The sequence below is a fragment of the Anser anser genome (genome assembly GCF_964211835.1).
Source record: "Anser anser genome assembly, chromosome: 3".
NCBI classification, from domain to species: domain Eukaryota; kingdom Metazoa; phylum Chordata; class Aves; order Anseriformes; family Anatidae; genus Anser; species Anser anser.
Genome location: NC_139722.1, coordinates 82,071,568 through 82,143,656, shown reverse-complemented (window position 1 = coordinate 82,143,656; position 72,089 = coordinate 82,071,568). Strand labels below are relative to the sequence as shown.

General features: G+C 35.7%; 1 long non-coding RNA gene across 1 annotated transcript; it reads right to left on the bottom strand.

Moving 5' to 3' along the window:
* Positions 1-41,835: 41,835 nt before the first annotated feature.
* LOC310898053 lies at positions 41,836-53,490 on the bottom strand. Its single transcript, XR_014582924.1, has 4 exons — positions 53,385-53,490; positions 45,091-45,154; positions 43,211-43,338; positions 41,836-42,661 (listed from the first exon to the last, which is right to left on the bottom strand). It is a non-coding gene; the product is annotated as an uncharacterized lncRNA (long non-coding RNA).
* Between the last annotated feature and the right edge of the window lie 18,599 nt (positions 53,491-72,089).

The following is a 72,089-nucleotide window of genomic DNA, read 5'->3' as shown; positions in this document are numbered from 1 at the left end:
TCCCCAACCTGCTGAGATCTCTCTGAATGGCAGCACAACCATCTGGTGTATAAGCCACTCCTCCTGTATCATCTATAAACTTGCTGAGGGTGCACTCTGTCCCATTACCCACATCGTTGATGAAGATGCTGAATTGCCCTAGAATTCCTGGGGAATATTGCTAGGGCCTCCCAGCTTGTCTTCTTGCTGCTGATCACAGTTCTTTGAGCTCAGCAGTTAAGCCAGTTTACAATCAACCTCACTGTCTATTTATCTAGTCCATACTTCATCGTTTTTTTGTATGAGGATGTTAAGGGACACAGCATCAAAGGCCTTGCTAAAGTCAGGATAAACAACATGCATTGCTCGCCCTTCAACCAATAACTTGGTCATCTCATTGCTAGAAAACCATCAAGCTGGTTAGGTCAAGATTTCCCATTTTTAAATCCACAACCTTCCCAATGAACTTCTTATCTTCTGACTTTTGGATAAGATTATTTGCACCATTACTTTCCCAGGGTTTGATGTGAAGCTGACAAGCCTGCAGTTTCCCAGATTCTCATTTTTTGCTCTTCCTGAAGACAGGAATGACTTTTACTTTCTTCCAGGCATCAGTAACCTGCCCTGATCACTATGACCTATCAAAGTAAAACAGGAGTCGCCTCATGATTGGCTAACTCCTTCAGCACTCATGGGTGCATACAGTCAGGTCACACAGACCTGTGCACATCCATTTTGTTTAAGTGCTACCTAACTTGATCTTCTTCCACCTATAGTAAGTTTTCCTTGCATCTTTTACTGCTGATATACTTCTGGAAGGCTTTCTTTTGGCCGTTCACATCCTTCATCAAATTCAACTGCAGATAGTCTTGGCTTTTCTTATCTCTATATACTGACACAGGTACTTCTGGGTCACTTGTCTTTGCTTCCACATCTTGTATCTCTTCCTTTTTTTATGGTCTGATTTTAGTCAGGAGCTCATTGTTCACCCACGCAGGCCATCTTTACTGATTATCTGCATATGGGGATGAATTTTTTTTTTTGAGTTTGGGGAAGTCATCCTTGAAAATCAACCCCTCTTGGGGGTTCTTTTGCACTAACCACTCTTTCTTTTACCATCTCCCTCCCATAAGATTTTTCCGAACATGTCCCTGAAGAGGCCAAACTCTGCTTTCTTGAAGCCCAGTATTATGGTCCTGTTTTTCACTCTTTTCCTTCCTCTCAGGATCCTGAATGCACCATTCCATGGTCACTAGATCCAAAGCCACTCACAGCCTTCAAATCCTTTTTTTTCAAGTGCGAGGTCAAGTAGAGCATCTTCCTTTATCTGATTCTGCATCTCTGTTAGAAAATGATCCTCAGTGCACTACAGAAAAGTCCTGTTTTGTGTCCTGCTATGTTGCCCTTCCAATAGATATCAGGGTGGTTAATGTTCATCATTTGGCTGCCATATCTTCCAACTGTTCGTTACATATAAGTTTAAGCCTTTTGTTAAGAGATAGCTGTGTGCCAATTTGTTTTTATAACCAAGTCCTTTTCGTTTTGCTGATTTCTTTAAGCAGTTTCTCCCACTTAAAAATAATAATAATAATAATAATAAATAATAATAATCCTTCCAAACAAAACCCCTTCTGTTAGTTCAGTATATGTTGGAATCAATTTAAAATTTGTTAGGATATAACCAATGAGTATATCTGTTGAGTTGCTCAGGTACGTATTTAGCCACATTTATTGTCTGTAGAGAGATTTCTTCTTAAGGCTTGACAGCTTCAAGAGGTTAAGCACATAGAAAAAGTAACTTTTGAGTGATTGCTTTTATATCCTCTCATAATTCTCTTTGACTGCTTTGAAGTCTGCATGGATATGACCCAAGAGATGGTTTGAAAATACTGTCAATACTGAAATTTAAATACTACCAATTAATCTCTGCTGCCTGTTGGATAATACAGAAAACTAACCACATACAGATTTAAAATGTTTTCAGTATTAGAATTCAAATATCAGCCAACATTGAGGCAGCAGTGCTTAGAATTTTCAATTATACTTTTTACCAAGACACTTAGCACTGCAATTCTATCACATAAATATTTATATTACAGGAAATTTGTTATTTTGTACTCCCTGTAAATCTATCTTGCTCCTAATTAAGGACAACCAAAACAGTAAAAAAAACAAAACAAAACAAAACAAAAAACCATATTAAAGCTACCAGTTGTTCTCCCAGGCTTTGAGGTGTGTTTACTGAGAAGGGATTTCTTGGATTATAATTTTGTACTTTATCATCTACTTCTCAGTTAGACCTATAAAGCCTTCACTGGCTCTTAGTCGGTAAAGCCTTCACTCAGCCTTAACATAATATTCTTTGTTTCTCACAACAAGCAGCCTTCTGCCCTCTGCCTCCCTGCACTGCCCCAAGGCTTTTCAGCAGCAAGAGCTTAAAGAGAGGTTCATTGATCTGGTTCATTTCCAGGAAGGTGCTAACTCTTGCAGTCTTATGGCACTTGGAGAATTCAGATGAGAGAAAAGCAAAATCAGCATATTAGGTAACAATTCTCTGGCTCCTCTTTTCCATCAAGAAAATATGATCTGTCCCTTCTTGTTGTCTTATCTCAGATTTTTTATGGATTTAAAACCTAAATCACACTTACTTTACACAAGTTACAGAACACAAAAACAGTGAATGGAACAGAAGAATACAGTCTTGTCTGGATTTGTGTTCCTCTTACATTACTTCTAGGCTTCGCCTTTTCCCTAGCTTTTACAAGATTCAAAAATAGAACAAAGTAAAATGAGCACTTACATTTATAAGACAGTCTGTCCTGTCTTTTTCAAGTAGCACATCTGGACTTAAATGTCAAGACTGGTCATTTACACTTATTCAATAGAAACCACGCATCCCTTTCTTTATGTATTAGATTTATATGTTTAGTACTTTCCATTTGCAACAGGAATGCAGTTTTTTGTAGCTTGCTTAAAGATGTGAAAATGTAAGGTCAGCCAAAGTGCGTTATTTTACATAGTACTTATATGCTTTGAAGTCCAAGTAAACCTGGGGCATAAGGGCAACCTGAACATTGATCCTTGGATTTCTGATGTAAAAACCTAGTGTCACATCAGACAAATATTAGACAGAGCATATTTTGTTTGGACTCCAGTTGCCATCCCAGTCAGATGCAGGTATCTAATAAATCCTGAATGTCTGTATCTGGATGTTTGAATCTTAGCCAAATCTATTGGCTCATAGAGAACATCTCAAGTAACTCTAAACTTTATGTTTAGACAACTCAACTTCATCCCGTGGTTCAACCCACTACAGCTGGGCCTTTTATTGTTGTCATTTTTTTAATAATTCAGGATTGTATATATATAAATAAAATAAAATAAAATAAAATAAAATAAAATAAATAAAATAAAATAAAATAAAATAAAATAAAATAAAATAAAATAAAATAAAATAAAGTAAAATAAAATAAAATAAAGTAAAATAAAATAAAAAAGAATTGCTTAAGGTTTTTTACTTCTTACCTGGTACTGTGCAGATATTCAAGGGAAAAATAAAAATATCTTTTCTTGATTGCTGTCTTCTATTTAGAGCTAAGTTTCTGGGAATAGAGCCACACTACTTTATTAGAAGAAGTCATGCCCACCCCTTCCAGATTTCAGTTGGAATTTCTCCAGATCTTAACTAAGAACAAACTATGTGAGAGAGAACGTCAGTTTTTCAAATGATCTTTGGATGCAAAAAGCCCCACAGCTTACAGTTCTGCACAAATATGGCAAGAAAATCAAACCAGGGGTCTTTTTCACACTGCCATGGCAGATACTTTAACTAGTACGTTTATTTTACTGTATCACAGATGAATCTTCTTGTCTCCTGAGTTCATACAGCAGTTTTATTTCCCTGAAGAAAATGAAAGCAGCAGCTGTCTCTTTGCATATAAGACATTAGGGATTAAAAAAAAATAATAATAAAAAAAATCTCAATTTATGATCCTTTTCCTTCTCAGGACAGAGATACCACTGCAGAAGAAGAGAGAGGTCTACAGATCAGCAAGTTATGCTTGCCGGTCCCCATCATTCCAGATACACTTATTTTCACAAATTGCACTCTGATACCTTCATTTTCAAGCACATTCAGTAAGCTCATAGCTGAAGACTAGAGTGGGAAGACTAGAAAGGAGGTAGACTAGCTCAAAATCCACAGTTAAAATTAAAAAATGATTGTCTCACTTCAAGCCTTTCCCTCATTCCTGTTTATTACACATCTTCATGATGTGTAATCTAAACTGAAACTAATTTTAAACCTTCATTGCTACAGTGAATTCAGGAAAGTCTCCTCAATTGACAGCAGAGTCAGGACAAAAACTACCAAAGTATATGTAGTACATGTATTTTGATGTGTTTATTTGACACCTAAGAGATTGTATTTGATTCAGAATTTGGGTTTTTTGTTTTCCCTTGGCATGACAGAAACTGTGAGTCTACCTATCTATAAATAGGTCACTGGCATACAGACAATGCACTTACTGTTGGAAAGTACAGAACATTTTCTGTCAATCTCTAAAGCCTTCAACTTATATGGAATGCAAGGGCTAACAATGATCAGCATCTCAAAGTATTATTCTCCAGCTGAAAGAATCACACTTTTTCTTTTTTTTTTTTACACTAAAACTGTGCTACTTCCACCCAGTTATATCAGTAGGAATACTTAAATTTTGTTCCTCAAAGTTAATCATATTCTTAGTTACAGACAGGGAGGTTGAGAAGTTATTGGAATAAAACATTTTGACATTCTATTTGAAAATAATTGTCATTTGTAGACTTTAATTTAAAAGAAGCTTGAGCAAAATCAGAATAAAAACTAAGTCTATAAACTGCTATGTTGCATACACTTGCAGGACCATACATTTTACTATAATCAAAAATAATTGCAAATATGTCCCCAGGTTATGGAAAAAAAGGTACTTCTACAGGAAGATAAACTGAATAGACACAGACACAAAGTTAAAACAGTCATTATTTTGTTATTCTTTTCAATAAGCAAAATGCACCCTTCCTTAAAAGCAATAGTAGAAATAATAATAGTATTTCAGACATTGAGAGCATAATGCAATTCCCAAAGCATAAGATCTATCTGGAAATAACCGGCATCATTTGACTTCAGCACAGGCCTGACAGATAGAACAGAGACTTTGGGAGAGGCACGTGCCCTGTCAGAGGAGTCTGGAGGACAAGCAGGCTTAAAGACGCTACAGTGGCATAAGACAATGTGTATAAAAAACTGAGTCCTACCATCCCACTTAGTGTAGCCAATTCTGTAGGAACACGCACTTAAAATATATTATCTTCTCTGTGGTTTGCAATAAATAATAAATGATATTGAAAGCCCATTACAAATGAATCACTGACTTTCCATTAACCTGAAGAGACAGTAAGTCTCATAAAACGTTACACCGGGCAATATTTGCTGTATTCTGACATTGCGTCTTTGATTTGTTGGCAGAATATAATCATTTGTCTGTGTTTCAAGGAGTAATTTCTTCAGCTGAATAACAACTGAGCAGCTTTTTACTGTTAAAGAAAGTAGTGTCCTCCACTGAGGATGTTTTCATTGTATTGAGAAATGAAAGAAAGTAGGCCAATTTTTCTCAGAAGGGATGGCACAGTAACAAGAGATAGAGATAGATTATTCCACTACTACTTTTATTTCCTGTAGGTTCCTAGGACAAAATATACTTTAAATTATCTATCCTCCTGATATATTATTTGGATTGTCAGAGTAAAAGATATCCACGGCTGTGGTGTCATGGAGACCATGGTCACAACCAATTTTCTGAAACCATTACCTTAAATGATGAGCTGCAAGGATGCACATAAAAAACAGTGAGGGCATTCAAAAATCTCTTTTTATCTAGCAATTCAAAGAATACTCAGTCTTAATATTTATATTTATCTTTTCGGACAAGAGGTTTGAAGACATGAGAATAGAAGATTAAAAAACTTGGTTACCAGATGAGGTGATAAATTTTCAGTTACTCACATTAATGAACAAAGCAAATTGACCATATTTAGGTAAGTATTTTCACACCTGTGTAAGAATCTTTGACGGAATAAAGATTGGAAAGAACAGCTATTTCACTGTGTCATCATTGAGTATTCACATCTAAAATAATAAGCTCTTCTTTGACTGACCTCCTTAAAAACCTTGTTTTTGTTTAATAATGGAAACATCATTATATATTCCACATAGAAACTAATATGAATTGTGATTTATAAATGATCAGAAACATTAAAAATCTTTTTTCACAATAAATAAATGAATAATTTTAAAAAGAAAATTTATAAAATATATGTAATAATTTTTCACAAGTTTTACTCTGGTGCAGTTGTCTGCAAATATTATTTTTCTTAAAAGTTGAAAATGTATATATTAAGAAAGGAACCTCAATTAATATCTCTTATTTTACTAAGAATAGACTATTTCAAACCATTCCTTGATCTAATTTTTAAGTCATTGATTTGACAAATGAGTTTCATTTTGCAATCTTTTATAATCTCTGCTAGAGGAACTAGCTGGGATTCTTTCTCCTAGAAGAACTGAAAACTATTTCATGTACATACCTGAAAATTGTTTAATACAATGCCTATAAGAAAGGCCAGGGAAAAGAAAACATCACCTGGGTTGTTTAATATTAATGAAAAGAAATCATAAAGCAACCTGGAAAACCATAACACCTTATTCAATGTCAGAATTCTGTGCCCTTAGGAACACAGGTATATTTTCTTGGCTGAAAATAAACATCAAAAGTGACCCAGTCATTACAGATGACAGCAGATATTTGAGGGGAAAAATGGGTAGATGGTATTCTGAAGAAATTCTCTCTGTAAAAATAAATAAATAAATAAATAAATCGAATCTTATTTCATGTTAACCCAATAAACAGTTTGGAATTATTTACAGCCTGAAGACTGAGGAATCTCTTTTCTGAATGTGTAAACTTTTGTTCTCATTACTAAAGCCATGCAATGTAATTATGGGTAATCTGTATGAATGTCCATTTCATATTTTACCTTTTTGAAACTTATTAGGTATGTGGGGTAAATGATATTTGTAGGGAAAAGCAATTAAACAGGTTAGTTATGCAGATCTAAAAAACATATCTTTCAATATTGTCAGTACTGTCACCCTGAAAGTTTATCGCTACCAGATGATAGCTTTTTTTTTTTTTTTTCACTCCTTTTCATTATTATAACCAGTTATCTGGGGATCTCCTCTACTCTTTCCATCCTTAAACATTTCTTTTTTTACAAGAATTAAATTAAATATTTATTTAGAATAACATGTTCTTTTATCTCCTGCCAAGAAAATTCTTTCGTTTGTTTTTCTGAAAAAAAGGACAATATACAATTGAGTCTAAGTGCTACTGACCAAGTGGCTGAGAGACATCAAGCAGAAAACATCACTGCGAACAGAGACAGACTTTTGATTTTCTGATTTCCTGTGATGCATAAGCTATTATTTCTTCACTGTACTCTCAGGAAAAACAGAAACTCTAGTGAGAAGGAATTCCCCTTTCCTCCCCTCTCCTCATATTAATATTTTACTGAAGCATCAAATTGAAAATTCAATATAGAATAACCCACTGGAAAAAAAAAAAATCTTTTTTTTTTTTTTTTTCTGCTACTTGTAGTAAAATACAAATTCTGAGGCAGACACAGTGTAGCAGATGAGAGAGGTAACATAGGAAAACTGTGCAGAAGTGACTTGCTTGTTCAGAGTCACAGAACATGACAAGGACTAGTTAGTTAATCACACCTGCTTCCCGGGAAACACCATATCAGAAAAACAGGAATAAATGTTTCTGCAGGAAGTCCACACCCCCAGTACTATTCCTGATTCCAAGCCTTCACCTTGTAACAGGATTTTTCATATAAGTGAGGTTTACACTTCACCACACCAGTTGTTAAATAAAATCTTCCCTTTTGGAATTCAGACTTCCTCTAGGTAAGAGGTAAGGTACACACAAGCAGCCATGCTTCACTTCAGTTTCAAAGCCCTCACTACCACTTTAGCCCTTAGTTTGCCCAACATGACAACCTGAATTACCACAGACTTTCCTACAGTAAACCTCAGGTCATTCCCTCCTAGGCTGTTTTCCCAACCCTCTTCCTTTTGGGAAGCTTCTTATATACCCACAGTCATCAGTGGAGGAACGAAAAGTTAGGGAAAACACTCTGACTGGCTTCCAGACTTTCTCTGCTAATCTGCTCCTGCTTGGCTACAAGAGTTGTAAAAGGTGGCACAGCCTATACCTATGCAGAGTTTCAGAGTTATAGATTAAAAAATCTCTCTTTACTTCAGGTAGAAGACTCTTGCTGAGGTGGCATCAGATGGAGCAATGGATTCTTAGTGAAAGGTGAATTTGCATTTGCTTTTTTGCGTGTGTGTGTGTGTGTTCTGCACAACTTGCTAGGAGAGAAAAAGCAAACAGGAAAAATCAGTTTGAAGATCTGCAGTAATCAGGCATTAACAAAACTCGAATTTCAGAGGAGTTGTGTGGTTTTCCCTTACCTCGCTACATGCAAGCTTTCAGAGAGTAGTGACAACTGTGCACATCAGCAAAGTAAGCAACAGTTCATCAGTAACCAGGGAATTCACTCTTTTTCACTTAAGACCCAGAAAGTCAAAGCAGAAAACTGAGAGCACCCAGGCACTTTTAATGGGAATAAGGCTAGCTAAGAAAATTTTGATGCAAGACCTCCTGTAGTGTCAGTGATTAACATCAAACACAAATATTTATGGAAAAATGAAATGGTCACTCCCTCACAGTTTTATACAAGAGGAAAACACTTTATGAGTTGGTTAGTTTTCACAAGACAGACCTACCAAAATCATTGTCACTGCTTCATGCTAATTGATTGATCTCTGCTGTTATCTTCACTCCAGCTTTATTTCCACAGTCAACATGTTCATTTTCAAAAACCTCCTGCCACAGTTTGACAGCTTTTTAAACAAGAAACATATGTTTTAAAACCTCTTAAACAAAGGCAGCAGTTACCTAAAATAGACAATGTGAAGAGAACTGAAAGTAATGGTCCATGTTTGTCCAAGGCAGCTAAGAAACAATTAAAGAGCTTTGACCCCATGAAATTAAGGCATAATCCTTTCCCATCTCCTATGCAGTGCTTCATCCACCATGATCAGATGCCACAATTCTAATCATTTGTTCAAATCTAATCATAAGGTCATTCAAACTATATTTGAAGGTAAAAGGAAAAAAAAAAATAAGGAAAGAAAGAAAGCAAACTTATCCAAAAAGTCAAGTATACAAAGGTCATCTCAGTTTAAATACTCCTGGGGTGACATGGACTTTAAAAGTAGTGTGCAATACCACAGTTCAACTTTGAAACTAAGTGCTGGTTTTATGGCTTTAAAGTCAGCAATGAAGTAAAGGTCTGTCATCATTGATCTGAAATTACGTTTAAGCTTTAATCAACTCCAAAAACTGAGTTTTGTGTCTGTTGATAGGTGAATACATAAAATTCAAATGTAAAGTGAGCCAAATTCAAATGAAAATGCTAGAAAATATTTCTAAATTCTGAATTAATTTTGGAAAAAAAATCCATGTCCCACAGTGTCATGAAATAGAACTATAACAATACCAAATTACTAAGATTAGGTAGTATTAAGTAAATTTTTGAATTACTTGTTTTCCTAAAAAAGGCCATTCTTGTTTACACTTACAAAGTATAAGGTAAAATTCCCTTCCATTATTATTTCTGGTCCATTGATCCTATACAAGCTGCCTTATTCTTTTCCCAACACATTGTTTCATATAAGCTATAAAAGAAACTTTGATGTTGCAGTGCATACAAGGTCAAAAGAATGCTGGAAAGACTTTCTTTCATCTTCAAAATTTTAATATCCACACAAATGGTTAAAGGCTCTTTCATATAACACAAAAGTGTAGTAAGTGCAATAAGCATCAGTATTTTGAGTTGTGAAGAGGAAAAATAAACTGTTTTACCCTGCCAAGTCTCCCTGGCTATGGATGTTAGCAATAACCCCTCTAAATCAGAAGAGATTATTACTCCAAAATTAAGCCCATTTACCTCACAATGTAGTAAATACATTGTGAAATAGTATGCATTGTTAAACTAGAGATTGACAGGAAATGGTTGATACAGGATACAATAATTTAACAGATATATTTAAATAAATAAATGGATAGATAAATCATTACATGGCAATAAAAAGCTCTCTAAGCGAAAGATCTTTGCTTCATTCCTGATTTTCTACCAAGTATCTGTTGTGTGTTTCAGTAACTGCATGCAAAAAAATTCAGGTCTCCAGAGTGCTGGCCTATTGCCTTTCTTACCCAAGAGAGGCTTTCTTTTTTAATTACTCAACCTTATCCTCATAATCCCTTGATGTGAGCTCAAAGTGTAATCTGCTTAATTTCAGTTTTCAGTTAACATACCTTGAAGTGTTCTTCACAAAAGCTCCAGTGAGCACCATTACATACTTCACCAAGAAAAAAAAGTCTTCACAGAGTGCACCAGTGCTAACAAAATTGTTCCTTCTGACTCCAGTGTCTCACAGCATGATGCTCTGGGGATGAGTTGTTTCCTATAAGGCTCAGTTGGGGTGAAAGCTATAGCTTAAAAGGTTCTTGAGAATGTTAACCACGTATAGTATCACAGGGGCATACTGTGGACTTTGTAAGCACTTTAACCACCTTCTTCCTTGCAGTCTTTTTCTTATCAGCATATGGGCTCTGTATGGTCTGAAAATCTCTGGCAAGATATTTATTAGGTGTTCTCTCCTGTTTAGGTGGAAGAACATTGAGGTAAATCACAAATGATTTCAAATCAGTATGTGTGACACAGACATATCAAGCAAGGTTGAATGAACTTCATGGAAAATAGTAACATAATTTTATGCAGACTCTTCAGTAGAAATGAATATTTCTGTACGCACACACACAAATGCAGTAGGGGTGTACATATTTATACCACTCATCTTTTGACCACTTCTAATATTCTTCTAATATCTGGTCTGCAAGGAAAAAAAAAAAAAAAAACACCTCTTCAGAAAGCAATTCCAAAGACCTACATTTAGATCCTGCTCAGCTTCCCAATAGTAAAGATTTATTCTTTCTATTGCCCATCTATGGGATGGGGTGATTAACCAGCCTACTTAGACACTTAGCCAGCAAAAGGATGTAAGGTACAAACACATGTATCATTTACATTGTTTTGTACATGCTGGATGATAAAGAGTCTAGGAGTGCTGCAGTAATCTGAATGATCCTGAAAACAAGTGATAGAAAAACAGGATGTGATCATAAATTGACACTGTGCTATAAACTCTTGCATTAAGAAAGGGAGGCCTTAGAAGCTAGCTAGAAGATTTCCTAATAATCTCTTCCCCATTAATCATCCTTGTCATGCAAAATCAATCAGAGTTTATTCTTTCACCTGGAGAACTACTTCTATGATATTGACATAAATAAGATGGATTTATTGCTTGCAAGCAGACAAATAAAAACCTAAACCCAAGACAATGCCTTATCAGGCTTTCCCTACTAATACAAACTCATTATAGAAAGACACAGTTCTAGAGTAAATTCTCTGAATGTACCTTATGATAGGTTTAGTTTTCATAAATTAGTAGGTCAAGAAAAATGCAGGTCTGCCTGGACTAATGGCTGGTAGGACCAGTCCTGTATATTACAGCATGGAAATATTGGATATCAGCTCCCATACTCTATCTTTGCCCTTGCTGCTACTAAAAATGGCACTTAACACATTTAAGCTGCTACAAAAAGAAAGCTGAAACAATGAAAGCATTAAGAAATATTTTTAATTGTTAACTGTCAACAAATATGTTGACAAAGTTACCATCTAATTTATCACTGCAGTTTTAAATGACTGGACCCTATCTATTCTCTGTATAGCAGGATATGAAGAATATAATTACCTTCTGAACTTAGTGTTTTCTGGAATTTTAAATTAATGACATAACAACTGGCAAAGGGCTTTATGGCATGCAGATAAAATTTAGTTGGTTTACACTCTTTCAATGAATATTTAATTAATATGTAATAATGACTTTATTAAATCTAAAGAAAAAAAATAGTGGGTTACAGCTTTACCAATGCTCAATTTAAATTGACTGCTTGATAGTTAGCACTTTTTTTTTTTAATTATTATTATTTTGGAGGGCTTGTTTATTTATTTATTACTGGAGAGATAGACTTTTTTTATTACAGTTTATTGTCATCCAACACATGTTGTCCCCACGTATTTCTGTGTGTCCCTTTAGTATTAAACTCAGAAAAATTCCCTATTCAGGAAGCACTGAAGATTTACTCTGCATTCACTGTGATCTTTCTACACCACTAAGTTCATGACAGCCACGTTTGAAAGAGAAAAACATTGCACAGACTTCTGGCACAATAAAGAAGTGTTTTGCAAAAGATGTGAAAAATCTAAAAGAGGAATGACTGGATAAGAGACATCTTGGAGAATATTACTCAGTAGAGTTCCTGCCTTTGGCTTGGAGTTGCTAACTGCCATTAGAAATGACAGGAGAGCTGTCCCTTGCCAGTGAGAAACTTGAGGCCAAGTCTAGCACCTGAGCAAAAAGCTTCTGTCAGAAGATGGAAAAAGAAAATGCTTGTAGCATTATTTCAAACTCTCCACATATTTCAGAAGATCCTCACCATCTACCATCAAAATAGAGAGAAAATTGAAAATAGTATGTTCTTATTCAATACTATGGCTATGAATCTTCCTCCCTGTTTCTTCCCTTAGTCACCTATATGTAAGAATGCAACTCAGTCAAAAAGGATTGAGAAAATAAGTCTTTCAAAAAAAAAAAAATTCCAAAGACAGTGCATTGTTTTTAGAAATATTCATTTCAAGAACATGTAATAAATGTAACTTCTTGTTGCAAACACTTTATTTTTATTTTTTTTTAACTTCTTTTGTTTGGATCTATACTTTCCATATATATAAATATAAAAGTATATTACAACATAAAAGCTAAATCAAAACGAAATGGACTAGTCAAAATATGTTCTACACTATTAAAATAGAATGATCATATATGGGTAGAAACCATCGTCACTCTTTAGTTGTTATTTTGATTTACAATGCTAATTTTTCCCAGTGGGTGACTATTAAAGATCACACAGTGGTTCCAGATGTCAATAACCTCTGTACAAAAGCAGATTGGTTTAAAAAAAAAAAAAAAGTGAAGCTTTTTCTATGTTTTATTATGCTTTATGTTCTTATATTCATGTTCCATCGTCCCCCTGCAAAGCTTCTATTTGCAAAATCTGGAGAACATGAGAAAATTAGACAAAAGTTGTTCTTAGCTCTGAATAACCAGTCATTGCATTTTTTGTGAGCCCAAATCATCATCTCCTTTTACATGACCATCATTGAAAAAGTAGGATTAAGCTAAATACATTAGCTAGAAGCAATTAGTTGTCTCCCTTTCATTAATAATCTTCCCCTCCAAGAAGGCAAAAACAGTGTCATTCTGTGTCAAGTCTTAAAAACATACTTTTCAGTAACCACCAACATACACTAAAAGAGATAAGTGACCTTGATCTTCCCACTAATGACCACAGCAGGATGAATAAAATGCTTTATTTTGATCACAGCTACCACAAAGGACACAATGAAAGTACTTCCTCTTGAGTCAGCTATGGGAGTAGCTGAGTCGAGGTGGCTAGAGTAAGAATATCCCCAAGAGAAAAATGCAGCTCTTGAGGGCGTCTGTTTACTGCAGTTCACCCAAGTATGTACCAAAGGCACAAACTTGCATTTGAAGAATTATGAAGACATCTGTAATGCTGCCAATCTTCAGATCACAAAGAACGGCTCTCAAACACACTGTTCATTATGAATAGATGTAAGTTATATTGTAATAATGATAATTAAACGCATTACTTATAAATTGAGAAGGATTTTATTTAGATATTGCTCACTGAAATTCTAACTATAGGTAAAATTCTTCTCTAGTGCATTTGTATTGATTTCAGTTGATTTATAAGTAGTTTAAATCTATCCCATAGATTTCTGGAGACTTAATTTAACCTTGGTGTATTGAGATCTCTGGATTTTTTCAGGTATTACAGATTAATCACATTATAGTTGAAAAACATGACAGTGATGCTAAGCTGATTTCGTTATATAAATATCCGAGTCAAATACCTGGTAGGGTCTCCAGTGGATTATCAATTACACCAATGGACTCCTGATAGATATCCATTATGCTGCAATGACTAGTTGCATTTTACATTGTGCTAGTATCCTATACCTTATGTTATGTCTCAGAGGAGGCAGTTGCCCAACCCCCCAGGCAGACAATCTCTAAACAGCTAATTACTGCCACATCTGCTTTCTGTCAAAAGCCAGTAAGAAAGGGAAGCAACATTTATCGTCATTAAAAGGGTGGCCATATTATCTCCTCATTCTCATTAAGAGGGCAGACAGGTTGTCTTCAGGTTGAGGGAACAGAATGAGTTTTCAGGTCCCAATCCTCTAGAAGATGTCAAAGAGGAGATTGGCTATGAGAGCTAACATGATACACTAAGAGCAGAGAAACACATGAGCACAGCTGTACCCCTCTGATTACTGCTGTTGCAGGAGGGAGACAGCATGACAGATAATGAGAGAGAAAATAAAATCTTTCTTATACAATCTTACACATTTTTGGTTATTCATATTATTCTTACAGCACAGACAGATATTTATGAAAGAATAATTAAAAGCATGAAAGAAAAGCTGTAATAAAATGCATTATCTATTCTGGATATTCTGAAAAAAATCATTTGTCTCTTTCCCTTAACCTGACCAAAGTGTTAGTTAATTGAATAACAACTAAACCATCCCCACACAAGGGTGCAGCAAAATTACTAACAGGCAACTGAGACACTGTACCTGATCCCCCCAGGACAACAGAAACTGCACTGAAGGGGAGGATGAACTGGGCCTCCAGCTGAACCACCCAGACAAGGCATAGAGGAGTACCAGGCTCAGCAGGTGCAGAATTGTCTTGCAGAGACAGTTGATAGTACTGAAATGCTCTCCAATTTGCAGTAAGACATTGGAGGATGCTTCAGCCTCAGGTGTACGACTGAACATGCGTCTCCATGTTTCTGCTCCATTCAGCCAACATAGTTTCTCTCAAAGGTGTCCAAGGCCAGGTTTGATGTGCCCCTGGGCAACCTGATTTACTGGGTGGCATCCCTGCCCACAGTGAAGGGGGCTGGAACTATATGATCTTTAAGGTCTCTTCCAATCCAAGCCATTCTATGATTTGTCCTTTAAATACACTACTCTTTCTTTCTCTTCTGATATTATTGTCGTGAACTAGATTGGGATAAAAGTTCATTGACATGTGTAATTAGGCCTTACATATATAAGCTTGGTTACAAATAAGGTCAAATTCTACAAATGTTTTAGAGAAAAAAATGATGAGAGGAAGAAATTTTGGCAGTGTCAAAACATTTTGTTTCAGCATTCTGAAAATGACATGTTGACTTTCAGTATTTCAAAATTTACTTGTTATTCCAATGGAAGTTTTTTTAAGGTTCAAAAAAAAACAAACAAAAATACACTTCTGGTTAAAGCGTGTTCACTTTCACAGTGACCAACAACTCTCCTTCTTTAACGTAAATCTTTTTACATTCAACATAAAAATATTGTTACGTGAACATTTTTGTGCTGTTTGCAATAGAGCTCACCTTATCGCTGATTTATACATGAAACTACCTTCTATGCAGCTGGATCTTTCTCAGTTCTACTTTGCAGTATTTACAGTGCATCACAGTGGGAGAAGTGATAAAATTACATAATGGATTAAGAAAGACAAAACTTTATTTTATTTCAAAGCTATTATAATGTAACATGTTTCAATTCTGAGTTTAAATCATAATTTTAAAAAGGTGATGAGAAGGGAATGGCAAAATTAAAAACAACTCTGTATAGGGAGGAAGGAATGGAAGGAAGAGCTAGAAAACCGTATTTTTGGTCAATTCAAAATATTCCATTTAGACATATAAGAAAAAGGTTGCTTTCACTTCTGTTGTGTCACATATTTCATTACCATCATCTTTTACTGGAGTTGACATCAATTAGATTTTACATAAAAGATGCAATTTCTAATAAAAAAAAAAAAAAGTTAAACACTGTAATTGGCCCAGAGGAGAAGGGTAAATATTTATACCTCAACCATAAATTATACCCTGTTCTCATTTCTTTCATACAGACAAAGTGAACTTTTTCTGATTCGGCATTACAAGAAAACAAAAATGTGGTAAGAATATAATTTTCTCAAAAAAAAATCAGTAACTCCTTGTCTCATTTTTCTACAGCTTACACGTGGCTTCATACTTGCTTTTCACACTCCTGGTTTGTCTGGTGAAAATCAGCTACAAGTTTTCCTTTGGCTGAGCAGCCAAAAAAAAAAAAAAGAGAGAGGCAGCAAGGTCTCCATACAAATCATACAAATAGACCCTTTATCTCTAAATCTTGGAGTAGCTATGCAAGGCTACTCGGTAAGCTCCTTGCTTATTCTCCTTCCTCACATTGCAGAACTCGCAGAACTTGGAGGAGACCCAAGTTAACATTATGCCTTATTATTTATTTATATAAAGGTGACTTTTTTCCTTTTCTTTCATTTCTATATTTGAGCCTATAATATTTTAAGTCTCAGGATATTGCTTTCAAAAAAAAAAAAAAAAAAACAGGTAAAACTTGACAGCAGAATATCTTTTTTCTTCCCCTTTCGTTACTGTAAGGAATGTTTATGCATCTACATCAGATTCCAGAATCAAAATGCTTTCAGAGGAGGTGAATTTCAATTTCTGAAGAACTATTTTTCCTGTAGCAGCTTATAATTTCTTGACAGTCTCTGTAAAACTTTGCTTTCATGGCTTGAAGAGTTCCTCTGTTGCTACATGACTGGCTGATGCAGAAATTGCACAACTGTCTCATCTTTTCTGGAAGAATCTTTCCAATCACCTTTTTGTTCTGTGGATTTTGTTCTGTTTTACCTCTGCATATGAACTCATTGTACACTCTGCTATTTCTGCTACTAAGATTAGCAGTGATAATCTCTGAAATGGGATTGGGTTGTAACTGTTGGACCAGTTTATTCGCTGGGAATAACATATAGATTGCTGTAGATCAGTTTTCTCCCACTGTAATCTCAGCATATCTCAGATCCTGCTCTCAGATCCTGCTAGACTAAAGCATAGAATACTTACCAGTGTAGACTCTCTTCTTTATGATGACCATGCAAAATACCTGCACTACTGTGCTGATTATCTGAGATTTTATTTCTTTTAGGCTCTCAGCTCAGCTTTAAGGCAGCCTGAAAACTAAATCCCACAGCATGAATAGGCTTATACTGTAGAGACACAAGACTTGGAGTACAGGTAACACATGTGAATATGTTCCTCTTCAATATACCATCAGTTTGCTTTGCTTTTTTATTTTACTCAATTATGAGAAAATGTTACTATAAAATTGAATTTTTCTTTCCTAAATACGGGCTGCTTCCTAGCTGTCACAAGAACCAATACTGTAGGCAAATATAGGATTTCTTTTCAGATCTTCAAAATTATTCTTGTCTGTAGGACATTAATCTCTTTATGACTGCAATTAAAAATGTGTCCAACACCACACAGATGTCAGCATACAAAATTTTCCTAAGCAGTGCTATAAGAACAATAAGTATATCAACACGTCAGCTGTTTCTTTATGAGAATATTGATATAGTTTATTCAATTTGAGGTTAAGAATTTCACATGGAATAATTTTGCCAGATGGCTTATCCTTACTCAAATTATGAATTCAAATTTTAATTATTCTGGGCTTTGTCATTCACAACACTTACAATTAGGTTTTCTGACAACTCCCATTGTAGAACTCTGCTTTCAGGTGTTTGTCTTTGCCTCTTTTTAGTATTAAACCTGGATATCTTCCTTTAGATAAAAATTTTGTGAAAAGTTTCAACAGAGATCATTTATGCATTTCTGAGGAAAGCAGTTAAAAAAAAGCAAAACTTTCATGTTTTTACCTTTATTAATTCTACAGTCCCTCCCTCAGTTTCCCAATTAATTCATTCTTTTCTGCCACTGGAAGGCCTTCAATTATTTCTTCCGTGTGCCACATCCTCTAGGTCTGTGTGAGGGAAGAGAGAGGACAGGTGTAAATCTTAAAGCCAGGATGTCTCAGAATGGGTGTTATTACAAAAATAAAAGAGAGCTTGTGTTTTTGTTGTTGTAGTTTTTATCTGAAATATTGTGATTTTAATTCTACGTAAACTTGACCAGATCAAAGAGAAGCACACATTTTATTAAATTTCTATTTTATAATATAAATACTATTAACTTTTTGATTGTCTTCATCACTTCAAGCCATGTAATTTTTAAAGCTATGCGTCCTCTCATTGAGAATTAGGGCATGCCAGGGATCTCACTCATTTCTGGTTTAACATCCTAGAGATTTCCTTCCCATCACAGCTGACAGTGTCACATACTATCAAATCTTCCATGGCTGGCTTTTAAACAGATCTGCTTTTATAAAGACAGTTTTATTCCAACATTTACGAGATATGTTTTTACTTCAAGTTCCTGAATTGCTGTGTTGATATTTACTTCTATAAATTCTCACAGCTAAAATAAGTTGTTTTGGGACAGTACAGATGAAACTGACAACTCAAAATGAGTTGTTCCAAACAAATGCTAAATGGTACTTGGAATAGGAAATATCTTTATTTATTTATTTTAATCCAGGTAGATTTTATGTTTCCAGAAACAACTTCTTTGGGATTTTTGTGTGTGAGAGACTATTATTTTAATACCAAAATCATATATGGATTTTGTAATACTCAAAATTACTCAAAACCTGCATAAAGACATATGTTAATGTGAATATATACAAATGTGTATTCAACTAAAAAAACTGTAGGTAGAGAGACGTAAAATGTTCTTCTTTGGCCATATGAGTTTTACTCATGGTGTACTTTCGCTCTAGTTCTGATTATTGTGCACTAACCAACTTTGAGTATTTAAAATCAATTAGACTAGGTCTTCAAGTCTTGGAGTCCTTTTGTACTTTGCAACTTCACTAAAAAATTGACTTTAGCTAACAAGTTTTAGATAAAGTCCCCTCACTGACTAACATAAGAAGTTTCTGTTTAGTGAGCTAGAGAGAATAAAGTGCATTGATATCCTTACAAAAGATTCATTGTGAAGATTAAAGCACAGACGTTTCCCATTCACTTATATTTTATCTTTTGTCAACATCTTGCACAGCTTCTAAGGTGGATAGCAAATTCATGCTCAGATTAAACTAAAGGCAAATTCATGATTTTGTTTATAGAGTTTTGTGCCTCAAGCTAGCCATCAACCTTATTTAAGCATTTGAGAACAACTCAGGGTCTTTTCTGTAGCAGAAAAGAACTTGTGAGTAGCAGACTTTGCCTTTGATTTTTTTGTGTGTGCATGTCCCTGTAGATGATGAGGGAGTCACCACTCTAATGCATAAATAGAATTAAATTAAATCTCTTCCTTACTAAATTATTTATATTGTTTGACTGGTACAAATCTTGGTACTCTGCTTCTCCATATTTCTTCTAGTATGCATGGGTTCCTTTGGAGCACAGCCAAGCCACCCATACAGGAACATGGATCCTTCATATTTGTGCTGTTACACACAGTCCTGAGGTCAGCTCCCAAGTGCCAGTTATCACCAGCTGTCTTTTAATTCACACCTGCTGAGGTTCAAGCTTCTAATTTCCATTCATTTTCAAAAACAGAAAGGCACTTGGTTTTGGAAGAGAAGATTGTTTTCAAGCAGAGAAAATTACAGTCTTTTTGATTGCTCACTGTTTTGGATGTGTCTGGGCTGCCTGACATTTGCAATAAGCATTCCCCAAGGGACCATAACCATAGCACACTCACTGGGGACAAAAGGAAAAGCAGCAAGACTTAGAGCTGTTATATAAGCTGTTTCCTACTCTCATGCTCTTCCTGACACATGAACCTATTCTCTTGCCCTAGCCCTGAGGAAGAGGGTTAACACTGGCATAAATGGGCCCGAGTCTCACTTTTTCTTCTTCCAGAACACCAGCTTTGCTTTTGTTAGTAGGGCTACTGGCAATTTGCTCTTACTTGTGATAGGAACCATGATGATTTTCTGAAAAATCTCTCTTATCTCTCATAGCGTTTTGGATACTAGTTGTCACAAACAACATAGAGTCATAGAGTAACCTGAGTTGGAATGGACACACGAGGATCAGCAACTCCAACTCCTGACTCCACACAGAACCACTCAAAAATCAAGCCATTTTTCTGAGAGTATTGTATCAGTTTAATTTAACTAAGACAATAAATGTAATATATTTACTTGCTTTGAAACTGACACACTCCTCCATTCACTACATGAGCTTTTCTCTATATTGCCAGCTGATGAGTTTTATTTACCTCTCAAGTCCCACACACAGAAGAATAAAGCAAGATCTTTTTTTTAATGCATAATTCAAAAGAACAAGAAGCAGTGATCAACCTGAATAGTAAAAGCTAATCATTATTTTAAAATACAGGCTGAATATCTCACTGAGTGTTTGCTCTGATAATACCAAGTGGTTTCACTTACCTGTGATCTTTGCTCTGATTTCATTACGAGTTTTTCATGAATCTCATATGAAAATAATAAGATAGAGTAAGAAGATATAAAGGCAGAAGGGCAAGGTGGAGAAGAAATTTGATCAGAAGTGAAAAGGAGGAGACTCTCTCGACTCTGGTAATCCAAGGAATTAGCTTGAGGGGGAACCTCCACAATGCGCTTGTTTTACAGCTGACTGGGCATTTTATGGAATATATTCAGGGACAGATCACCAGACTGGGAATAAAAAGACTTGAACTACAACAAAGCTAGAAATGAAATTTCAGTCTTGGGGTCATTCTGGTATTTCAACTTTTGCTTCATCCTGTGCAGAAAGGAGAAGATTTCATTGTAAATCTATTTGGTAGCAGATTAACAGCCAGTCTGTGTTAGGCTGAAATGCTGTCTGGTATTGGCTAAAACGTTTGCCTCAATTGTGCAAAACTCTAAAAGCCATCCTTAAGTTTCACTGACATGTATTAAAATTTTACAGTCCTTCAGTGTCCTAATACGAACAGTTATACTTGCTTTCCTAAAGTATTGTGAAACAATTTTAAAATATAATCATTCATGAAAACAGAAGAATAAATTAAACATTTTCATATTTTAAAATAAGAACCGTAATCAAAATATAACAGAATAGTAATGGGGGAATGTAAAAGAACATTTAAACCCAGAAGAGATACAGGTTTGTGTTGGACCTGTTATAAGTCTGATTGAAAAGGGAATGAGGGAGGGCTAAAATGGAGAGGAGGAAAAATGAAAACTGGAAAGAAATGTGTTTCATTTTCATGTTTTGTTGCAAAGACACCATACTGTTCTTTAGTTCTCATTACTGAAAGTGTGAAAGGGGAAAAAAAAAAATAATTCCATCCTCATACAGCTGTGCAGCCTATATTTTCAAGGGACAGGAGGGGAATCATCAGTGTGGGAAATGAATGAAACAGAGACTAGGTCAGGACAAATGCATAATCATAATAATCAGATGCTTCAGGGATCTAGATTATCTGGGGAGGGACTTCAACACACTTCAAGAAAGCAGACAGTAGTGTGACACAGGAGATGATGTCTTTCCCCTGAGTCTCGGAAAAGTAGCTAGAAAAATAATAGGCAGGAAATAAGGAAGACCAAAGTCAGAGAAGGGCAGACAGAAATTATAATGAAATGGGAAAAGAAGGAAATGGATCATGGATGTGAGATGCCTGCTAACTAGGGAAAGATCATCAGGGGAAATTATTTATTCAGTGCTGTTTCTAGCATAAAAAATAATAAAGTCAAGCCAAAATAAAAACAAACAAACAAAAAAAGATCGACCAATGAGTCATATGAGTAGTGCAGAGTAAATAGCATACTATTTCAACATGATCAGGCAAGTATTACTGAGAAATCAGACAAAAGTCAGAGTCAGCACAAGAACATTTGCAGGAGCTCCTGGGAGAGGGGATAAATGGAAACAGGTATGTCCTGCTCTGAAAGCAAGAAGCTTGCATCAGTTCAGTTGCACTGTTGAAATATCTAGAGGTATGCAATGGAAGATGTAAAAAGACACAAGTCTTGAGGTAATAAACCAAGTCACTGATCCATCTTTCAGCTTGATATAGATATATATGTATATGTATGTAAACATATATATATACATACATATATAAACAACTTAATTCCTTATAAATGATAATACTGTGCATGTACTAGATGCATAATCAAGCTGCATCTAGATATTCAGTATGCTAAATAATCATTCTCCTGCATCAGTCAATTAAAGAATCCCTAGGTTCACATTAACATAACTTGCACTAACTGCACCCAAGGAACCACTACAGTGCATCACACTAATATGAAAGAATCTAATGGCTCCCCAAGTAGGCATTGTCAGTATATACCCAAAGGGCCCCATTGGAGCTGTTACAGCATATTGTACCCGAAATCTGGGGATTAAATGCTTGTTTAACAGGCTTCAGTGTGAGAGAATATAACAGGTACTGCCCATAATATCAGTCATCCATGGGTAATGCGAGGAACTAATACACTTCCAGCACGAATGACAAACCAGATTCAAACTGAGGGAAGCAGCACAGTCATTGTAGCAGTGCCATTCAAAGACCATAATGGGCACAAACATTCCTAGTACAATCTAAATGAGATAACTGGTTTTATTACTCTATAAACTCACAAAGTAATCATAGAAGGAAAAAATGACTTCTGAGAGTGATGGAGAACTTGACAGGAACCCCTATCCATATTTTTTTGGAATATGACAACATTATGATTTCATGGGAAAATTTGTACTATTACTTCACATTTCCAAATGTGCAAGGTATTGTGATGGTAGAAGAGATCAAGCTGTATAATTTTCCCCAATACACATACATTTGCATTTGAAAGTATGTACACTTTCACTCAGAAGCTGTTTAACCCACAATAATGGTATCCAAATATCTGTATTTGCCACAGAAAAATGTTATTTCATACCACATAGAAATGACACGAATACTATCACTATCAATAATTTGAGCATCTCTGAAGTACTTTGAAAATTTTGCTGTTCCTGTGACTATATGGACTCATTACTGCAAAAAGAGACTTCACCATCTTATGTTGATGGAAGTACATAATTCTTCTGATACCATTCAGAAAATTCAGAGAAGTGGCTTGAAAAGAAAAAAGGAAAAAAAAAAAAAGGGGGGGGGGGGGAGGCAGAACAGCCCTTCTCCCCAGCAATACTTGACCTTGATGAAATATACAGGTGCTACAAAGCCCAAATAAATCTAAGACAGTATTGGTATAACTGATCTCAGTCTACTCGAGCAATCTCACTACTAGTAGAATTGTAGAAAATGTTCAAGTGTAATGATCCTGCTCTGGCAACAGCAGGAGAAAAAGGCTGCAGGGTTAAAAGCATGTTTCTAGAACTCTCTTTGCTCATGAGCTGACTCCTTCAACATTAGCTTTGCTTGTTGCCAAGGACCATGTTTTTGGTGTAATCTAGTTAAGGTCTGCCAGCACAGCTACATGAGCAAACCTGCATAATATAGATGGAATTAATCCTGACTAAAAAGTGTTTTTGTCGACAATGATTTATATCGATCTAGTGAGATAAATCCACTATCTCGAGAAAAAATAGTTTAATCAAATGTTTGCAGTCATTTAAGCAGGAATTGGTGTTCCTTTCCAGAAGGCACTATTAGAAAACCATTTCTTCGAGTTCTAGAGATCTGCTATTTAATTGCTCTTTTAGACCTTTGACAAATGTACTTTGGGGAAAGTATTTTGTAGAGAAAGAGGGAACTAATGAATTTAAGCCAATACATACTAAATCTCACTGAAGTTGGTGATGATGATGATTATTATTAGTTTGACTTCTTGAAATAGTGAAAGCAGTGGATTTATCTCATTAGATTGGTATAAATCATTGTCAGCAAAAGCACTTTTTGGTCAGAATTAATAAAGACCTTTTGTCTATATCTGATCAAGTTTAAATACATTTTAACAAGCAAAAATAAAGGAAGATTCATCAGTAGGTTCCTTCCACAGATAATTTACCTTAGGCAATAAGCACAGCCATAGACTTCAAGTGATTTGCAAATGATAAACATTTTTAAATGTGCATAAATAACCTAGAAGTCTGAGTCACATATTTAAAAGACAGTTAGGTGTCTTGGTCCTTCTGACTTCTGGTGAAACTCAGAATATATCTTTTTAAATTAGTGGTATTGAATACAGAAATATCAGCTTGGTCAAGCTTCATTCTTCCAAGCATGGCCCTGCCTATGATCACACCTGTTTGCTGTCTGGGTACCCTTCTTCAGAAATATTTAAGTGAAGACCTACTATTCACCTCCTCTGAAAACCCCTGAAACCTGTCCTTTGCCCAGAAAACCTCAAGATATTGCAAACCCCTTACAAGTAATTATGTGCATATCAACACCTAGATGTTTTTATAAGAAATATACCAAGCGGTACCTGAGCAAAAGCCCGTGAGCACAGAGTGCCATGTAGATATGTTAGATGAAGTCTAAGAACATGATAACCTTGTCCCAGCTATTCTGCATTATGTAAACATAGCTATGGTACTGTTTTCACTACAATCCTATTCCAGGGCCATCTTGCCTGTCTCTTATTCTGTTATTTGGATGAGCACTGAGAAACAAAACAGTTTTAAACTTTCAAATAAAAATGTCACAAAAGAAAAAGTTTTTTAAATATATATATATTATTGCAGAAAACATTGAAATGGCTGTCTGAGGCATACTTGATAACTTAGACATGTTCTGTAGTTGAAAGGCACCTCAGCTGAATGGAGAGTTGGGATTTCATAAAAAAAAAAGGAAGCAGCTTTATTTTATGAAATAAAGGAGAATCCCACAATAGCAGCCACCTCTCAGAGACTCAGAAAGGAGGCAATTTCCTCAAAAGATTGCAAAGACTTCAGAGTTGCAGAGAAAAGAAGCCTCAGTTCTCTTCCCCTCTCAGCCACACACCTAACTATCACATCTCCACTGGGATACCAGAAGCCAGGTTATCTGCTCAAAAGCAACTACTGAATTTTTTTCAGAAGCATTGCTTAGTCTTTATTTTGTGCCAGATGTCTTCAAACTAACACTTCAGGTCTATCACCACACAAAAACCTGCCTGACATTAGTAGTGAGATGGACTCCATACTAGCCAGAGGCACAAAATTGAATGTGTAACTATCATTTCTTTCATGCTGTGAGCAAGGGTTATTTCTTTTGAACTTAGGGTTCCAGCTCAAGTCCTGTTAGGGAAGCCAGCCTTACATGTAGTTGAGGCAGAGGTACAGCAAACTTACAGAGCTGCCACTGCTTCAAAGTCCCTAGCACTTTCCAACATTCTCCCCAGACTAATATCTGTGGCTATGCTAACACATGGCTGCCTGAGTAACAGGAATAGGAGAAGGCAAAGATAAAAGATAGATTTCCCATGCATTGAAAATTGAATAGCTTTCAGAATTTGGGTTCTTCTTAAGGTCCGCAATAACACCAATAGCTCCTGCTCAGAAGACTTCCACTGTTACCAAGTGACAATGCAGACATAACCTCATTTGAAAGGGTACAGAAAGAGAAACACAGTCTTTGCACACATATGCCAAGAACTACACAAATATTCTTATTTTACTTCCTCATTCTTTCCACTGGAAAGAGAAGAGAAAAGGAAGAGAAAAGGAAGAGAAAAGGAAGAGAAAAAGAAGAGATGCTAACCTTCAATATTGATTAGATACTCTTGCCTACCTTTTCCTGGTCAAAATTCCAAAACATGGAAAATTTGTTTTAACCATTTTTGTTCTCTCCTCTCCACATTAAAAAACTGAGAAGTGATGATATAAAACAAAGAAATTACTGGAGAAAACAACAACAATAACAACAAGAGAAAATCTGAATCATTCTCTTTTTCATAGTTACCCAGTTGCACGACAGGGAGTATCACAAATTGATTAAAATCATCAAACTTCCATCAGTGGTAAACCTTGATCATTAGACATTGAGACCTCAAACCCCCATAAAATTATTTAAGACAAATAACTAGAACTGCTTCAGACAAACAAAAAAATGCACAGGTTAATCTTCAGCTCTCCTGTAAAAGTCAAAAGGCCTGAAATCATAGAATCATAGAATCATTAAGGTTGGAAAAGACCTTCAAGATCATCTGGTCCAACCATCACCCTACCACCAGTATCACCCACTAAACCATGTCCCTAAGCACCACATCCAACCTTTCCTTGAACACCCCCAACACTGAGTCATCAAACAGGAGTTTTGGGTGTAAGTACTTCTGACAAATATCAGGTTCATTTCCTGCAGTTTTCATCTTCTCCATGCTTAAAATGGACTGCTAATATTTTTTTCTCCTCAACTTTTGCCTCCATATAGAATTTGCATTTCTGTCTCGGCAAAATTTACTGTCTTATTAAATGTTTGTACAGTATGCATGTGCTAGGGATATAATTGTTTTGGAGATTTGTGCAATAATAAAACAGCCAAGGCTTGGGCTGAGGCAGGAGGGAGTTCGATCTAGTCCAGATATCCTTCTGTCCCCTTGCTAACTGGGCTCTGCAGGCACAGATTCACTAGGCTGGGATGTGAGGGAGATGATTTTAGCCTTCTGCATTTACCCTTTACCCATTACCCCACAGCTCCTTTCCCTTTAGCACAAATTGTCAACATTTGTATTCACAGCACAATCTTACAGCCTCTTACCCAGGAGAAGCCCTGTGGCTACTCAAGGGGAGCAGAAAAAGAAGGTAGATGGAGTTAAAGAGAAGAAGTAAAGGGACAATTTTCTTCATCAGCAATTCACTTGACTATGTGTCCATTAAATAGGACTTCAATAAAACAGCCGAGTACTATACAATAGGGAAGTCTGGCTTTTATCGGGGCTTAGATGCAGAGCTGAGGTTATGGAAAATGCCCCTGGCATGTCTGGGCTGATGGTCTGCCTTACCCTGTCACATTGTCCATATACTAGCTGAGCAAACTCAGTCCTCCAAGTTACTCTGGAAATCCCCCTGCTCCTGCAATTCAGGAAACATTACATGGAGAAATACAACCCTCTTGTGCTGTTCAGTGCTAGAAGACACTCGTTAATCAAATGTGAACCTTGCCAAATAGCGTCTCTTTCTATCTGATTCAGGGGCACAATGAAGCAACAGAAGGATGTTTAAATCCCAACGAGAAAGCATGACAAAGATAATAATTTTTATTCTCTTTCTCTCTCTTTTTTTTTTTAAAGTTTAGGAGAAGTTGTCGTACAACTGTCTTTTTTGTCTTTTTTGAACCCTGTCTTACACAAAAGAGAAAAAACATGCTTAGATTTTTGTCTTAGTAAATGATTGTTACCACTGCCAAAATAGGGATATAACAGATAATGGCACCCAGACCAGCTGCGAGCGGAGATTTCTGTCCTAGTGTCTGGAAAGCTGCCCTGCAGAAAGGGACCTGGGGGTATTGGTCAATAGCCAGTTGAGCATGAGCCAGCAGTGTGCTCAGGTGGCCAAGATGGTCGAGAGCATTCTGGATTTTTTATCAGAAATATTGTGGCCAGAAGGACTAGGGAAGTGATTATCCCTCTGTAGTTGGCTCTGGTGAGGCCTCATCTTGAATACTGTGTTCAGTTTTGCACTCCTCACCGTAAGAACACGCTGGACTGTGTCCAAAGAAGGACAATGAAGCTGGTGAAGGGTCTAGAGAACAAGGCTTATAAGGAGTGGCTGAGGGAGCTGGGATTGCTTAGCCTGGAGAATAGGCTCAGGGGAGACCTTATCACATTCTACGATTACCTTAAAGAAGGCTATAGTGAGGTGAGGATCCCTCTCTTCTCCCAAGCACCAAGAGATAAGACAAGAGGAAATGGCCTCAAGTTGCACCAGGGAAGGTTTAGGTTGGATATTAGGAAACAATTCTTCAGTGAAAGGGTCGTGATGTATTGTAACAGGCAGCCCAGGGAAGTAGTTGAGTCACCATTCCTGGAGGTTTTCAAAAAACATGTAGATGTAGAGCTTAGTGACATGGTTTAATGGTGGACTTGGTAGTGCTAAGTTAAAGGTTGGACTACACGATGTTAGAGATCTTTTCCAACATAAATGATTCTATGATTCTATAAGTATATGAAGATGTCATGAAATGCCTAGTAGAGAAATCTAATGGTACAAACAAATGACAGTAAAAATTAAAACCAACATCAAGAGAATCATGTCTCACTAAATGATGTCAGATGGCTGGTACTGAAGCATTTACAGAGAATCAATGGTGTTGCCCCTGCTATGAGACTTAAGGGCCTGCTTCTCAACTGCTTTGTGGTTTGTAGGGCTGCTACTGCCTGCACAAGGCAAACATGACAAAAAGCAAGTGTGACTTGATCGCATTTTATAGTTATAAATAATCAAATATCTGACCCAAGAAGCCTTCCACCACTCCACTTCTGACATGACTGTGTTAAGTGTTTGTTCTGTCTCTGCTGGTTAATTGCACAAAGAACAGCTTTGCTCTTGAGCAGTCTGCCCAGTTGGCATCAGAAGCACAAAAGAGCACAACAATGTTTGATGATTATCCAGAGACATCACGGCAAGGAGAGTGGAAAGTAAAATTCTACTACTGTTATTCATCTTAATTGAGAATAAGTAATGAAAACCAAATCAAGTTCTCAAAGAAGGACAACAAGGCCGACAGCTTGAAAATAAATAAATAAATAAATAAATAAATAAATAAATAAATAAATAAAAATCAGAAAGCTCCAGATGGTTGTAACTTTACAGCACTGCCTCAGCTATTTGTGACACATAGCCAGCATTAATGCCAAGCTGTCAGAAGCACAGCTTGAAATGGTCAACTAGAATCAAAAATGTTGTCCTTGAACATACACAGTGGTGTGTCAAATATGACCTTAACATTTCCTCTCTTTAGACTGCAATATAGTATGTCAAAATACTGGCATCAAGGTATTTCCAAATTATTGATAAAGTGTTATTCAACCTGTATGCATCAGAAAAACTGACCTTAGTCACAGAATCTATACAATAGATACATACCTCACTATCAATTTTCTTCGTACTCATATTTAGACACCTGCTTTCCTGCATATCCTCTGGCCCACACAAGTTTAATCTATGGTCCTTCTATTTTACACAGCTTTTTTTTTTTTTTTCACATTTACCTGTACTTTTTTACAAACAAGCAAACAAACAAACAAAATATAACATTGTTCAAAGAAGTGCAAGACACAGCAATAGAAATTATGCCCAAAATATATTGTCTGAGGATATCTGCAGAAAAGGTATATACAAAATTATTCATCAATGTCTTTCATTCCAGAATGGAAAGACCTGATCTGCACCTTTAAGAAAATAGTCCATCACAAGTATGTATGAGACAGCTCTGGGTTGTGTCAGTCACAGCAGAGGGTTTGTCAGGAATGATTACCCAAGGGACTAGACAATAAATAAATAAATAAATAAATAAACAATGTCTTTCGATCAGCTTTAAAATAGCATTTTCTCACATTCATCAAAGGATGTAAACAAATAATAAACAATGTGAAATTCTGCTGTATGCCTATAGAATTTCTAAAATGTTTTTAGGATCTTGAAAGAATGTCAAATAAATACGTTCAGAGAATGAAACTTCGCTTAATTCTACAACAGCAAAATTTTAGAATTGGTTGTAGTAACTCAGTAATATACCAACATGTCAAGGTATAATGCCCTTAGAAAAAAGGTGAAAGCCAGAAGACTGCACATTATCAGTTTCAAGCATCAGACTGTGCCAGGGAGCAGCCTTGGCTGACACTTCCCCACCTGGCTGATGACTGTCTTCCCAGCAGGAGCTTGCACTGAATTTGTGTGCACAGCAATGTCTGTTTCAGTCACTCACTAGCCAAGAAAAATACCTCTCTGTGTGCTTATAGCCGGGGTATGATCCTGTTTGCAAGCTTCCACATCAATGAAAAATGCCCAGATAAGTGTGATCCAAAGAGCTACAGGTTCTAATAGCAACAAATTAACAAAAATCCTCACTTTCAGAAGTCTTATATTTTGTTATACCGTGCTATATCATGGCTACATCCCATTCTTCCTCATATAAAAAGGACTGAATTCTACAGTGTGCTGAGTGGTCTGACTGCAACCCACTAAAGCACTCAAGGGAGTGCTAAGCTTAAGTCTATGAGTAATTTACAAGGGGACTATTTACATATGCACAGAAAGTAGGTGATTAAGTGCATCTTTTGATGGAGGTAACAGTCATTGGTGAGTTTTTTCACTGCAGACTTGAGTGCATGAAGTTTCTCATTAGTCTCACAAAACCTTTTAGCTTAGAAGGAATATAAAATATGAGAAAAGAAAATATAAAGTCTGAAGAAACACATGTAATATGTACTTTTTCTTAGAGCATCTACATCTAGCCACACCTCCATTTTAGTTTCAGTTCTGGTTGGCATTTCTGGTACTATAGCAATACAAATACAAATATGGTACAAATAGAAATTAAAAGAACAATAGCTGACATCTGTCAAATTGGAGTGCCATAGTCACTTGAACCCAAACAGCTAACATGAAGGAGATACAAAGTGTTTATAAAATATTTCCTACAGAAAAATCATTGTGGGTGCAGGATTCAAAATTACATGGTGCTTCCAAATGGGCTTTCTGCTCCACATACTAGAAGGAACACTGGAAGATATATAGGAAAGAATAAATCTGCTTCCACGGGGGATTGACTGGATGACCTGATAGGACATCTGTTTCTATCAGTATTTTTTTCATTCATTATTTTGTTTCATGTGGCTGTTCTGAATCTTGTGCTGAGCCTAGAACCTGTAGTTTACCTTGGGCTTTAAAACACACATGCACACAGACTAAAGAGCAAATCCTTTCAAAGTAATTGGTTAATTTCCAAAGACAGCTCCTGGATTTTTAATTCAGGAGTCTTAAAAATTTACCTAAGCTTGTGGAGGACTGCAGCTATGCTATATTGAGTGTTCACTACTTAGCAGAAGAGCTGATGTTTTCTCCAGTCTTACTTTCTGCAACATATTTGTCTATGTGCATGCAGGCATGCATGAATACATGTAAAAATTGAAAAACAATATTTTCAAATTTAAAGCACTTTAATTGTAAAATTAAAATTCTATGGCATTCTATGGCATTTTCTGCATATCCATATCAAATAGTGTCTTTCACATCTTGTTACATTCTATTCAAATAAAATATTTTGCCATCAGAAATGAAACTACTTGAAAATCAAGAGTAGAGTATAAAAATAAAGGTGAAATGTTAAACAGCATTAATTGTAGAGTCCATACAGTCTTACTCTTTTAAGAAACATTAACAAATGGTAGCTTCAAATAAATATTAACTAATTGAGAACAATGTCTTTGTTATTCTTTAACTGCTAGAATTCTTGCAGCTATAATGAAATAAATCTACAAATTAGATGAAACACTAGCAAGGAAAAACTTTATAAGAGTTGAAATGTTAAAGAATAAAGAATATATAAACTTTCAACATTTCAGATGCTGTCCCTGAAATCTGGCTTCTGTCATTTTAAAACTGTTTTCCACATAGAACACCAGCAGTGTTTTAGTGACATCCTATTCATGGTCTTTTACAAGTCAAACTTTTTAGAGACGTACTGCTTTGGAAATCCTACAGTATGTTCACCAGGTTCCTTTTCTATATTTTCCAGCAAGTTAATTTTTGGTGGATATCAGACTGGATCTCTTTTCCTGCATCCGGTTCTTTCTTTTGCTTCTCTTAGTATGTGATGGGACTATATCTCCACTTCTCTTTATACCTTAAGAATTTAAATTCATCATCATTCTCCCCTGCATAAGCTTTGAGGTCATTCATTAGTCACCTTCTAAACCAGGTGAGATGGTTTATAAAAGATAGATGTGCATTGACTTATCTCTTATTGGTAGTTCATATGGCTGATTTCCACTTTCCACCAGATTGCTAAAATATTGTTCCAATGTTATTATAACAAACTCAAAACTTTGTAGTTCCCTTTTCTTTGTCTCCACTGAATAAACTCAAGCTTCAATTACAACCACAGCAGTTAAAAAAAAAAAATCAATGGAATTTTAACAAGCTCGTTTACCCATTATTAGGAGCATATCATAACATCATTTTGTGTCCTAGAGTTAAAATCTTCTTTCAAATAAAATGTATGAAAGGAACAAATTAAAAAAAAAAAAGTATTTCAGGATAGTACTTAATTATTTTCAAGTCTCTGCTAGATCTTTTCACTACCATTATATTTGTCTAATGATGATTTCCAATTCAAAAATGATTAAAAAAAACCACAAACAACATCTTCTATTGATTCAGTACATATAATTTAATGTATTTAATTATGAGGAACTACTGAAGCGATGATTATTTTGAGTGTACTTAAGACAGGTAACTAACATTTTTGTGTACTTTCTGAAAAGTCTTTTACTTGAAACAAAGACTTCTAGAGTTTGGTAAATTTCCTAATGTTTCTAACCGTGAATTCAAAGACAAATGTCTGTGTTCTCCTGCAGTAGTTTTTGGTTATCTAGCACAGTCTAATTTATGTTTTAAGACATTCTGCTTAGACATAAATATTAGATCATGATGAAATCTCTACAAGTTCTCTAGAATACTAAAATTGCTTATTACAGATAAACAATTCCATGTTGTGAGATGGATTTTTAAAATGATTATATTTTTATTTTGGTATTCTGTCATCTTATTTGCCTCTGACATTGAAGTAAATGTGTTGAGCCTGAACTGATTACATGCTGTTTTTATGTCAGTGTAACCTCAGCAATCCAAAATTACTGCCACTTTGCAGCAGCTTTGCTCTACTTCTGCAAAGCAAAACGGCTTCTAACCTTGTTTCAGTATCTACTTTAACAGGGTTTACAATTGTCTTGAATGAGAAAGCAGCACAAATATGCACACCAATGACACTAGTGGAGAGACTACTGATTTACATCAATGTGAATGAAGAGCAATGTCCTTCATGTTCAAGTATACATACGTAAATTGATTTGGTATTTTTTTAATCCCTATTTTTAAACATAGTATAATTTTTCACTTCTTCCCTTCTTCACATGCTATAGGTTTTTCCAGTAATAACTTGAGACTGAAATCCTGGTTCCCTAAAATCAAAGTTAAGGGAACAGCTCCAGTTGCACTTACTATAAATTTCCTCAGAAATGCAACAAACATTCATGAAAAACCTTGGAAATCTTCCCAAAATACCTACATTGTCTTCTTGTAAGACTTCATAGAGTGTGAAAAGCAGAGAATTATTTAATTTGTTGAATCTGATCTTAATTCTTAGACTGTTTGGATTGCAATTATGAGATATGTTATCTAGTGAGCAGGTGACAGCATAAAAGAAAAACTAGAAATGCTGACTATAAAGATATCATTCATATATCTACATTTCATAACTGTCACCCCTGCAAAGTCAACTGTCAGGCAAATAAAGTCAAGGCATTCACATTTCCAGCTCATGATTGAAGTAGCAATGAGCTCCTGAAGGTTCAGGTAAAAATTGCTTTCATTATACAAAAGGTTGAATTTATTCCTTTTTAATTTCTTAGACCTGTACTGGCTTTAGAGAGCTAGTAGAAATATGTTTTTCTTAACCATGAACACTTTTTTTTTTTTGTCTGAAAAAGAGAAAAGTAACAGAAGATTTTCAAAGATCTGTTTAAATAGATATTTGTTTAATAGATAAAGTTCTGATTATGATTGACCCTGAATACCAAGAAGGAAAAACTTTTCATAAGAGATCAGGCTGTGTCTGTAAGATAGATATATAGGGCAAGCAGAGATGAAAGGGAAGAGAGCAAAAGAGAGTCCTTACAATGTCTTGGAAGAAAATCCTAAACCCTAAAATAAAGATCTTACATGGATTTTTTTGACATCAAACTGAGTGTAGGTGATACTAAAATTGGATGGAATGTCCTACAAAATGGATCATTGTGAACTAGAATAAGTGAGTAATGTTAGGAAAACGGAAGAAAATTTTCATTAAAAGATAGCTAAGGTGTTAGAACAAATACTTTTTTTGAGTGTTTTGGTCATTCAGTTATCTGAACAGCCGTCCAAAACATGTTGATGATGTTGTATTAGTTGAATGTTTGCAGTTTAAGGACAAAAAGATTAGACTATCCTCAGAGACTGTTACTTTACTTTCAGTATTCACATATCAAGGTGTAGTCACTTCAATATTTTTTTTTCTTAAAACAAGAAACACAATAAACTATTCTACACAGCTTTGTGCAGTTATTGAAATTGTTTGTTCTTTCTGTTAATAGCTTAGATGCTGTGTAATACTCAGTTTCAAAAGCCTTGAAACAGAGAATATCCTCTTATTTTGAAGCATACTTGCACAATTTTCATTGTTTGAGTCAGTGTGCAAAAGTCACTAGGTATGTGCAAGTCCCAACTCAAGACACTGAAAATTATGAGTCTTATTTCAGTTGCTGCCCACAGAATAAGAAATAAAAAAATATTTAAAATAAAAATAATAATAAAAAAAGCTATGTCACTTTCCTTAAAAATCACACTTTCTTTAAATTCTGAGGACTTCTATATACCTAACAGTTTAAGATGGTCTAGGTTACCTTACTTTATTTATTTGCTAATTTATTTATTTATTTTATAACTTTTCTGGTCAACTAGAAGACATTTTAAGATATTGAAATGAAGTTCTTCAGATAACTATATAATTCCAGAGTCCAGTGCTTTACAAATTAGATATATGTTAACAGAAATATCAGAAGATTTGGCAGCTCCAAAGCATTCACTAAAATTAAAGTAACATAATGGAATTGTGCATTCATCTGTAAACAAGGCAACTGACCTGCAAATTTATGTACGTCATGAGGAGCTGTGATTCATGCTGCAGTTGAACAAACGAACTTTTAGCTAGTTCTATGTGAAATTGATCTTTTTGATAAATCAAATCCTGTAATCTGAAAATTAAAGCTTGGCTTATTTATTGTGAACTAAAGTCCCTAATGGTGGAAGCTGCTGCAGCTTAGTTCACTTCTATAGATCTACACCATTTTCCCTAATAAAATACACTATTTGACATGTACAACATGACTACAGCTTGATGTGAGTTGATAAAAGAAAAATTTGCGCTTACAGAGCTGCAAAGGCGTTTTAGGCAGATTGGAGAAAATAATATGATTAGTATGAAACCATTCAAATACTTTCTCAGAGATCTAGATAGGCACAAAGTACACATACAGAAATAAAGTACAGCAAAGTTAATGACTGCACAGTAATAATCTGTACATTGACCTTGCTTCTGTCACAGTAAATAATTCAAAACAAATAATCATAATCCAAGAATAACAAAAGCAGAGAATGCTAGATGGCTGGTAACACCTGTTGTATGTCACTATTTTTTTACTTTTTTTTGGTTATTTTTAAGTGCAGTTCAGCTACAGTTGAACATACGTCTTCAAATTAAACAGAAAAATGAATGCTAGTTTGTGCTAGTTTGTAGGTTTGCTACATTTGGCTATTTTGCTAACAGCAACTATGTTAGATTCTGCTTGTCCTCTACCATGCAGTGAGAGATATATTACCAAAAACAAAGAAAAAGTCTGAAACTATACACGTGAGAGTAGTAGCCTTACAATAACCAACCAGAAAGATATGCATTCCAGTTCCTACTTTTAATACACTTCCCTATTGTCTTTCTATAGAGTTGTTAGCTTGTCATCATAAAATGTTAAAGAAGAGACTGGGAAAGTGAGCATGGAAAGGAGTAAAGGCTAGGGAAAGAGATCTTTTCTATGGGTTTTGGAAATCAACCTATATTTTGATCATAACATGATTCAGAAAACATTTGTGACGTTATCTGTCTTGGAGCCTAAAATTGCCTTTTGTTGATTAAATGTTGCTCTAGGGGTGCTGAAGCAACTGTGGCAGTAACCTTAAACAGAGAGTATATTATTTTTTCACTGCTTGCTCACAGAGTTTATATTTTAAAACTGAAAATGAATGAATGAAAATGAAACGACTGTTTTAAAAATGAAGCATTTATAAGTCCAAGAAACATATTCAACTGATCTTGAAAAGAAGTTTAGAAAGCTTATCCTCTTATGCTAAGTATAATATAATGTACAGAAAATCCCCTCACCCTTACATTTCATTAAAAAACAAGAAACCAGAGTGATTCCAGAGCTCACTGAGGATCCTTTGATTATGTGAGTAGTTTTCTTTTCTGCCTGTATGAATTTGCTCTTTTATGGTTTGATCATTGATACAATATGAAAGTCAAGGTGCCCAATCAAATACAAAATTACTTCATAATTCATGTTTTCATAATTACTTCTGATGTATTCATACATTATATCATATACTTCTGATAGATGCATAATTAATTCTGACCTAAATACCATATAAATCAAGAACGTGTTCAGAAAGATTTAAAATATCTGTTCAGATATCTGAATAATGAGCAAAGTATAATGGTATAAAATGCTCTTAAGCAAAGAAGAAATTAAACTTTATTATATAATTCTTTTATTTCTCATGGAATTCTTTAAGACTCTAATCTGGAGAATCATATCAATGGAAAGCTACTGGTCATAACAGGAATCCGATTAACCATTGTATTAGTTTCTATTATTGTCATACACATTTAATTATTCTACAAACTTGGATTGCCAAATGATGTCTCCAGAAATATTACAGTAATATATGACATAGAAAAAGGTTGTAGGATTAAGTTACAAAATCTATATACCAATTTCCAAAATTTCCTATTTTAGGATGCATTCAAATCCAGAATTTTGGATCAGAAATGGTGTGTGAGATTTCCATCATATGTAATACATAATAATGTTTTCTCAGAAGCTCCCCAGCTAGTACAGAGTTGATACAAAGTACAAAGATACGTAGTGCTACAACACTGAACATGGTGTGATTCATATACATTACAAACTCTTCTGAACAGGTTGCTATGAACTTCTTTCCAGTACCAAACTGTGAGGTTAAAATCCTCAGTTATTTTATTGCAGTTATATTAAGTTTTGCGATTTATATGTTTGTCTAACAGGTGTTAGTGAGTAGTTTGCTCACTGATATGAGTATGCTGCAAGGACTTCACATAAAATATAAAACACGGAATCTAAGCAGTTCAGAAATTGTGAATGTTGGTATTTGCGTGCATTTATAAGCATTATTCTAGAGTCCAAAACAGTAATTTCCAGGTTAGTAACACCTGAAGTTTCTGAAAAATGAAACTAAAATAAAATTTCACTTTTTGAAGGCTAAAAGCTAGGTTGTGAAAAGACCACGCTGCCTGTGCCTTGGAAAGGAGAGCTGATATCAAAACCAGGGAGTTCATCCCAAAATGTTGGACTACCTCTTGCAGATGGTATGGGAAAAAATGACAGCAGAAGCCATGGTCACAAACACCATGATTCCTCCTTTACTAGCTCTCCAGACAACTACCAGAAGTTAGCTAGTTAAATAGATGGGAAAAATATATAAAATTTAAAATATATATAAATTTATTTTTCAATTCGGTGTGACCATGCCATAGTAGGAAACCTCTTATTTTACCAGCTAATCTACTATGAGCAAGGTGGCCATAATGTTGATTTGGATCTAAGTTACCAAAGAAGAGTATCAGAAATCATCCATATGACTATGGCTTATTTTCTGATGAAGAAAGGTCAACCAAGCAACAGGACAAGGAAGATAACAAAAATGGCAGTTTGTGAAATACCTATAGCTATACAGATTAAATATACTGATCTATTCCAAATGCGATTCTATTTGCAATAACACCGGCTTTGTAAAGATGAGGTGTCAAAGCCAATAATCTCTTGATTTCTACTCCTTAAGAGGTCCATCTGACCACTGATAGAAAGGAGGAACTGTGCTTCAAAGAGACCGCAATGTGAACCTCTCACTTCTGTGGAGATCTGACGTAGCAGAAGATTAAGAGAATATGAGATATGAAATCATTGCATGGGATGATATTAGCCAGTTCAAAAGTGCAGATTTATTCCAGCTAGACAAGGATGTGAAAAGGTATGCCCTCTGCTCAAATACACTCTTATACCAGCAAACATCCCTCAGTGAGAAGTACTGATTCTGCTGAAACTACAAATTTTCTTCCTGAGTTGGCAGGAGAGGCAGAAATAATTTATCCTAGAAGAGCTGAAACAGCAAAATGCAGCTCTACCCTTCCTCTCAAGCCATGGGGAGAAATAATAATGGACAGAAATAGGCCTAACCATTAGTGTTGGCACATAACTGACCATATCCATTAAGGATGCTTTTGAAATCTCAGGCTACTGCCAGACGCCTGTATCCTTCTTTAGCCCTACTGTTATATTTACTTACTAAATAAGACTCATCAGTCTCTTCATTCTTTTTAAAATAATTAGCTTTTTACGTTTGCTGATGTTCAAAATTAAAAATTAATATAAATCCCACAGCAGAAATATTAATCTGCAGCATTGCATATAAAGTTTAGTTTAGAAATGTGTTAAGAACTTTCTGAAACTATTTTTTATTTGTTTGAATACCTAATAAAAAGACATTTGCAATATGTAATGAGTATTAATAGGTTAATACATTAACAACCATAAAATCTGCTTAATAAACTATATCACTGGCTGTTAACAGCAAAGAAATTGTAGCAATTAAACATATGTCTGTGGTATCCAACACCATAATTTTCAAGCATTTTTCAAGTACAATAATAAATATCTGTGAGTTACCATACCAAGGAGATCCTCAAATATCTTCTCACTTTCTCATTCAGCAAAATATTCTGTTCCATAGTTGCTACTGGGGATGCATCTCATATAACTAAAATCCAGACTGAAGCTGCTTCAGCAGACTAGAAGATGTGCACTTTCAACATCTCTTCAAATCCAGTACTGGGCTAGTACTTCTAACATATGCAGGTTTTCTAAGATTAACTTTCCCACCATCCCACTCATCCCACTTTCATTCACCAGATTTCTTGAAATAACTCTTTGGGAAAGTATTTAGTAGAAGAACTGTCATGATTAAAGGCAAGCGTACTGCTTTAAAAAGATTTATTATTATTATTATTACTATTACAATAAATAATTATAATACTAATAACTGTGATTTTAATATACCTGTACTTCTTTGGACTTCAGTCCAAATCATTTCATGTAGCTAAAATGTAGTAGTAATACATACCAAGATAGGTTCCAGTCCTTGGACAGAATTGTTTTCTGCAGTATTTTATTCTCTGAAAAGGATCTTGGTCTGGGGACACAGTTGCTTTTGTTTAACTGCATTGTACCTTTTCAGTATTTTAGACTCCCTGAAGACATTCACATAATCCTTCACCTGTCCAGACAGTAAGAAAAAATCCTTTCCTGAAAACTAAGGCACAAACTCATGCTACTTAATTCTGGCAGAGAGAATGTGCTTTCTTCTACATGAATTAAATCACCATTTTAATGATTCCTTTGGATAGAGGAAGTGTTTTACTTCAGTACATTGTGGAAAATTACTGTTTCATATTAACAACTTCATTGAGAAGACATGCTTTGTAATTGTAATTTATAAATTTCATAAGTAGCTAAGAATTTTGTTCATTGCTAGTTCTCTTTAGAGACTAGCTATGTTGGTAACTACCATCCCATCAGGGATGAGAACAGTGCTTGGGGAAATCAGAAGATGCTGGAAGTAGGGAGAATGAAGTAACATGTTCTCTTTTATGCAAGGAAAAACTGAGCTACTAAGTAATTAGAAAGAGCTAAAAAGTAATTACTACAAAGTAACTGGTTATGATCACATGACAGATGACAGAGGTAGGGAGAAATTATAAATGTCTGGAATTCAAAACCTATGTCTCAATAACCTATGTCTTTTAAAGGATGATATAGTGTACATGCCTTCAGAAATCCGTCTCAGATGACCAGTGTTCACTAGGGATTGCAAGTATAATATAGGGACAATTTATTGAAAACTGGCATTTGAGCCATAATGAGTTAACTAATCATCTTATCAAACTGAAGGTAACACTTTTTTCTTCTGGTTCAACTACCCTGTTCTCAAGTTTACTCCTCTGTTCCCAGTGAAGCACAGAGCAGACAGCAGATTTTTCTTTCATGTAGGTCAAGGAACTATATTTACAGTACATTCTGCTTACCCATTGAGGTATTTTCATTACTCATTCCATTGTAAACTTTCATCTACAACATTGTTTATAATTTTGTTCCACAAATCCCATTTTTAGCAAACTCATAGTTGAACATATTCAAAATAATAAGACTTCTGGTTCACCCAGTACCAACAAGAATGATATACTCTTTCTCATTTCTCAGAATCATAAATTTGTCTTTGCATTAGCCAAGATAATTAAAAAATTTTTCATTTTCCATAACATGTAATCCCTGGACATGGCAGCAATGATTCCAGTTTGAACCTCTTTCTGTTGGAAAATCCAAAATTTTCTTGTTCTAACATGCCCTTTATATTCCTCTAATTCAGATTCTGGTAAACTCTGGATCTCAACACCCAGGTTTCTGCCTGGTGTTAATGGAAATGAACAGTTAGCTCATGAGTGCTATTTTTTCTCTATGTTGCTAAAGATACTTCCTTTTCAATGTCCTATTGATTTCAAGGACACGTTCCTCAACGAATCAGTCCCTCCTCCCACCCATCTGATCTCACTCACAGGTCAAAGAGCTAAATTTCATCTGCATGTATTGCTTTTCTTCCAAATCCTAACAAGAAGATAGTGACTACTGTTGCGAGCTTTTCCATCTTAGACCACTTAGGAGCAGGAATTCATTCATCATAATTCAGATGTTGTTGCAGGATCACTGCAAAACACTGCTGAAATAATTTCTGTTACTCTGCATTTAAAGTTGGTATAACCTTTGCTGAGCAGAGCACAGTGAGTCACTGCAGTGTAGACATGCTGAATTTTTATTCTGCCTTCCTTAAGCCACCAGCTCACCTACTCTAAACACTTTTCAAAACTGGAAGGTCTAGCTTGCCATGGAAGCACCACATACCTGTACTTGCCATCTTGTGCAGGCCTAAAAGGAAAGTTACATATGGCTTTGAATGGCTACAGTAACAGATGCAGGAACAGATTCTGGCCTCTGTTTCTACCCACAACATGCAGCTGGAGACATGTCTCATTGCTGGTGAGCTGACAATGACCCTGTCCCCTCCACACACTGGAATTATTGTCGCTCCAATGGGAATAAAATGTGGAGCTAGAGCTTCCAGCAAAGCTGTAATTAGAAATAATGTATTAGAAACGTATTCTAATACATATATTCTAATAACTGTATTAAGAATAATTCTAGCCACTGAAAATTTGACAGCTTTAATGGGTGCCTTGGATCTGCTCATTTCCAGCATAGAAAAATGTAGCACTGAGCTGGGTTTAGCTCCCCATCCTGGCCCCTGCCAGGGTGGTCAGACAGTCTTTTACTTGTAACATGCCAAGAGTCTAAGTTTAGAAACAGAAACATATCCTCTCCTCCCCAGACAGCCATAACCAGAGCTCATTAGACTAGTGTGAGCAGGTCACATTTGTATTAGATATCAGTTCTTCATTAAGATTAATAGATTCAAAAGCCAGAAAGGGACAATGTTATCTTAAACTCTGGCCTTACAAGTAATGCCTGGCCTTTCTCTGAATTCATCCCAGAGTTAAAGCCAATCAGCATGTTTTGACATTAATTTTTAAAGTTCCAGTAACAAAGAATCCATCAAAAACCTATCTGAGCTTTTCCAATGGTTAATTAACTTCTAAGCTAAATGTATTGTCTGAATTTGTTTCATTTCAGCTTCCACGTACTGGATTTTTTTTAAACTTGTTTGTATATGTGACACCAATGAGAATTCTCTTAACCACTTTTCCAAAATGGCCTGTGCATTCCGTGACCAAATAAGACAATCCCCCCTGAAAAGCCTCATATATTTAGGTCCTCTAGTATGTCACTTTAAGGTATACTGCCTTTATTAGTTAGTATACTAATCATTCATGCAATTTCTTGAAAACTCTCTCTCTCTTTTTTTTTTCTTCTTTTTTTTTTTTTTTCCCCCCCTGGAAATGATAAAACCAGAGCTAAGCACAGAGTTTGGCAACTTAAACTGTAAAGAGACCAGACTGTTCCTGCTCTGCACTCTGTATACCTGGCTATGACACTTATCACACAGGCCTGCAAATCCATATGGTATTTTTACCATAATTGAAGTTTATTTGCCAAACTTAGGCATGTGCTTCACATGTAGAGAGTTATACAGGACCTTGTGACCAGAATGCAGGTGAGGTACTCTAGGTGATGCCCTCAAATGTGACTTCAATCTTGCTTCTACAAGGAGGGAAACTGTGCTGGGTAGAGCAGTGGTATGCTTGGGTATGTACATCATGATTCCAACTACAGACATGAGGTAAATCCACGCCTAAGGAATACCTGGTTTCTTCTACATACGGTAGTGTCTTGTCAAAATTACCTAAAAAAAAAAAAAAAAAAAAAAATTGTTACCTTACATAGTCAGCAGACTGACAACTGACAAATCTTTGATTAAAAGAAATGGAAAGAAAATGGAAATGGTTCTTCCCTCTCTCTAGAAATTGTGGTTAATGTTGAATTTTTCTGTAGTTAAAGTTTAACATATATATCTTATAGTTTTAGGTTATTGGAGAAAAAGAGAAAAGGAGCCCTTGTAATCTGCAATGCATACAAGTAAAAGATATTTTTTATCAAGCCTAAGTCAGTTTCTACCTTATGCTGCATTTATCCTTGTTCATCTCTGGAGTGTAATCCTACACAAGTTTTACAGCAGGGTTACCCCTCCACATTTAATATGGTTATTCATCTTTTCTACCAGGATAAGCCCAAAAGAAAATTTGTCTTTCATTCTGTTCACAAAACAGAAATAAATCACATTATAAAAATTCCCACAATGTCTTATTCCTTGCAAGAAATTTATCATCTGAAAGATGATTTGATTTTCTACAGCAAATGACTAAGAGCAGAAATCTATAGGCACAATGATTACCTCCTTCCTCGGGGCCAGTTTGTATTTCATACTCATTCAGGTTCACAAAACAAGTCCAAGTCCAAAGGAAAAAACACCTTTCTTCTTGCTGTGTAAGAGCTAATTACATCCACTGAATCTACAAGATACTATGAGGATAAAAGGTGGTATTTAAAAATAGTGCTGATATCACTACATAAGAACCTTAAACTTTTATTTTGTTTAAACATAAAACTCAAGCTTTATACTAGTTTATTCTAGTATTTCTTTGGTGAAATAATGGTGAATAATAATAATGGTGAATAATGGTGAAATAATATATAAGTTAGTACATAAAAAATGGTTTAACTTACATTAATTTTAGAAAGTGAGGCAAAATGAAACAATTTTTACATGTTTACTGTGTCTCATTTTTATCTCTCAAAAAGACTAGGAGTTTGTTACTTTAGTATCCAAGCCTAGCTCAGTGTTACTTCACATGTTATGCAGTAGATAGAACTGGTCTGCTGTATAACCAAGGCATTACTGTATCTGTAAAGAAACACACTTATTTTCTGTATTTGCTTAATTATAAGCTTAAAGGTTGAATAAACTGATCACTTGTAGTTGCAATACCTTATGGCCATGGTGAACTACCTTCTCATATACCGTGAGTTTCACGCTACTTTCATACAGCAGCTGCAAACTCTTTATCTACAGTTTATTTGCCAAGGGGACACAAAGAAATATTTTGTCTTTAGTCTTCTGAATCTAAATTACTAAATATTTACTAAATAAAGCAATATGCATTATTAGTAGTAGTAGTGATTGTGTATTTTTATACAAATATGTTATTATGTTTCTTTTGAAGTTTCAAGCAAACACTTTGTGATTTATAATGTGTCTAGGAGCCATTTTTTCCCTTAAAATACGATAAGTAAAGTACTGAATAACCTGCTGCTATAGCCATGAAGCTGAATTTGTCACATCATATTCACATATAAAGGAATAGATGCTCCTACAAATGCAGAATGATGACTGGAGGAGCAAGAAAAAGCAGCAGTTGGGCTGTGAAGGAGAATGTTATTAAGAGAAACTTGACTGCCTGACATTGCAATAATACAAACAATTATTGCTCCAAGGAAAGGGCTTTCTGTAACCATAATTTTTAATTGTATGATTACTGTACCATGAAAGTCTTCTTTTCAAGTAGCTGGGCATAGTCCACATTTCTTTTGCTTTGGCCATGCGGAGTGTAAGCTATATGTTATCACTAAACCCTATAGCAATCATGTACCTACATGCTGTCAACAGAACTACTTCTGTTGTAGCTTTCTAGGGTCAAAACTTTTGCAAGGATGGAGCAGAAAGGATGGATCAGAGGACCAAATTCTTCCTTATTTTGGTAGCACATTGACTGATGCACCTAAGGCTTTTCAAAACTGTGACTGAGTACTTGCATTCATCTTTGAAATAAATATTTTCAACAGATGTTTGAGGAGGCCTATTCAGTGAAGAAGTGGTGGGCAAGAAACTGGAACTAAGACAAGAATTTCTAAGTGGCTGTGAGAGACGATATTTGTCTGGCAGAGATCATTATCTCAGTGATCTGGCATGGTTTATCATATTTTAAGTATTATCATACAGCCTCCAAATGACATTTTTCCTTAATGGTAGTTGTGAATAACAAAGCAGGAGGGAAGACAGCTGGAATACCTATGGTGGAAGCCATAAGTGTAGTCTGATCATCAAGATTATAGCTAGACCCGAAGCCTTATTTGTCAACATGTATCATATCGACAACAAGTTCTGTCATTTTACCTAAAGCAGCAGAGGATAAACAATAGAATATTGTTCAGCAACTACAGCTGAGGATGTGTATTAAGAATAATTAAAAAGAAACACATCTATACCATCCTTACCATTCTTACCAGATTGGAGTTTTTCTTCTCTTTGTGTATGTAAGAGGACTTGAAGACACTTCAGCTAAAAGAGATGAAATCTTTTAGTATCAAACTTTACCATTGTTGGTCTTGTTAATTTTAAATATACAGCCAAAGCCCAGCTAAGTCTCCAGGATAAAAACATCTAGAAATTATAGCTGTATTTTATAAATAATCAGGAAAAACAAATGTTACATTAATAAAATATCATCTGTAGGTAATAATAGACTGTCTAATTTTTTTGCACAATAATAACCTTTCATCTTTCTCATCTCCTTAATTTAATTATTGAGGAATCTCTTCATTGTACCAAGTTCACCAAAGGAATACTTTAATCCTGTGACAATTTCTTATCTTTCACATTGTAAAAAGATTTAAATGCCATTGGTGTCCTCTGAATAGCAATCCTACTACTGTTCTGTGTATCATTTGATGCTTCCGTAATGTTCAGCTGAAAAGGTTCTTGTCTGTACTTTTCATTACATTTCTCCCTGCAAGCTTTTATTACCTCAGGGTTGTTCTCTTTATTTTCACTAATGTTCTTAGAGTCTAAAAGGCAGATTTGGGAAAAAATATACTCCAAACTTAATAGCTATTTTTGTTTGTTTGTTTGTTTTTTCACATATCTCTACTCTGTTACAGGATTATATGTAACATAAATCACGGTTAAATAAGGGCAGACAAATGATTCCTGAAATCAAACGGTTTCTTATATGTCTCATTTTCTATTGCCATGCATATATTTCTGCTGCTTGGCAAAGCTGTTTTGCCACCATAATAAAAAATTTGGTTAAAAAGTGCCAAATTTCTTCCAGAACTCTACTAAAATCACCAGTATTGTAAAACTGAAATTGATGAAACCCAGGGTGAAGTATGCTTTTGGTAATTGCTCTGCACATGGATTCCAGAATGTGTCCATGTAGTTTACCTTCATGTGATCCTTATTGCCTCACACTTGCGCTTGTGAAGGATGCAACAAACTGTAGCATTATAGACTATAACATGGACTCTTTCCAGACTTTCAGCTGGTACTGCGATCGTGAATGGTGTGCCTCTGTGTGCTGTTAAGAAGTCACACGCTGTTGCATGATACCACCAGTAAGCCAGGTGAAATGCAAACACAAAGAGAAAAACGTGTCTGTTTTGGAGAACACAGCTCAGCAATGGGCAGAATACAATGAGAGAAAAAGGGAGACATATGGTATATGCGTCTTTGTTTTCCTTTATTATAGGTAAATTACATTTATTATGAACAGTTTTCATAGAGTAAAAAATATTTCTGCAGAAGGATTTGAGTTATAAAGGATCAGCTTTATAAGTTTCCCTTTTGCATTTAGAATGGTCCTCAAAATTAAATAGTTCTAAGCAACTATTCTAACTATTATTATTATACAGTGCTTTCCGTCCCCATACATGACTCCTTGTTATCACCTCCATTAGTCTAATATATTCATACATTTTCATCTGCAGCTGTGGTAGGAAGAGAAGTAATATTTAAATTAAGTCATTGTGTCATTTTTCCTTACAAAGCCTTTGAACTGAGAGCAAGAACAAGTCAAATCCCCATAAGTTTTTCAAATTCACACCCAAAGCAAGATCACACAGTCTAAAAAATGTGCTTGCACAAGCTAGGTGTAATAAACCTGTAAATTTTTGGAAAATCAGTTTTTTGATTTGATTACAAGCACCTTTCCCTCTCTGAATTTTCATATCCCACTTCATTTCAAGAATCTGCATTGCAATGGAGAAACTGCTGGCAAATGAACAATGCAGTAAATCATACTGCCATAATAGAAAGTAAAAGCTACATTAAAATTCACAGTGCTTTTTTACAAGGATTTGTAGCAAAGATTTGAGTAACATAAGTTCATATGTGTCTGAACTAAATTGGTCTCTATTGTACACTTATCCATTACTGCAGGGGAACAGAGAAGTGCTTAAATAATGCATAAGGATTCCACAACTGGTCAGCACAAAGAATGGATATCATGGTCAGTCAGCTCAGCCCAAAGAAATGAGGCCAAGAATCATCATTTTAAATAGTAATTTAATTGCGATGACTAGAATGAACCCTATTCTTGAGTGAAAAGATGATGGAAAAAAAAAAAAAGCAATGGTCCATGATGAGTCCTCAATAACATATCTAAAATCCAAATACCCAGTATAAGCAAATGAGTTGCATTAATACAGGCTTGAAGTCTCATGAGAATAAATTTACTCTATTACTGTAATACATGCACGGTGCCTAAAAGGTTTTTTACCCAGACACTGATTGAGCTTGACTTTGCTTGCTTAGGAACTGGTCACTACTTCAGCATTGTGAGAATGAAAGAAAATAGGAGAAGACACAAGGAGCAGTCTCATCAAGAAAGCTGTATTGTGGTAACATCCTAGTGATTTTGTGAACTTCATGTAACACATGATTGCTCAATGCATTTCTCAACTTTTTATTCCCCTTCATTATTCCCCTTCATTTTTCTTCTGCTTTGTTTTATTCTTTTCAGTTTCTCTTGCTAGCACTTATAGAACAATCTGATAGGAAACAGTTCTGCACGACAGAAGCACAAATTGCACAAAATTTAAATGGAATCTTGATATAATACCATTCCACAGATTTCAGAAAACTTACAGAGACCAATGTCATTTACAGCACAATGCCAAAGCATGAAGATCAATAAACAAAGTATGGCTTCAGGTACAAATAATTGAAAATGAAGTACAGCACAGAAGTGAAGGTCAGAGGCACTATTGGAAGGCATATAGAACTGCATCACAGAAGCTTGCACAGCAATCAGAATCAGACAAGTGAGCAAGCTAGCTGTCTCCAATAAAGCAATACTTCATACTGGAAAGGTACATAACACCCTTTGAATACACCATTCATCTAACCAGCATTGCAAATTGTCAGTGAGACCTTTCTTGACTTCTCAGTTTATGTCCTGAATTGTGAGGTAAAATTTCCCTTATTTTATTCTGAATAATATTGCCAGTAATAAATGTCTGTCATTTTTTCAAAATCCACTGCAAGTATTATTTTGATGACCTGCAGTGGAAATATATTTCAGAGTCTGTGCATTGTGTGAAGAAGATATTGCTTTGAAAGATGGTGTATTTGTTACGTGTGTATCCACAACTTTGAAGTGTATCCCTAAGATACATTTCACAGATATGGTTAAATTACATGAATTATACTACTTTTATCCTCTCAGTTCCTGCATCTGAAGCCAAAGTTCTCCAAGACACCTTTGATATTCCAAATTTTGGGCTTCAAATTGGCTTGATGTGGCTTCAAAGGCTGAAAATGTCTCTCTGCCATAGATTTTGACCTTTCATTAATACCTATACATAATACTATATATATGTAAAGTGAAAAGGGGAAATAATTCATGTAGTTCACATATACCTATTATTAAAGCTGCATGCCCACCTTAACTAGTTTCACACACCATAAAGCTGATGCTGCTACCATAACCCCTGTAAAAACATTGATATGATGCTAACTTAAAACTGCTAACAGCAAATGTAGTCTTCTTTAAAGGTATGTAAAAACAGATTTTGCTGTTGAGTTTGTTGTTGCTAAGAAAAATGCTATAAAGGTTTTTACCTTTTTGCATCCTTCTTTGATTTAATGATTACACATTTCCACTAACATACCTCGAGAAGTGAAAATACAGAGTATTTATGGCCTACAAGACATGTAGGGTGACAGCCCTGAAAAAATCACCTATCTTCCCTGCCCAAGATCACAGATAAGGCTGAGAGACTCTTCACTGAGATTTGCAAAAACCTGCTGACAATATTTATTTGCTTTTCTGTCAGACACATCTGCATTAAAAAAAAAAAAAAGGGGTAATTACAGTCCCTAATATTCTGCAATTTCTATGCAAATGAGATGTAGGGTTTCAAGATGTTAGCTGAAAAAGGTCTAAAATTCTTTTACATTACTAAGTTCCTGTGACATGTGTCATCCTCAATAACCATGAAGAAGACAGTTCCTCTGAAATTCTGTATTTTGGCCCTTATTCAGTAGGGGAAATCTTACTCTTTTTATCTTTTGCATGGTTTATTTCTTCCCCTGACCATTTTTATTATTTTTAATAATAATTTAAAAAAAAAAAGTGACAAAATATAATTAAAAAAATCAAAAGCTCAATGCTTATTATTGTTTATAAGAAAAAGATGGTTAAACAGTCCTCCAGTCTCAGAGAGTTTTTTAAGAAATTTTGCCTATAGAAACTAAAATATAAATAACCACTTACTATTAATATTTCTTACACATTTTGGAGAGAGAAATTACACTTTTACACTTTATATGTGTATATATACAATTGCCCTTTCTTTAAGCCATTACACTGGGGAAAAGTAGATTTTTTTTTCTAACATCTGAACAACATAAACAAGATGTTATTTCCACTTGGAAGAATAATAGTGTCTTTGAGTTAGAGTAAAGGGTATATAATAAAATGGATGGTAATTATGGGCTTGAATAGGTCAGGAGTAACAGAATATTAATGCTTTTATGCTAGAAGTAATTTTTAAGCAGACAACCATATCTGGAGGCACTCTCTATCACTGCTGTTTCAATCTGTTGAAAGTGCATCCATCATCTGATAAAATTGTAATAATTCCACATGCATGCTTTTTCCCATTTACCCCATAGCAAAGAAGAGACAACTAGTAAATCATATAGAAACCCAGTAGTACTAATGTAACTCCTTAATAATTGCTGATGGTCTGAGGTTCAAAGGAGACCACACAGTTCTCCTTTGGCATTAAAGTCAGGTAAGTCACCTGCAACAAACATCCATTAAAAATAAATAATAATAATAATAATAATATTTGTGGGAGCACTGTTTCTACGATAGTTGGTGGTAGGGTTTCAGAAGATTTAAGTGTAATTAAGTGTATTTCTGCTTTTAAGAAAGTTATTAATATTTCCTGGCTTGAACTGCAGGACATCAGATGTATGGGACCTGGAATGCCCTGTAGTGACTTTGAACTCAAGCTGCAAATCAAACACTTAACTTGCTTACTCGCAAATAGACTCTTCATCAAACAAAGCGAGAATCATCAGTCCAACTTATCAAACTGTCTGAGAAAGCTCCACACTCAACACGTGCAGGAATGGTAACTCACACTTCGTAGTTATTGAAAAGTGTCCCACTTAGCAGATATTTGTCTGGTACCAGGGTACTGAAAATTAACTTTGATAAAGATTTGCCAACACTAACAATGAAAATGACAAAGGAAAGAAGCAACACCTCTTCCATTTTATCCAGTTCAACCTCTCCAGAAGACAAAAGGGGAATAAGAATGTAACTATATTCCTGTACTTTTTCAAAGCAGAAAACATCTTGAATAATTCTTTGCTGATAATGCTTAAGGTTATATCGTTTCTTATAATTAGCAATCCTACAAGTTTTTTTCCACTTTTATTTTTCAATGAGGTACTCTTTCCAGAAAAATAAAGAAAGAACACACTGCACACTGATAAAATATCTGATTTCCAATACTCTTCTCTTAAAGAAAAATATCTGCAAGACTAAATTCTGTCCTTTGTTACAAATAGCAACAACAACAAAAAATAGCTGTTATTTCTGTATCAGCTTACCGTACTCACCAAGGCAATTTCAATATTTTAAGTATAAATAATAGGGAAAAACAGATATACCATCAGTTCTGTCTCCCAGAACAATAAGTATCTCTCTACAGAGCTGAAGCTGAAGTCATAAGTTGAATGAAGGAAAAAACTTTCTCATGGTAAGTAAATAGTATTGTGAGCTGAAATGCTTAATTTCCCACAAGTTTAGTCTTACGCCACTTAAAATGTCTCTACTATCACAATAATGCAGTTTCTACACATATTATGTAGGTCTCCCTCCTATACAGGAACTCAGCCATCTCCCCTGCCCCTTACACCACTCAGCAACACTTCCAGGTTCTTCACATCTCCCCAAGTATCAGGAGCAAGAACCAGCAACCCCCTGGGCTGGCACCAGGCAGTATGCCTTACCCAAGTGCCAACTGAACAGAGCAGACCAGAGAGGACTGATAATGTCATTGTCTAGTCCTTTCCTCAATGTGCAGGTGAATTTTCACGGTTGAATTTACCTACCAATTTTGACACATCTTGTGGAAGCTTGGAAGCTCTCCACCTCTTATTAAATGAAGCAAAGGAGGCTGGAGGGCCATTGAGCTCATTATTTAAGGAGCAACAGAGCCAGCCATCCAGCCTGGCAGGCAGAGAGAGGTAAGCAAACAAATGGGCAAAAATCAAAAATAATAAAATAAAATAAAAATAAAAATAAAAATAAAATAAAATAAATCCTTAGTAAATCAAGGTAAATACAAATTTAATTTGATAGACATTTAGACAGATACTTAGTTAGAAAAATAAGATGCAAAACAAGAAATCAGATATCCCAAACAGTACAATTCTTTAACCTGTCTGGTTTCTAGAGAGCTACTACTCCTGGGAAGATATCCAGATCTCAACTAGCAAGGCAAAATAAACAAATATAAGAAAACTTCATACTGTAACAAGCAGCCTGGACAGAGGTAACAACAACAACAAAACAGATAGGGAATTTTTCTTTGCGTGATAATCTCTAAGCATGAGGGGGTGATACACTATCTATGCTGTTCATGCTTTATCTGATCTCTTAAAAAAAGAAATGGGCTCCAAGTCAAATCTGACATACATTTTCCCCTAAGGGTGGGGTACATAAGAAGCTTCATAAATTAACCTGTTCTCATCTTCCACTGAGAAAATAAAATATACACGGTCAGGACACTGAACATCTATCTTTCAGACCTACAGCTTTTCAGAAAACCATAAACCTTTCTTCATTTCAAAAAAGAAGACTTTTTGAATTATTATAAATTTTCATCAGAAAAACTGGCAAAGGTAGGCAACAAGAAGAAGTACATTGCTTGGAAGGATAAAAGGTGATATTTGGGAATTATTTCATGTTCTAATTTTCAGTTCTAGGGGGAAAATGGTATTTTGAGGAATAAACTGAATTATTAAAAAGAGCATATTGATTCATCCTGCCAAAAAGACACAGCAATATTCATTTTTCATTAACAGCATTTTTTTTAATATACTGTGTGATATATCCCAACAAAGGTGTTTATCAAATCAGTGCCAATGTGGGGGAATTTAATAAGGCAAACCTCTAGCATCTCAAAGATTACATCCATTTATTATCTAGTATCTCAGCCAATTTGAGTCTCAGTTCCCAAAACAATCTGCCTCCAGCTGTTACCCAAATTTGTCCTTGTAAAATGTTTTCATGGGTCCTGGAAATTTGTGAAAAAAGAAGTGAAAAATACTGTTGTACGACAAGGATAGACACAATGAAGATGAGAGAAAAAAGCACATTTGTTAACACAGATAAGGTAGGACATTCCTCAACAGCACCCTTATGCATATATTGATATCCTTTAGTTTAACTGTAAGCACATTCTCAAATTCCAATGACTTCTGCAGGTCTTAACATGCTACTTAGAGTTAATCATTGCTGAAATATTTTTCAGAACACAACTGTTTTTAATCAGATGCCATGGCGTTTTACCCGAATCAGGACTGTAGTGCCTCTGCACGTTGTTAAACGTTAAATTAAATACTACTGGTCATGACTTTCCATTTTATGAATTTGAAGCTGTGGTAACCAAAATATCAAAAGAAATAATTTCTCCACACCCATCCCTTTCTGGCACTCCCCCGCCCCCAGGAAAAACAAATAAACAAACAAACAAACAAAAGATAATTTTTATAACTTCAGGTGCAGAATTAATGGCCACATGTTTTCAGCTGTTAGTAATTTCAGCAGGTTAAAGAGTTGGTCTAACCATCCCTTGCCAAGATGACTTTCTTTGCTGTTTCCATGCTTTTCTTTTATGTGCATGCATTTTTAAATGAACCGAGTAAATCAAGACTTGGACGGTTTACCATGACTTCAGTTCTTTCATTCTCACCAAGAACTTGACTCAGGTCTTGCAAGCCATGGCTATCAGCACTGGCTTTTGCAATAATTCCTGCCTTTGTACTGCTTTGATGTTGTTTTGAACCAAACAGGTGTGGGCATAAGAAGCTGAAGGGCTCCATGAAAGCTTCCTTTTAGGCCAAGTTCATGAGAAAGTAGACAAATTTCAAAAATTACACAATTTCCAGTCCCCTTTGAATGAATATTTTATGGTAGCACCTATGCAGTTGCTCCCTTACCAAACCGAACCTTTCATAGGGTACTTTGAGATTCTGCTGTCTTTACCTTCTGTACGTGCCACAGACTATTTCCCACAGATCTCAGAAATTCCCCTTCAACTCGGATAACAGCAAGGTGGACCTCCCATCTACATCATTTAGTTAAGAGGCTGATTCCTCTTAATTACAAGCTTATCTAGGCTCTCCTTTTAATTTGTACTTGTTAAAGGGAAAATATGTAAAAAGTTAAAATTAAAGCTGACAACTTCCTCTATAATAGAATTTTACTAATTGCAAATACATGCTGATTGCAGCTGGATGTCGTCCCCTCTCTCCTTTATATCACACAGTGACACACTGAGTTCACCTTTTTGCAGCTAGTTAAAGTGTTGATTTTGCACTTTGGGAGGAAGGGTAAAGGGACAAAAAATGTATGTGAAAAGATAGCTCACAGCATGGATTCCTCTTGCTGGCAAGAAAAAATCCCCCAGTCTCCACCAAAAGAGAGGTCAACATACATATTAATCAAGCTGGGATCACTGATGATATTGGCAACAGTAAAGGGACATGAAAAAAAGGACTTTCAAAAAGAGTATCAACAATGAAACAAACAAACAAACAAGTACCCAAAAAGTCAGTTTTAAAGGTGACTGTGATGTGTTGATCTGTTCTTTTTGTGCTTATGTTCTGTTGTGGTCCTTGTTTTCACTACTTCTTTGCATTACCTATTGTAGTGCACTCCACTGATGGTGTTCACATAGTGAGCAGCTATAATTTATTTTGTTTAATCATGCTGGTTCAATGTGCATATGATGCTCCATGCATCATACTCAGACCTTGCTCCGTACACAGAAGTATTCACCATGAGCTTTCCAGGGGTCATCCCATATATCAATATTTTTGCTACCTTTGGAGATTTCAGCTGCAAAGGTACAATTATGTTGTGGGAATAAATCAACTCCATCTCTTAAGGTTTTCTTGCATGGATTGACTTTCCAAGGCCATTTTCAGGCGAATTTCACAACTCTTCTCCAAACCACTGAATTTCAGAGATTTATTTTTGGGTAGAAGGACATTTTCTATACCATCCTTTTCTGCAGTAATTAAAATAGTTTAAAAATATTTTCATAGACTGCCTTAGACTGTCACTTAGCTAGAAAGTTTCAGATAAACAGCTAGTCTTTTTAACTTATATACTTCAAAATAATACATTAATGCAATATGTGGAGCACATTTAAGGTTGCTTGTTTCTTCTTGTAAGACTCTCTTTCTTTCTCTGAATTTTTGGTCATTAATAACTGTATTCCTTCCCAGAACTGTGGGTAATAGCTTACAAAAATGCTATTGCATTCCACTGTATTGTACTTTCGTTATTCAGTATGAAGCCAGTCTTTTACCATGTGATCAGCTGGTACATTTTTTGTCTTTCAGATTAAGCTTGAAATTAAATTCCAACAAGTCCTGTACATTAAAGAATGCATATAGATATCTTAACTTTTAAAAGAAACATCCAAAGTCTCCTCCTGTATGGGACTTCACAGAACTTCATTTGCCCAGTGTTGAATGGTTTCTTTCTGTGGGAAAAAATTCTATGAAAGTGTTCTGGTTTAAGCTGTTTTTTTCTGAGTTTCTCTTTCATTTAAAAGTTGGAATTGAGGAACTGATATGTTGTTTGTCTGTCTTTTTCCTTTTTATTATTATTATTATTAATTATTCTTTTAAAAATTTATTCCCAGAGAGTTATATAAAGCTGCTTCTCCCTTAGAGCAGTTAAGATATTCCACTTCAGAAGCAATGAATTGTAGATGGTATTGTTCATAAGACACTGCTTAGAGCTGGCCAAAATTTTATACAGAATCTTTTTCATTAGAACATGCTATTATCAGAACAAGGCTATTAGGATACCTACATTTCAACATAGATTTCAATAGTTTCCAGTCAAAGTTTTCTCCCCAGAAAACTTGCTCCATCAGACAAAAAATATATATATATAAATGTTATAGCATTGCAGTACCATGACTGGGGCTCAGGTTTGCAGCTGGCTCTCATTTCAGTGGGTTTGCAACTCTAGCTTGGCACAGAGACTGGTCCTGGATTGCTCTCCTATTCCTCTCCAACATTATAGACTAACAACATTAGAATGAGCGAACCAAACTTTTTGATCAAAAAAGGTGACAACAGGAAATATCCAAGAGATCATGCAAGGGTTGTATATCCATAGACGCACGCACCAGAAGAAAGCAAATAGTTCTTTCAACACAGTTTAATGGCCCTAGTAAAAAATAGAACACTGAAAATAAATGGTACCAGAAATTCACTGGTGAAAGACTGAAACTTTAATTGCTATGGCTAAACTAACAGGCAATTCTGCCTTCAGTATATTCACTGTAACACCTACAAAGCCTTTAGCAATTGTATGTATATAATTGAAAACAGGTTTGTGAGCCGGTGTTTTAAATATAACAGTTTAATAATATAACACTGCTATTTAAACATTTAACGTTTCTAAAAAGGAGATAAGTACTTTTCTTTAAATGCTTATGTTCTTAAGAAGAGTCCCATGGGTCAGATATCCTGAGCAATTAATGAGAAAGTAGGAGACAATTTTTTGCCTCAATATCTAAACATGACTCTCCGGTAGTTAATTACCATCAAATGGTTTACTGCTTTCCAGAAAAAGGTGTAAATATTTTCCTACCGAAATCAATGCCAAAGCCCTCCCTTGTTTGCAGGTGGTCAGGCCTGGAACCAGTGAAAACGTGCAATCAGGCGGTTAGAAAGATTTGGGCTTTGAATATCTGTGGATAAATAAAAAAAAAAAAAAAAGGGTGAGGGGTGAGAAAATCACAGAATCACAGAATCGTCTAGGTTGGAAGAGACCTCCAAGATCATCTAGTCCAACCTCTGTCCTAACACTAACAAGTCCTACACTAAACCATATCACTAAGGGCTACATCTAAACGTCTTTTAAAGACCTCCAGGGATGGTGGCTCAACCACCTCCCTGGGCAGTCCATTCCAATGCCTAACAACCCTTTCAGTAAAGAAGTTCTTCCTAACATCCAACCTAAACCTCCCCTGGTGCAACTTTAGCCCATTCCCCCTCGTCCTGTCACCAGGCACGTAGGAGAACAGACCAACCCCCATCTCTCTACAGCCTCCTTTAAGGTAACTGTAGAGAGCGATGAGGTCTCCCCTGAGCCTCCTCTTCTCCAGGTTAAACAACCCCAGCTCCCTCAGCTGCTCCTCGTAAGACTTGTTCTCCAGACCCCTCACCAGCTTTGTTGCCCTTCTCTGGACTCTCTCAAGCACCTCCATGTCCTTCTTGTAGCGAGGGGCCCAAAACTGAACACAGTACTCAAGTTGCGGCCTCACCAGAGCCGAGTATGGGGGGACACTCACCTCCTTAGACCTGCTGGCCACACTGCTTCTTATACAGGCCACGATGCTGTTGGCCTTCTTGGCCACCTGAGCACACTGCTGGCTCATATTCAGCTGCCTATCAACCAGTACTCCCAGGTCCTTCTCGGCCAGGCAGCTTTCCAGCCACTCATCTCCCAGCCTGTAGCGCTGCTTGGGGTTGTTACGCCCCAGATGCAGGACCCGGCACTTGGCCTTGTTGAACTTCATGCAGTTGACCTCAGCCCATCGGTCCAGCCTATCCAGATCCTCCTGCAGAGCCTTCCTTCCCTCGAGCAGATCGACACACGCACCTAACTTGGTGTCATCTGCAAACTTACTGAGGGTGCACTCGATCCCCTCATCCAGGTCATCGATAAAGATATTAAAGAGGACCGGCCCCAGCACTGAGCCCTGGGGGACTCCACTAGTAACCGGCCTCCAACTGGATTTGGCTCCATTCACCACAACTCTCTGGGCCTGGCCATCCAGCCAGTTTTAAACCCAACAAGGTGTACGCCAGTCCAAGCCACGAGCAGCCAGTTTCTTGAGGAGAATGTCATGGGAAACGGTGTCAAAAGCCTTACTGAAGTCAAGGTAGACCACATCCACAGCCTTCCCCTCATCCACCAAGCGCGTCACTTGGTCATAGAAGGAGATCAGGTTCGTCAAGCAGGACCTACCTTTCATAAACCTATGCTGACTGGGCCTGATCGCCTGCTTGCCCTGCAAGTGCCGCGTGATGACCCTCAAGATAATCTGCTCCATGAGCTTCCCTGGCACTGAGGTCAAACTAACAGGCCTATAGTTCCCCGGGTCTACCCTCCGACCCTTCTTGTAGATGGGCGTCACATTTGCTAGCCACCAGTCGACTGGGACCTCCCCTGATAGCCAGGACTGCTGATAAATAATGGAAAGCGGCTTGGCCAGCTCCTCTGCCAGTTCGCTCAGTACCCTCGGGTGGATCTCATCCAGCCCCATCGACTTGCGTACATCCAAGTGTTGTAGCAGGTCGCCAACCATTTCCTCATGGATTGTGAGGGCCACATCCTGCTCCCCATCCCCTTCCACCAGCTCAGGGTACCAGGTATGCAGAGAACAACCAGTCTTGCTGCTAAAGACTGAGGCAAAGAAGGCATTGAGCACCTCAGCCTTTTCCTCATCTTTTGTAACTAAGTTTCCCCCCGCATCCAGTAAAGGGTGGAGATTCTCCTTAGTCCTCCTTTTTGTGTTGATGTATTTGTAAAAACGTTTTTTTTTTATCTTTAACGGCAGTAGCCAGATTGAGCTCCAGATGAGCTTTGGCCTTTCTAATTTTGTCCCTGCACAGCCTCGCAACATCCTTATAGGCCTCTTGAGTAGCCTGCCCTCTTTTCCAACGATTATAAACCCTCTTTTTTCTCCTAAGCTCAAGCCACAACTCTCTGCTCAGCCAGGCTGGTCTAGTTCCGCATCGGCTTGTCTTTGGGCACGTGGGGACCGACCGCTCCTGAGCCATTAAGATTTCCTTCTTGAGGAGTGCCCAGCCTTCCTGGACTCCTTTGCCCTTCAGAACCTCCTCCCAAGGGACTCTGCCAACCAGTGTCCTGAGCAGCTCAAAGTCAGCCTTCCGGAAATCCAAGACAGTGGTTTTACTGGTCCCCTTCCTGACTTCGCCAAGAATAGAGAACTGAACAATTTCGTGGTCACTCTGCCTAAGACAGCTCTCAACCACCACATCTCCCACCAGTCCATCACTGTTTGTGAACAGAAGTTCTAGCGGGGCACCTCCCCTGGTAGGCTCGAGGTTGTGAACTAGCATTTGCATTTCTCTAACATCACACAAGATAAACCCTGTTCTCCTGAAAGCCAATGACAATATCACCATTTCATTACCCATAGGGACAGAGGCTCAAACAGAGCCTTAAGTTAAAAGAAAAAAGGTATATTGACATGGTGGTTTTATAGATAAAGGTCTGTAAGGGGAAAGACCTGAATAGGATAATGAAAATGAAGACATCCTAGCAAGTAACTAACACATGCAGGATATATAAATAGGCATAGAGACTCTGTGGAGTAAAGAGGCCCTAATTCAGAAACACCATGCTTAGCCCCAGGACAGATATGAAAATCAGCTTCCTACATCTTTCTTCACAACTCCTCAGAGTGGCCACCAGCAAAGCTGTTTTACTTTTAAAGATCAGACTATAAAAGTGACAGTGGAAGGCTACAGTACATATTCAGCAATTGGGTTTAACTTTTGGTAATAACTGTAAAATCATTCTTTCTCTTAACAGGATAAAATGGACCTAAGTTTTTCTACTCTTTGAGTATAAATCATTTTTAAAGGATTTATGGACTGTTGTTGCTTAGTTATTAATTTCCCCTTTACATAACAGCTGATCCTTGAAATTACATTAATATAACATTAACAGCACTGTTAGTATCGGTATTATAAAACATAAATGAATCTGTTGTGTTGTAGACTTCCAATAAAAATCACACTTCTCATCATTACCCCACAGCTTTGTAGATGTGTGGCAGGTGAGCTAATGCAAAATCCAATTTCATATTGTGGGAATGCAATCATTATGTCAGAAAAAAGTGAATAAAATATTATAAACATAAGGAGAAGCTATGCTGGATCAAAGCAGTGATTTATTTTAGTAGTTCTGTTTTGACAGTGGTTTTCAGGACAGATCCCTGTTCACCTCTATATGTTAACATCTACTAAAATTGCCCTCGTAATAGATCATGAATACAATATTTGCATTGTAGGAAATTTACCAACAAATTTCAGAAGAAAGGTTATAAAACTACAACCACAGTGCAGAGATGTTTCCCAATTATATTCTTTGGTAATCTAGACATGAATATGAGCACTGATTACTGCATCTTTTGCAATCTGACTAATAAATTTACTACAGTATTCCAGTTACCCATCCAAGTATCTCACTTTCTGAAATAATATTAAACTTCTAATCTCTAATCTGAGCTTTTCCTATTGTATTTTTTTTTTAATTTTGAATAACATTGCTTTCTAATTCTCTCTCCTAACCTCTGATTTTAGCCTTTAGAAAAGGTAACCACTGTTAATCCCCTCGTGAAGAATCTATTATTAGATTTGATTCATTTTTTATCTGAGTTTTTTTCAGTTTTATCGAATCACTAGAGATATGCTTTTAACAGCAACCTCTGAAAAACATTAACAAAAACAAAAAACAACAACAACAACAAAAACTGTTCAAGTACGCTGAACTAACTGACCGTAAGTCAATAACAGAAGAGTAATATAGGTCTTCCAAAAATAGAGTATGCCTTACTGCTTGTTCTATGAAGTATCTGGTTTTGGCAAGCTTTTGGACATTATAAGAATAAAGAGAAATCTACTGTGTTGTTTTTGTTATACTGATCAATAGAGTTTCTGTTGTACACAGTCAAGTTCTGTGAGTACATGGAAGCAAAGAACAGGCTGAAAAGTCACCTACACAGAGTAGCTTTTCTGTCCTGTTTAATTCTTATGGTTCTTTATGATGCAACTTTAATGGAGTCATTTGGCAGTCATTTAGTTAGTTATGTTAGTGGTTGAGTTTATGTTAGTTAGTGGTTGAGTTTAGTACTAAGCACACAGATAAACCTTATTTATAAAAGCTAGACTTAAAGCAAATTCTTAATTGCTTTGATGAATGTGCAATGTATTAATTTGAAAGATTTTAAGCTATTCAGTATTTCAGAGCTACCTTAAGTAAAATAAAGACCAAGAAAAAAAACACTGAACCTTGACTCTATAAGCTGTTCCATAGGAAGCATATAATTTTCTGATAATAATTCAAACAGTTTGTTTTCATGACAACAGTAAAATATGACTCTTGAAAAAATCGTTTATATACCCTTGGATAACTTGGGAACTGATACAAACTTTCATTCATGAGGTAAATGTAAACTCATACTCATGGAATTGCAAAAGACTTGTACAGAAACTGGAGTGCAGCATGCCTGTTCCTTCCCTGAATGCTTCAGGTCCTGTGGTGGCACAGAACAAAAGTTTGAGGAAGATGGTTCTGTTGGAGAAGTTCAGGGAGATTCCAGAAATAGAAAGTGTCCTTTAGCCTGATTCCCTGACAAACTGTAAATTAGGGTTTTCAAGAATTGTAATACCCAGAGGAAAAAATATATATATATATGTAAATACCAGAGAAAAAATGAAAGACACTTAGAGTCATAGAATCATTTAGGTTAGAAAAGACCTCCAAGATCATCAAGTCCAACTGTTAACCTAGCACTGCCAAGTCTACTACTAAACCACGTCCCTAAGCACCACATCTACACGTCTTTTGTATACCTCCAGGGATGATGACTCAACTACTTCCCTGGGCATCCAGGTCCAATGTCTCCTCACAACCCTCTCAGTGAAGACTTTTTTTCTAATATCCAACCTAAACCTCCCCTGGTGCAACTTGAGACTATTTATATGCTTTTCTTTCAATAGACACTGCTTTTGACTGAACAAGTTAGCATTTGTAGGCAGCTTTCCCTTTGCAGTCTTCCAGAAGAAACACAAGGAATTAGTCTCTCACCCTGAAATTAATTATGTACCAGCCTTGTCCAGCAAACAGTCCTGTGAAGCCTCTAGATATTCAGGATTTATAGATCAGAGACTTGCTTCTCTGGTCTCCAGTACTATATATATATATATTGGATGAAATGATTCCTAGAAAAATAATAGAAAGCTGCTCTAGGATAAAGGATCAACTGAATGGACATATGTATTTCCCTACATTTTTGGGGTTCATCATGCATAAAGAAATGTTCAAACCTGCAGAAGTTAAAAAATAAGACTAGCATCTTTACAGACAGATGCCTCATCATGGACAGAAAGCAGCAATCAGACACATAAGGCAAAGGGGAGCAAATAGCTGCCACTGTATAGTGGTTCTATTTGTTAGTTTTTTTTGTGGGCATTATTTATTATCTGTTGACTTCTATCAGATGTCAAAAGGCAATCTTTTGAGCTTTTTTTTTTTTTGATTCATTCTGTTTGCAATGTAATGATCTTTTCTCATAATGAAGACAATGATTTCACATCTATATGATATCTTTTGTCTAGGTGAATCACAAATCACTTAAATTTCATATCATTTACACATATTCATATAGAAAGTTGTTTGGTGGCCACTAGAGTAGGGCCATTACATCTCTTTATATCCAGAGAAAACTGAAACAGATAGAAAAGCCAGTTTAACATAAATATCTCTCCCTCCTCTCCTCTACCATACAGTAATTGAATTGGTCTTAAAATCACAGAAAGGTCACATTAAATCTGATTTCCATCATGGCATTGCAAGTTTATTGCACCTGGACCTGACATTCATGATACATGGCCTCAAGGGATTCTCTTCCTTTTCCCAACTGCCTGACAGTATATTCTGAAAACATAATTAAAAATATGCATAGCTGCTGAACTAGGACTTACTTAGTGGAAATGAAATAATTTAGTAAAAATACACGTCCAAAACAATTCAAATGCAGAGACAGAATTTGAAACAAGATCGTATTTTTCATCTTTGATCATGGACTACAGCAGGATTTTGATTAGGAAAAGCCCAGCAAAAATAATCAGCCTCTAACCTCACAAACCATCACATATAAAATATAACATGCTTTTGTTACATTTTAGCACAAACTTACAAAGTCCGGGCCAAAGTTACTCCTACTTAAACTGCACTAAATTCTGCAGAATTAGGTGGAGAATTAGTTAAATTAATTGCAAACAATAAGACAACTGATTCAGTTGTTGAACATATTTCTTACCTCTAATGTGGCCTAAAATTTCCAACATATGACATAGTTTCAGTAGATAGTTTTCTTCTTCCTTTTGTGTGGAATTATAATGGCCAGAAGTAGGTTGCCCAATGGTGGGTAGGGGTAATTCATTTTGGGGATTTCAGAAATAAATGACAAGTAGTCTCTTCATAACTCTAGGGTAAAATACAGTTTTATTTCAAATCTGATCTATTAAAATTTATTAACTTTAAAATCTATCTGAATAATAAAAATCCAAATGTCTTCCAACGTGTGATAGTGCTTCTCAAAAGGTATTAGTTTTAGGTTTATGATATTAGGTTTTTTATTGTTGTTGTTTTTGTGTTGTTTTGTTTTTGTTTTGTTTTTTGTTTTGTTTTTGTTTAAAAAAAAAAGTGTTGCTAGCTATATATATATATGTGTGTATATATATATATATATATATTTATTTGTTGCTTAAACCTGAGAATGTTTTAACAAATTTAACCATCAAGGACTTTTTTCTTCATGGAAAAGGTCTTGTAAACACAGGCTTACCAACATGGGGCCACTGAGGAAAATCAATCCAAATGAACTGGAGGTATTCTTTTGTAGTTGTTTATATACACTATGTTAAAGACTAATTCAGAATTAAAATGGCCATAATTAAATTTAGTCTAATTATTTTGAAAGTCAATTCAAGTGAGTAGCATCACAACCACTTGTATTCTGACTTGGGTCATGTAGACAGGCATTCAACACTGCTTAACTAATCCACTTGGAAAACTAATTAGGCTTAATTTTCCTGGGCATTCTGAAGTAAATATGTTCATAGATATGTACTTACTATATCCCACCTCCCTATTAGATATCAGAGTGAAAATACAAGAATGGAAATGTCTACATGATGTTATATGACAGGCAAGAAATCAGGGACTGATCATTGCAATCAAGATATTTACATCATGACATGTTCATCCAGTTCTCCTTCAGGAAGACATTCAGGAAGATAATGGGACTAATTCTATCCATAGGCCAAGTAGGACAGCTTCTAAAATCAGCCAAACACTTTAGGCAGAAAAATATTCACTCCGTCTCAGTTTATTCTGACTCTGCCACAGTGCCAGAAGACCAGGGATCCTAGCGCTACCTCAGTCACTGAGCAACAAGTGGAGCAGTGAATAACAGCAGTTTCCACAGAAAACTTTGATCATCCTTCCTTGATTTCAGATCTCTGTGTTCTTGCTCTGCCTCTTCCTTCTACAACTTCCTCGCAAGAGGGAGTGGAGAGGCAGATGACCTATTCTCTGTTATCACCAGTGACAGGACCCGTGGGAACGGTGTTAAGCTGAGGCAGGGGAAGTTTAGGCTGGACATCAGGAAGAGGTTCTTCACCAAGAGGGTGGTCGCACACTGGAACAGGCTCCCCAGGGAAGTAGTCACTGCACCAAGCCTGTCTGAATTTAAGAAGAGATTGGACTGTGCACTTAGTCACACGGTCTAAACTTTTGGGCAGACCTGTGCGGTGCCAGGAGTTGGACTTGATGATCCTTATGGGTCCCTTCCAACTCGGGATATTCTGATGATTCTATGATTCTCCCTCGGTAGGAGGAGCTCAGCCTAAACATCTCATCCTTGGGGAAGCAACATTATATTTTTTTCACTTTATTGAGAAGTCTCAAGGTGGATCTCATTCTCAAATGAGAATGATTGCTGTTTCATGATGGACTGTGGGTCAGCTCCTAGAATGAAAGTAAAGGCAGGTGTGAAAGAAAAAAACACGGCTAATGGTATCATCCATCCTCATAATACAATTTTCAGTGAAACTGCATTTTGCTAGCCTGAAGTTTATTGAACTCTTTCTTACTATTTCTTTGAGGGTCTTGGAAGTAATCTGATGTAGATTCACCTAGTATACAGGCTCCAAATGCAGAATGATGAGCAAAACCTTGTATGTAGCAAAAATCAGTAATGTCATTTAAACTTTCTAAAATCTAGTTTGGTGTTTGCTCATTATGACTATTATCCATCATGAACCTGGATTTCTTTAATAAGCATTCCTATGCTGCATTGTCCATTGTGCACATTACAGGATTGCTTACCGATTCATGGAATCCAGTAAATTGGAATTCATGAGTGCAACAAATAGAAAGTAATGGTCTCTTAAATAAATTATGGATTTAAAAATTATAATAATAAAATAAATCAGAAATAAAAGCCATCTAGTTAACTTTGGTCAAGTTACAGCAGGAAAAATTGTAGAGATGAGCAAAACAATCTGTCTGTTATGACCTGAGGTAACAAGATTATGAAATCACGCAGTACCAGAATGCAAGAAAATTGGTGTTTCCAAAAACAGCACGGAAAGAGGAAGGTGTTTTTCTTTGTTTAGTGAAAGTTTGACAGTACTATGAGTCCTAAACTCATATTTTAGATGTCTTTATCCTCAGTGGGATTCCTACATACTAATTTAGGTACTGTAAACTTATTAACCAGAAAGTTACAAATTACAGCAGTTCTAAATGTGAAGAATAAATAAGTATCTTGAATAATAAAAGCAAACTTTTTTTTTCTGATACCAGAGGGTAAATATAATTGATGAAACTGAATGCAGTAACAAAAGGCAGTGTGTATATAAATATATGTATATATATTTAAATACCCAAGTCATTAAAACGTCTTTGGTGTTCCATAGGAAAACATTGCTACCCATCCTAGTAATAGTTTGACTACAGTGGGATGCATGCATTTGTTGCATTGGCTGCCATTTTGTTGCTTTTAGATTCCCTCAAACTGAAAAAGTCAGAGCTCAGCAACCAGAAGAAAGAGTCACAAATAGTCCAGCTCAAAATCTGGTCTTATTCCTCAAAGTGCAATCTTCTTTCAAAACTTAATGTAATATTAATTTATCTAGCTATGAAAAAGGAGCACAAAATCTTTGGAGCTGGTACAGACCAAGAACTTTCTGCAACCAAACAAGCTAGCAATACACAGGCTCATCACATTTTCTCAAGTGATGAGATGCCTTAGAAAACAGCATCCAAAAGGCACAGAACACAGTTGGAACAGACTTCAGAGTGAATGACACTTCATTACCATAAGTTATGGGCTTAAAAACTAACAGTAAATGAATCTGCTATATGAGGGAAAAAATAATAATAATGATACAAAAGGCAGATGGAGATCACCATCATTTATACTATGCAACCAGTGACGAAATAGAAGATGAAAGAAAAGTTATATTCTATAAAGAACCAGAATGAAGAAATTAAAGTTATCCAGAACATAACAAGGCAGTTGTCCATAATGATTATAAGATTAAAGACAGAAAGTTCAGAAGGGAATGAGATTTTTCCACAATATAATTAAATAAAATGGAAGAATAATTAGTTCCATCACTCTGAAGAGATGGTAATTGAGTGCATGATATCTCACCAAAGAGAACACATCTGGGTATTCAGAAATCGGCTTATTACCAAACATAATAGGTAATGGCTACATTACTTTATGCTACTAAATGTACTACTTGTATATAAGAAAATGATTCAAAATGAAAGGGATTCGTAAAGGAAATTCTTTTAACGTGGAATGTTTTAGCAAAACAGAATATCATCAAAAATTTCAAGAAGCACTGGAGCAAGCACTGACAAGTGGCTGCGTTAGAAAGAGTTAATTGATACCTTTTATTGACTAATTCGGTCTATATGAAGATTAAAAAATATGACAGCCATTGTCACAGTTTTGAAAACAAAATATAGGGGCTCTAGTTTTAAATCAACCAAATTTTAGACTATTATTTTAATGTCCAAGGCATTAATGGACAAATAAAACAAAAAGGACAATTAATACTTTAAAAGTAAAATATTAAAACTGTATTGGGGTGAGATGAGGGAGGACAGTGACTGAGACCTGTTAGGAAAGAAAATCCTTTAAGAAAATTTGAGCACCCTTTGAAGAGTCAGGGTCATTTCTCTCAGCTGGCACCATGACTAGCAACACCACCGCAAGTCCAGAGCTGGATCCTCACAACACAACAAGCATAACAAGATGATGTTCATCTACAGCAGTCTACATACACACATCTTAATTTCCTCATTGATCACATCAATGTTTATTATCATCAGTAGAAAAACTGAAAGGCCTTGAAAGACCATAATGGCTAATCTATAAGGATTAGGGATTGAATTTGCATGTCAGGATTAGATATGAATTCACCATCAGTGACGGTGGCAGTAGCATCTTCTGGGTCTGTGTGCTGCAGCAGATGTTCAGCTAGGTGGGCAGCATTCATATAAGATTTCTTAAACAGCTTTTATGCTACCAGCAGAGTGTGAATCACAGTTAAACTGTTTCTAATAGATCAGCCTTTGGGACAGGGATCCCAGTGGGAGCTGGGATATGGCTCTTAGAGCACATACAAGTAGTAGTAATATTGTAACCCAGTGAAGAATCAAATTATAGAATAATAATTTCAAACCTCTACAGGAGTGGGTATAACCTAGGAAAATGGTCTTCAAAAATCACTTTTCTAGGAAGACAACATTGAAATTTTGTTTTTAAAAATCTTAAAATGTTTTAAGGATCATTAACAAGTTTTCATCACCCCAATTGTGTTGGTACATTAAGTTCACGGATTAGAGTTCTCCATTTATTATATCAATGTTATTTGAAGAAATACTAAATAAACATTTCACAGTGAGCTAAAACTTACAGCAAAGTATCCGGGAAAAAAAAAAAGTGCTATAAAAAAAGTGCCCATAGTGAAATACAGCTATTAATTTATGTGAAAAAACAAACAAACAACAACAAAAAAAAAAAAAAAAAAACAAAAAAACCTAAATTGCTTTATAGAGTGCTTCCTCTGCAATGTAGCTTTATCAGTTGTATAACTATTATGCTTCCATGGAGACACTTTAAGACTTTAATGACTGAATTTTCTCATGTCCCAGACTAAAATAATTAACTCCAATCATGCCTTTAACTCTCTATCTTTAAAAATGTAATAACATGGGTTTCTAATGCTGAGATGCCTAACATGAAAGTCTTTTTCACATTAAAGATATATACTGTTTAGCTAGTGTGGAAATTAAGTGCTAGATTCAGGAGCCCTCTTCAAGTAATGGTTTAAGGATCTTATTACACCAGAAATAGGAACATACTTTTTTCTCCTATTTAGGTTAATAAAAGTTATGAATGTGAAATAGAAATTTGGATCTAGGCAGCATCAATTCACTTATCACCAATGACTTCAGAATGCCATGGGATCAATTAGAGGCAAAGTAAGTAAATATGTTGATTAATGTACCACTACAGCAATGTCAATTGTATAAGAACAAGATCAATATTAGATCTGGGGGTGATAGCTGACAGTTAGCTAAATATCAGTCAGCAATGTACCCTGGCAGCCAAGAGGGCAAACTGCATTTTTGGGTGCATTAAACATAGCATAGCCAGCCAGTCAAAATAGATAATTCTCCCACTATATTTACCATTGTTGTGGCCTCATCTTGAATACTGTGCAGTTCTGGTCTCCACAGTATAAAAAGGATATTAAGATACCTGAATGCATTCAGAGTAGGGCAACAAAGCTGGTAAAAGGGCATTTTAAATTTCATTTATTTATTTATTTATTTATTCCATTTATGGAAAGCATCCCTGATGCGGAGAGGCTGAGGATACTTGGGTTGTCCTTGGCTGCAGAAGTTTCATTCAGGAAAAATCCCTTCAGGTGAAGCAATCTCTTAACTCCATATCAAGAGCATGGCTCATGACTAACTATAGACTCTCAGAAAATCTCCAGAAGTCTACTAATGGTATAAAAAATAAAATAAAATAAAAAAATCCAAATCTTTGGAAAAGATTCACATCGCTCCCTCATATCTAATTCATGATCTGCAGGATGGTTAATACTAAACTTAGCAGCCTTCAAGCTGCATGGAATTTACTTTGCTTGTTTGAGAGAACAGCAGAAATCAAAGGTGCACCTGCAAGTCAAAGTCTAGGTTCATTCCTAGGCAAGGAATTTATAACAGTATATGTCTAGTTCCTCCAATATACTTGACCTACCTTGGCCTCACTGAAGTCCGAATCCGACTTAATTTGTTTTTAACTCTTTACTGAACTACAAAAAGGTAAAAAGATTCAGTCAGAGGCTTTATAAACTTCTGTCCATTGACAAAAAATATGTACCAGAAATAAGGTAAAATGCACTCTAGCTGAAAACAGAATCAAGTAATGATTACCACTTTAGGTCTACTTTAAGAAAAACATGATATCATTTGTTATCTTCATTATTGCACTGCTTCCTTTGTTTTCTCAAGCACCCTGGAAATGATTGTGACTCACACTCTTTTGCAATGCTAAAATAAAATCTCATCCAATATAATGTGATGAAAAGACACTGTTTTCAACAAAGTTCTAAGAGCTTATTTATAGCTATGGAACTAGATTTGCAACTTGATTAACTTCAGTTAGTTATTTACACCTTTGAAATTAAAAGAAACAAAACTGGGCCTATATGAAAAGACTTTCTATTTGTTTTTCTCACTTGACAGAACAAAACAGTTATCTGAGAACTAAATCAGCAAAGAGACTTGAGTATCTGAAGTGAGGATCACGAAACCTAAATCAGATTTATATGCCCCAAACAGACAATACTACACAAATTAATGCCTGTCTCTTGCATCAGCCCAAGAAAAAAATATATATATATGTATATATATATATATATATATATATACAAGGCATTTTTTTCCTGGTCACAATCTCCTCCAAAGTATAACCTAGTATAACCTAGTATTTGAGGAAAAGTGGTTCTGGTCTATTTGAGTATTAGAGCATGAAAGGACTTCTCAAAAGGATGACTAATACTATACTTGAGATGTTTCCCTTTGTGAGTATATCACATTTTATACAAGTAGTATAGTACAAGCCTTACATAAATTTGACATATATATCAGATTGCAACATTCTATTGACAAGACGCTTGTGCAAACAAGCAAATGCCACGGACAGAGGAGTGAGGGGATGAGATGTCTTGGTTCTTGCAGACACCTGAGCAGGTACAGAACATAGTAGCTAAAACTTGTAATTACACTACATACTGATGAGCAAAAACCAGTGAGGTTGCTAGCAACTTTCATTCAAAAATACTGTTTACTTCTTGTATGAAAGTTCACTCTTCCAGGACACAGAAACACAATCTTTAAGGCCCCTTAGTCTAGGGAGAATCCCCTGGCACATGCAGACAAGAATACAACAGCCAACAGCCAGAAAGAGAACAAGTGACAATAAAATCCGCTTCCAGATAATTTTTTGATGCAACATGTAATATACTAAAAGCATAGGAAACAGAGCCCCCATACTTTTTCTCCTCAGCCACCTTAACAACTAAACTAGATGGCCCTAGCTTTTGCTTACTCAAATTAATACTTAAGCATAGGGAGCAAGGCTAAAATTCATTACATTGTATGATAAATTTTAAGCTATTAGATCACATATGGACAATTATTATCTAGACAAAATGAAGGATAACTAACAAGATTTTAAAAAACACCTTACTTTAAATCCCTTCTGAATAAGAGAGAGAAGGCTATGTAGAAGTAATATGGATAAATACCATCTCTTCCAGAAACATACACACAAATAAGTAGTTCACAAAATCTATCCTTCTGCTATTTTCTTGGGAAAAAAAACTACTTCAGCTGTAACACTAATTTGTATACACAGTAAAAGATGTATAAAAATAAACCATAAAAACACAGATTGCAGTTCATTTTGTGTTTGCCTCTTTGTTCTTCCTAGAGGAGCATTAAGTTTATAAGAAATAGCAAGTGGAGAAGAATGGCACCTTTTAACATTAGTCTTCCAATTTTTCCCTTAACAAGGCAAGTTTGAAGCAAATTCACAGTAAGACCAGGAGACCTAAAGCAAATCACCTAAGCTTTTTAAAATTACATTGAGAAGAATAGAGGAGAAAAAAAAAAAAATGCTTCTCTGATTTTATCATCAAGATATACAAGATTCCCAAGGCCCAGTAAAAGCCCAGCTGGTTTTAAAATGAGACATTTTTCTATTAGACATTGCTCTGCTCTTTGAGGCTAATTGGCAGTGTGTGCAGAAGAATTATTGAATCTGAAATTAGCCACTTTTGATAGAACATCACATCTGTTTGTCTGTCATTCTGGTGATACACTGGGATTGTTGAATAATTTGTTTACAAATAGGGGAACAATCTGTGCTAAAAGTTTTGCAGATGAATAGCTACATCTGGAGAAGAGCAACATTGCATTGACTGTCTCAGAATATCCCAGACATAGTGAAATACATCCTTTGCAGATCATTAGTCAACAAGATAGTTTGTCTTCATAGCTCTGTTATAGCTCAAGCTATAATTCACATGTTGACTCTAACTCCAATAATGGTGCTTTTCTTTTATTGTGTTTAAAACCAACAATTCCTGTAGCATCTGTATATATCTTTCCCAATCTCAGTTTCTACTGTCAAGACTGATTTTTGTGGAAATGTCTGCACATGGGTCTTTGGATGACCTTTGGAGGAAAAAAAACTGAGTGGAGGAAAATGCCTGACTGGAGAAGGGCTAGCGGGAGATATGAGCTTTAATAAGAAACCTCTGACATAGATGGAGGAAAGCAAGCATCATCCAGACAGCGGGCCATCACTGCTGAGAGAAAAGAGCATTTCTGTGTGGGCAGAAAAATGAAATAAAGCAGTAATTTCAATATATCCTTCCATGTTTAATCATTTCTTAATGTAATAATCTTAAATGTTACAGCCCATCACTTAGTGTATCCTCAACAGGAAAGTGTAAAAATATTTTAGTATTTCTCCTTGATCCAAAACATTTTCTTTAAATGACAGAGTTACTGTTCCATGAAATTAGCAGCAACAGAACTCTTTTCAGCTAAAGTAAAGTTAAAATTAATCCAGGGCCCACTATGCACCTTTATGCATTTAAACAGATTCTGTTAAAATCATTTACCTAACTAGTAAATAATAAAAATCAAATGAGTTTCTGGCTCACTATTAGGAAAAGATACTGCACTCCATTTACTATCGAATTCTTTTAAATACTGCAGACTTTTATATTTGGCTAAATGCTTTCAGAAATGCTGACATTTCTACCTCATTCTGTTACCTATTTACCTCAAGATTTTTGATCAGGAAGAAAGCACGCCTCCTTAAAATTAGTCATCATATTATGAGCTTCAGAGAAGAAACACATATTACTATTTCTCTGGAGCTTAGTCAAACATTAGGAAAATGAAAGCAACTTTCCATGCTCATCAAGGTCTCCTAAGGAGGATTCTATATGGGGTAGGACAGATGGATGTAGGAAAACTCTTCAAGACTTAATTTCAGGATGAAGTTGTATCAAATTTAGAAAAATCACTTAAACATAAAATAATCCTAAACTTTATTATAAAGTTAAATGAAGGTCATTCCTTCAAAAATAGCTTGAAAAAAAGCTAGTAGAATCTGTGGAAGAGATGACTGTAATATGTACGTTATTACTTTTACATAAGCAAGTCCTTCTTTCAGTTTGTTTTCTTTAGTTTTTGAAATACCTGATAGTTTCCTAGAAAGAACTAGAT